Genomic DNA, 72,089 nt, shown 5'->3' with positions numbered 1-72,089 from the left:
TGGACCCAAGATGAGACTGGGGAGTGTGGAACAGGGTTGTGTAGTAGTTTGAAGCAGGGGCTTTGGGTCAGATAGGTAAGTTCTAACCCTGAAATGGTCATTTAAAAGTTGTGTGACAATGGATAAAATGTATTAAATTTTCTAGGCCATGCATTCCTCTTCTGAAAAACTGGGATAAAATAATCATCTACCATATGAGTTTGTTGACCAGAGGAGATGCTATTCCAAATTCCCAGTACCTAAGATGCACCTAATAAATGCCAACTTCCAGTGGTATTTTGAACGATCACTTATAGACTCTTGGCTCCAGACAAGAGGGAAAACAAAGAGAGAGGATACCTAGTCTGATTCTTCCCTTCCTGCCTATTTGCAGAAGGGGAAACTTCTTGCATAAAAAGGTCAATGACTTGTCCAAGGTCATGCTGCAAATGTGTGGCCATCTTGGTAAGAAACCAGGAGGTCCCCCAAGTCTTAATCCTGACTCTAAGTCATTCATTCATTCTACAAACAATTATTGAGCACCTTCTGTGGTCTCAGCAGAGCTGGAAGAAGAGATGGAAGACTTGTCTGTTTACCCTGCCAGGTGGAGCCTCAGACACCTTTGGATCCCAGGTGTTAATCACAGGACCTCACATGCAGTGGAGGAGCAGAAAAGTTTTGTGAAATGAAGAAATGACAATTCCTGCCTCACAAGGTGAACAGTGTGGTGATAAAAGCAAGCAAAGTGCTTTGAGGGAATTTAGAGTAGTGTCCACGGATCCTCAGGGTGGGAAGGCTTTCTAGAGCAGGAAATGCACTCTCTTCGTCTTGATGGTCATGGGCAGCTAGGCAGGCAGACAACGGGGTGGTCAATCCAGAGAGAACAGTATATGCAAAGGGCCTTTGAAGTTAAACAAAAATCTCCTAGTGCTACAGAAGTGTAGGTTGGGCCTTGTCAGTTGTGCAGACCAGCTGTGTGTTGGGAGGAGGTATGCCTTGAAGAATCCTCCCTGGCTATGCCTTCTGAACACTCTGTTAGGATCCTGTGATGCATTGTGAGTTAGGCGGGGGAAGGGTTATCCTCCCTACCTTGCAGGAAACTGAGGCTTTGAGGCTGAAGCAATTGGTGTAGTGGTAGCATGTATTCATTCATTTGTTTATTCCACACGGAACAAACTACCTAATTCGTAGAGGCCAATGCACGCTGGAAATATGATACATTTCTCCCCAAAACTAAGAATCTCACAACAGCAATAGCAGAGCTTAATTCAAGTGAAGGGTCCTTCTGAACTTGAGGTCGTGTGTATCTGCACAGGTCCCATGCTCATGAGGCCAGTCTTGTTTCCACAGACATTCATTGGGTGCTTACTATATGCCAGGGGTAGTTCCAGGCACTGGGAACACAGCAGAGAACAACCAGAAGTGGTCCTTTGTCTCCTGGAGTCTAGAGGGGGGAAGACACAATAAACAAGTAAAGGAATGAATGAATGAGATGGTTTCAGATAATGGTATAAGTTAAGAAGGACATAAAGGGTTTCCGGGGCGGAGTGGAATAGGTCATCACCGAGGCATTACTGAGGTGGTGAGCTGATGTCTGGACAAGGAGATGTTGTAAAGATCTGGAGGAGAAGCATTTTGGGCAAAGGAAAAACAAAGGTTGTAAAGTGGGAAGAAGCTTGGAGCATTTGGAAATAGATAACAATGCTGGTGTGGCTATAGGGGCAGTGAGGTGGTTGTGGCCAGATGTCACAGGGCCCCGCGGGACATGGTGAAGACTCCAAGTTTGACTCTAAGTGCAGTGGGAGGTACAGAATGGTATTGAGGAGGGAAGAACTGACAGAAGGAGGGAGGCTTCTGTTCCAAGATGGCACTTCACCAACTCCTCTTCTCAGTGGTCTCAGCTCCAAAGGCTCAGATGCCTCTAGTTGGTAGTATGGCTCAGTGGATAGTGATGTGGGGAGGATTGTTTTTGACCTACAAACACAAGGAGAGCGTTAGATAACCACATATGTAGCTCTCCTGTAACTTGGGCCCAAGAAACCATGAGAAAATGGGGATGGCTGGCCATGTACCTAGTGGTCTTACTCATGTCTCCCACTGGCTCTTCTCTGATGCTAAACTTTGTTACAAGAATAAATAATTGTTCTTTTATTAAAAATTCTGATAATTATGAAAAAATGCAAGCAATCAGAAGAAGTGAAAAAGTTTTAAAAAATCTAATTTTAAGTTTCTCAGAAGTAACAATTGTCAAAATTTGGTAGTCATTATTCTGGGCATCTTTATGTATATAATAGGAAACAAATGAAAATACAGCTAGAAAGAATATCTCTTTCTAGAAAAAATATAATTTTGATTTTAATAAAAATCAAGTGCATTTTTTACTTCATTTATAAAGAACAACTTGATCTTTAGATAAATATTTCTTCATTAAAAATTAGATAAAAGTTTTGGAAAAAACTTGAGATTTTTCAGAACATCTGAAAGATGAAAAAGTTAACACGTCAATACTTCCTTTCATCATCTCTCCCTCCAGTCCCTGATTTTTGTTAGTTATATTATTGTTTTTACATTTAAAACATTTACATTTACATTAAATTTTACCTTGTTGCATCATTTTTATGGATGCATGTTTTTTATATTCATGTTGTTCTTTAATCATAATTTTTGCAGCTGTTTAATCTTACTTCTATATGTGAATGGACTCAATGCCTTCCACTAGTCTTACTGTAGCTTCTCGATTCCTGAGATCATTATTTTTATTCCTAGAATTACTGACTGGGATTATAGTCCAGGAAAGTTTTAAGGAATGTCTCATGGCTGCTATAATCCCTTAGTTATTGCATCCTTGATAGTATCTGTCTATTACTTTTATGGTTGAAGGCCAGCGTGGCTTAGTATGCAATTTGGGGGTTATGCTGTTTCTCTTCCGGCTTTGAATACTGAGGTCCATCTGGGTAATTTGCTTCTCTTTATTTAGATGCCTTTATGATCTTTTTCTTTACACTTGAAAGGCAATCATTTCAGTGGAATTTTGTTTAATGTTGAACATGTTGTATTATTTTTTTCCTGAGGTGTATTATATTACTTGCTCTGTAGAATTTATAGTCTTCATGTAAGAAAACTTCCTTTTAAGGTATCATTGAATAGGTTTTTGATTACTTTCTTCAGAAGCACGAATTATACATATACTGGCTCTTATTTAGCTTTCTTATATGTTACCTTTCTATAATGCTTTTTGTTGCTTTTCTTTTCCATTGTATTTTGTGTGATTTTTTTCAAGTATATTCTCCAACTTAAAACAAAATCAATTGTGTTTATCTGTTTTTCGTCTAAAATGATTTCCATCTCTAATATCATTTAAAAATTATTTTCTAGATTATCAGTTCTTGTTGTATCTGATAATCTCTTCTTTCAATGATTGTATGACTTCCTGTAATTTATTTATATAGGGAAAAATTCCCTCAAAACTATGTAGAATTATTTTTTTGAGCTCTTTTCCATCAACTTGAGTAACCCTTCCTACAATATACATATGTATCTTTTGTTAATAGTTCTTTTGGTATTATTAACATCTTTTCATGGCTAAAATATTTTCAGGCTACCTATAGACAAATGACATGAAGAAGGACAGGAGTAAAGTGAGCTAGGACAGATTGAAGTCACAATTCTGGGAAAACTGAATCTTTCATTCTATTCACAAGAGCTATTATTTCTCTCATCCTGGGAGATGTCTTGCCTGAGTTTTCAACATTCGGGATGTTGCTGTGGCTAACAGCATGGCCACAAATTCTCTGTGCTACCATCTTGAATTTCCTGCCTCCTCTCCCTCTTGGAAATCCACTTGACTGCTACCCATATTCATCAGCTAGGAGGCAACGGCAGGATTATTCCTGGAGCTCACTCGCCTTTAGACAATACGTGTTCTTGGATAGGATCTCTACAAGGGCATTATTCACCTCTTCTATATTTAATACACAACCCTAGATCTTTAATCAAGTAACCATTGGCTATACTGTTCAAAAAGTTGGCATTTTAGGGACAATACATTCTGCTTGAGATTGAAGCTGGAGTGTATCTTTGTTCAGCATCTTTCTCCACGTAGGTTTAGACTAGGTGGTATTTGGCAGGTGTGTACCATAGTTTATGGTTTAAAGTGGTGGTTAATTCCCTTGTATCATTTGAAGATGATATATCTTCTCTCTTAGTCTCATTCATTTTAAAAAGATTACTATTTTTCATAGGGTTTGAGAGTTGAGGGTAGAGAAAAAATTCATTTTCTCCACCATCTTTAAGTGAATAATTCCTGTGACTCTCAGAGTAAAAGAGATGAGAATCCAGGGCCTTTGCATCTCCATAAATATAAGACAATTTAGTTTAAGAATTTGGGCTAAAAGCCAAGGGATTACAGGGTCAATATTTACTTTGTGGTCCACGTTTGCTAAGTGGAATTGAGCATAACAATGATAACATTGACTACAGCAGATTGAATACTGACTCTGGTCCAGGCACTTGGCCAGGTTCTTTGTTTATTTCAATTCTAATCCAAACAACAACTCCTGTGAGGTGAGGCTTGTTTACCCCATTCTACCAGAGAGGAAAAAGGAAACCAAGAATGTGAAAGATCAGGTGACTGAATGATAAACCACTGAGTTTACATTCAAGATCAAGTAAATTAACTCCATGCCCCACTCCCTTTTTTTTTTCTCTTTATGCTATATGTTAGGTCTAAAAATAAAATTTTAAGATAGTAGAAATTGCAGTGAACCTAATCATTCTTTTTTTCTTTGCACTCTTTTCATTGTGTTTAATTTTCAGTGGCTATGTTAATAACCTCTTGTGGCTGCTTTGACATCAGGCTCCTTCTCCTGGCTACACTTCCCCTGGCTTACTTATTATCAGCACCTGTTCATTAACTAGTTTCTAATGAAGATTTTTAAGAGGTGCTTGGATAAGAAGGGGCTCTTTTCTTGGTACTTTTACAGCTGTTGTTAACTGGCTCAAGAATTCAGTCTATCTCCAACTGATATGTTTTACACCAGGCTGAAGAGAATCAACTTCAAAAACCTTGTAAACATGAACTTTGACCATGGCATCCTTTAACTCATTCAGACATTAGAACAATGAGAGGGACTATACTGAAAATCTGTATACTGTCTTAATCTTCCAATTCTCTTACTTCCTCATAGTACCTCTTCCAATCTCTCTCCTCCTTTTGTTGTATCCAGCTTTGGCTGAGGAGATAATTCATCACCTGGTTAGGAGAAGAGAATGAACTGCCTCCCTGGCCTCATCCTGTGTATTAATCTCCATCCTTCAGTGGCATCACAGGTCTCTGCCCACGGTGGTCTATGCCATACTCCCAGACACGGAGATGGGTGCTGTTGCTGTACCATCCTTTAATCATTTGTATTTGCTTAAAAATAAAAGTGTTTTTATATTTTAATTTTTTTTCTTTTCTCTTTCTTAATGAGACCAAAAGTGACTGTTCTACATGATCATCAGAACCATTCCCATCAGTGACTAGTAGTCTTAGTCATGGAAACTAGTCAGACTGTATTGAGAAGATCTTCTGCTTAAATTCAACCCAATAGTTGCATCAGGCCATTCTCAAAAACTTGGTTTCCTCATTCCCCCTCCAGAAATACCCGCTTCCCATCCCGAAGTTGTTCTTTCAGCTTGGCCTCCCCTGGTACCCTGTGGGTGTCTCTGTCATATGTTGAAATGGTCTATCCATGGTTCTGTCTTCCTAAGGCATTCCTTGAATTTCCATCTTCCCCTTGCTTCCTCAGAATCCAGCCCAGAGACTGGCAAAAATTTGACTGTCTAGAGCATGTTTCCTACAGGGCATCATGAAAGGCTAATGTTTATAGAACATTTTTTGAAAAATGGCCTCATCATTAAAGGGTGAAGGAAGAGGAACCTGTTTTCCCGGAGATGCCTAAGCCTGGGCTGGGGTTTAAAGGCAGGACCTGCATTTAATTCTCAGGGTTCCACCCCAAAAGCCGTTCTGTGGGAGGCCACATTTATGACCCGTGGTTACCTGATGTCAAGATGTTGCTTTGCCACATCTGAAGCTTGACTTGACTTTCCAATGATCAAGAAGCCAAGTAACCTCTTAAGACTGTTAAAAACTTGAGCCAACACAGCATATTCAGGACAGGACTGAGCTGAGGCAATGACAACTCTATCATAAAATTCAGAGACCCTTGTGTGTTTATACCCATGTCTTAACACACACTCATAGCACACATTCTGTCTTCCCATATTTTCTCCTTCTCTACTGATTTTATAGAAACATTAAACAAAAATAGGATAATAAAATTCATACCATATAAAATCATACCATGTAACATTTATAGATGCTGCTTATGCCTTTGTTTTAAAGAATGTAAAAGGCATTATAACGAGAATTATGTAAAAGTTCAAATTTTCAGCAAAGAGGGTTTTCCAACTTCATATCCTCTAAATGCTATTTTTGGCCATGCACAGTCTTTAGAGAGAATCCATGTATTTTGTAGCTGGTGAAAATTTTACCCAGAGAAACAATAAGATCTCATAGGTGTTTTGGGAACCTTTCCCAGATAGCTGTGCACAAGATTGGTTGAAAGGTGGTAGAAGATGGAAGAGTCCTTGTAATGAGAATAGAAGCCAGACTCCTTGCTTTCAAAAATCCTCTATTCTAGTCCAAGGAACCATCATTCTGAGACTCTCATAGCCACCCTAGGCATTTTATCTTTTGGTTTTAACACTGTTCCACCCTGGGGTTAGAAGGGAGAAGGAGATTATAGTTTCAGGGGCTGCAGGGTCATCTAAAGAGCAAATGATCTGACCTCTTCACTTTACACATGGGGAAACAAAGGACCTAGGGAAGGAGATGACCAGTCCACAATCCCTGGGCCTGTATGAACATGGAAACCAGCATCTGCTCCTCACAGCTGGGCTCCTAGCCCCAACCAGGAGACCCATCCTGCCTTGGCCTGAGTGGGAGACATTTAAAGACTCTGGCACTCTGAAACTCAGAATCAACTCCTTTGACTATATGATTTTTCTCTAGTTTGGGTAACTGTATTTCTGCTTTGTTCTAGTACCTACATCCATTTTTAGCTTTTCAACAGCTGAATGTTCCTCATGTCAAGGGAGCTTTTCTTATAGAGCTGACCAGAACCCAATTCCTCTAGGACTGAGCTCTATCCAACTCTATTGGTTAGGATTATTCCATTGTCAGGAAATGAAACCCAAAACTGAACCTGGATTAAACCAAATAAAAGGAGACTTATTGCAGCCCATAACTGGGAATTCCAATGGCTTCCTGTTTCAGGTATGGCTACATCTAGGAGCTGCATGACATCACTCAGGCTTGGTCTCTCTCTACTCTCCTCCACATTGGCTTTATTTTTAGGTGATCTCTCTCCTTAAGGTGAGAAATCACCTAAAAATAAAACTCATGAGCTCAGCAACCTCATCAGAAAGAAAGCATCCTTTCCTCGATAATTCTGGGGTTTTCTCTGTTTGACCAAAGTGGAGGTTATACTCATCTCTTATATTAGGAGTGGGATAAGTCAACCTCACTTGACCATGTGGATTGACAGTAGGAGAATGAATTTTCCCAAAGGGAAAACAGGATGCTTATTAGAAAAAAAAGATAAGCTAGTTTGGGTGGGCAAAATTAGCACATGTTCAAGATGACTGTCCTGTTTCTCTGTCATTCTGGTTTGACATCCTATTCCTGATTACCTTTGGCCTGGCAGCCATCCCCGAAGTCTACTCATGGACCTCTTCAAAGAATACTGCTCTCAAACACTTTTAGAGATAAGTTGTTCACTTTTGCTACCTTCAGGTTAGAGTTCAACACCCTTCCTCTAACAGAGATGGCTTACCTAGGCCATCACTTGCTGTTGCTGTACCTTTATGACTTTTCACCCAGCATGGTGGACAGGACCCCCTCCCAGGACATCAGAGTCCTATGTCTTAGTCTGGTCACAGTTTCATTCCTTCGCTGTAGACCCCATCCTGGGCCAATAAATGGGGACACGTCTAACTGACATCAGATCCCATCCAATGCCCCACAGCAAGTTAATGGCTCACGCAGGACGTAACAGCCAGTTGTCCCATCTCTTGTGGCCTTTGCACTCTTCCAAGGTGATGACCACATTAGGAAATCAAACAAAGAAATTAACACGAAGAAACCCTGAGTGTGAATGTCAGCCAGCCTACAGTCAGAGGAGAAGAATCAAAAAGCAGAGTCTAAGTTGTTATTGGGTGTTTTTGTTATTAACGGGCACCAAAGTCCTGCCATCCTGGGAGCAAGTTCTCTGACGTGTGGGGGAAGCGTTAATTTATTAACTTGTGTGGGAGCAACGGGGCGGGGGAGATGTCCCCGGGAACTTCTGGCAGCCTTGCGGGAAGAGGATGGTGACGGTGTGCTTCACATTGAACTTGGATAAATGGGAGCGATGGGGGTGTTCAGAAGGTATCAGATGGTACTTCCAGTTTGTCTGCAAGAGCCTAATTACTGACCTGACACCCGTTGCTTCAAATAGGCCTGGGAAGCAGTGAACTGGTGTATGGAAGCATCTGGTAATGCAATTACCCTGTCAGCTCTTTATCCACTTGTAGCCCTGTCATTAGACACTTTTTTTCCCTTGATATTCTTAAAATGTAGAGTTACCAACGGGAGCAATTTAAAATGATATATAGTTATTTTTGACTCCTCTCCTGCCAAGGGAGAATTTCATAAATGATGTCACAGTAAACGAAATGTGAGAGAAACCTCAGAAATGAAATTTGTAAGGGCAGAGACTGCAGGAGGAAGAGAAAGATCATCGCCAGGGCTCCTGAGTGCTAATGAATTATCGGGGAAGCCGAGTTAATGAGTTCCGAGGAAGGGTTGTTGTCAGAGTTTCCCAGGTAATAGTGAAGAATTAGGGCTCCCGAGGCAGAGCCAGAGACATTCAAAGTGGCCCCCACGGCTCTAGAAAAGGAGACTTGAAATATTAGGGGGATAGGTCCCCTAACTGGGTAAAAACTCAGGAAAACAAGAAAGATGGTGAGGAAAGACGGGAGTCCTGGGGTCCTGGAGAGATGTGAAAGGCTGAAGACGGAGAGCCTGCTGGGAGCCTCCCTGTTCCTTATTTTTCTAAAAATGGGGAGAAGTGAAAGGAAGTCGGGAGAACAGAGTTTTTCAGACCTGCTCCCAAGATAGTTGGGATGGTTTGAAAGAGGAGAGTGGGTGGGGGGGAGTGGTTGAAGACTTTGGAGGTTGACCATGTCGGGTTTGGGGACACCAGAAGTTTTGCAACTCTTTTGAGTTGTGTACGGACAAATTTTGTTCTCTCTACATTTACCTGAAGAGGCATTTAAAATTCAGAAAGGCTTAGTTATTTGTGTGCCCAAGGGTCACTCAGCTCCCAGGTGGTGCAACTCTGATTTCATCCAAGGTTTTTGGAATTTGCTATGAAAATGCAGAGAACTCACAGCATAAGTGGGGGAGGCAGATACATATACCCAAACAACAATGTAACAGGAAGGAGTTAGAGCAAAATTATTGCCCCTAGACTTATTCCCAGCCTCATACCCCACCAGGCTAATACTTTCCCTTATCAGATGTTTGTGGGCATCAGCTTAGATGTAAGATGTCAAGCAGTCTTATAAACTCCAGAAGTCTCTGGAAAACTGATAAAATCCTCTGTGTGGACCTCTGAACAGTGTTAGACAAACAATGCTGACCAAATTACTTTGGTAAAACCTTAAGCAGATAATTCTGGTTGCCTAATTACCAAGAGCATCTGCCACCGCTCCAGGTTACCAAGGCTTTGTTCAGTACGTCTCTTGTTTCCTTCATTCTTTCCTTAGGAACCTGTTCAACCACCATCACGTGCCAGATCCTGTGCTGGGGGTGTGACATTGAAGAGGGAAGCCAGAGTGGTCCCTTGGAGCTTTCAGCCAGGGAAGAGAGGCTAACACTTGTTGATAACAGCTCACACAGAAATCAATCATGAAGTATGATTGTGTCTCGTCTCCGGGCCTGACTTCACTTAGGTCCCCTTCCTCATCTCCTAGATGAATGTCTCTCTTTTACATCTCTGTCTTGTCCATGAAAACATCCCCAATTTCACAGAGCTCAGGAGATCAGCCGAGCCCCTGGGTCCTCAGAGGAGGCTTCGCACACCTCCATAGAAGCATCCTCACATTTTACTGTGATTGTCTCACTGCCTGCTTGCCACACAGAGTGGCTTGTCCACAGGTTAGTTTGATTTAGCACTGAAAACCCAGCACCAACAGGGTGACCACACATCAAGGGAAATGTGTTGATTGTGTGGATTAATACCTAAGTGTTTGAGGGTGTGTGTTCTTCTCCAAATTTCCTGTCCATAGGTGACCCAAGTGAAAGCTGGCTTCTCATAAATAAAGGATTCATTTCATGGGACCCCAAAATCTCAGAACTGATCACATTTCTTTTTTTTTTTATGGCTTCTAGGAAGGTCAGAGCCCACTTTTAGCAAAACATAGAATCATATGGCTTGCCTTTCCAGTTACTCACCTAAGCAATTGCTTTTTTTCCTTCTTACTATAGGATCACTCTGATTCCTTCCTCTGTAGCCATGTCAACTTTTTTTTTAAAGAGGAGTTATAAACTTCTTTTTAAGTGATCAGGTTATTAGAGTCGTCTGGGCGGCCACACTCTTTCAATGACTTGGTCATTGACTGTAGATTCACTGCACCCTCCTTAATGAGAACATTCCCTCTCTCGTTCTCCTTGAGGGTCTCTTAGACAAAATACGGTATTGCACACAAGCACATTCAGATGAAAAATCCTATCATTGGTGATAACTTTGAATGATAGAATCTTAATAAACTTTCTGTGTTGATTGGCTGGGATAACGAGAGATACATATCATGTGTGATAGCTGCACGACAGAAGATAAGCTGGTCATCATTTTCAGATAAAAATGCCCATCCATCCACAGATTGCAATCAGGAGGCTGCCACTGAGTTCTTAGTCTATTCCAGTTAATTAAATGCTAAATGAAATTCAGAGTTCTGGCTCCTAGAGATTCAACAATCTGTTGCCATGTGTTGCAAAGGCAGAGAATGCAGTCTCAAAAGTTTGCAGAGGAGCTAGTAGCTGCTCACGAAATCCTTGTCCCCTTGGCAGTTCCCTTCTTCTGAGAACTCGTCTGCAATGCTGAATGGTGGCAGTGGGTGGGGAGGATGCTTGAGCTCCCTTCTTGCTCTGACAGCTGTGGGTCACAGGTCCTGGGAATTAGACATGAGCATCTCTGGGGGACCATTATTCTGCCTACCAAACCCAATATGCAATCTATTGAGAGCAAAGGAAAATAGATGGGTAAGAAATTATCAAAGACATAACAGGAGATTTTTTCCCCCAGAGCTGAAAGGATACATGAGTAACTGGATTGAATTAACTTTCCTAATAAGGAGCAGAATGAGTGAAAAATGACCCATTTCTAGACATGCCAATGTGACATTGGAGACCCTGAGGATAAAGCACTTTTCTATGGGGAGAGGGGAGAAGAAGGAGAGAAAAAGGAAGAGGAAAAGAGAGAAGAGAGAGAGATGGGTGTAGGGGGAGAGAATTAGGGAGGGAGAGACCAAAGAGGCAAATGGGATGAGGTGAGAACAATGGGCAGAGAGGGGCTGAGAGCCATAGGAGAAGGAAAGGACAGTGGTTTATTTACCTGGATCCCTAGTGCCTTCATGAGCTGGCATGCAATAGAAGCCAGGTTCCCCAGTTTGTTAAATAAACAGTAACTGGGTTCTGAACTGTTAGCTATCATTGCTTGTTTAGTTCTGCTACAACCTGTGCATCATCAAGTTGCAGAAAATACGCTGACCAAACTCAGTAAGACTCAGTGTCAGCTAATCGACAAGGTACTTTGGGAGTTTTTCAGTTTCTCTTATTCAAAAAGTCAGTCTGGATTTGTCACCTGGGAGGAAGACTTGTGTCACCTCCCCTCCGGAGGTTTGCTGATATCAGTGCCTACTGGGGAAGCATTATGGTGTTAGAATATTCCAGAGAGAGCCACATGGCTTGGTGCTATTTGGACAAAGATTGTAGCAAAAGAAAGACAAAGAAGGCTTCCATTTAAGCATGTTAACTATTGCATTATTAAATAACACACAGACTCATTGAAGCGGCTGGAAAGTTTGGCTGTTTGAATTTCTGAGCTAACTAGTCCTTTGGTTTTGTTTTCTGACTGGTTTATTCATATTCTCTTTGGCTTTTTCCATTGGACACATATTTATGGGGCACCCACATGTGGTCATGAATGCAGTGGCTGCGTCGACCACGTCTGCACATGCTGCTTCCCTGCCTAGAATGCCCATCCTTCCTGATCCAATTCTGGTCCTCTTCAAGACTCACCTGAGCTCTCCTTTACCCAAAAGCCTGAGCTCTCCTTTACCCAAAAGCCTTCCTTTCCCCTGAGCCCCAGCCCAACCAGGGTCAGCTGCTCCTCTAGACTTTATGTCTGACCATGGACACCCTAGAAGCATTCCTACTGGAGTTTAGTATCAGTCACTTCTCCTGAAGAACTGTCTGGCTTCTTCTGCTCTGGTAATGAAAGTGATGGATGGTTCATGCTCTCCTCTTTGCCTTGGCTGCCAGGAGCTGATGACCCAGAGATTATATTAACTCTTCTACTCCAAATAATGGCATTATCCCTTTTTCTTGTTCCTATTTTCAATTTCATTTTATTTTCGAAACATGCCATTACTATATTTGTTTTAAACTGCCTTAAATCCTCTCTATCGATAATATAGGGTATAGGTAAGCAAATATACATAAATATATAGATGAAAACATTGGAAAAGACAGGCCGCTGTTGTTTGCTCTCCTAGGGACGGAACCCCTGAGAATCATCATCGCCATCATCATCATCATTGTCATTGCCATCATCCTCACCGTCATCGTCATCATCAGTAACTCATAGCATGGGACTTGACAGATTACAAAACAATTGTGCATACAGCTGTCCTGTGATCTCATTTTAAACCTCACAGAATCCTTTGATGTTACCCACAGGTAGCACCCTCAGTTTGGTCTGTAAGGTGAGAAGGAAAGGGAAAGAAAGGGTTAAGTAAAAAGGCTGTCCTCATGATGCACAGTCATTCTGCATCTAATGCTGCCCTGATTGTCCCCCTGTGGATGCCCCCTAGTCCTGGAGCTGCTGTGGTGTGCTCATTTAGTCAGACTGTAGTTGTAGATTCTGAGTCCAGATTTAGCTTCATTTATTATTTTGAACAATTGCTCATTGGGGAAATGGACACAGTTTTGGAAAAAAAGATGTCTATTCAGCCAGGAATGTTTGTCTTCTCCCATTGGACAGATGAATGAATAGAGGTACAGAAAGCTAATGACATTCAAAGCCACAAAGGAAATAAATGATCAACCACAGTTTGAACCCATGTCTGTTGCTGGAGATCAAGGTGTCTTTCCAGTGCACCCTATCCTGTTGACTGTACCTGGTGCCAGCAGCTCCCTGATGCTTCTCACACCTGCTCCCCAGGAAGCCCCTGGGGTCTCACTGCTGGAGGGTTTGAGCTGCTTCCTTAGAACTGAGGATTTCAGATCCATTCCCTTGGCTTTCAGTATTTTCTCCAGACCGTGGACCTGGGGAAGCAACCTGATTTGTGAACCCTCCATCTCATGACAGAGGCAAAGTGGAAACCTGAACTGGATTTCTTTTAAGTCATGAGTCTTGTTGGTATAACAAGGCAGAGGTCATACTGCAAGGGCACGATGCCTGCATCTGTCTGCTAAGAGATGGGACTCATGTACACCCTGCTAGTAATCCATCATCCTTCAGTTTGGCATTCAAGTCTTTCTACCATTCTATCTTAATTTACCTTTCCAGTGGCTTTTTCCACATGCATCCACTAGCACCTTACAGTCTGGTCAAACTGGATAATTATTTCATTTGTGACTGCCCATCTCCCTTCTTATTTTATAGCTTTGTATTTTGCATGTATTAGGCACTAAATAAGGATATACTGATCATGCTGAATTCCACTGAATTGTCAAATAGCTGAACATATATAATTGTGTGTTTTTCTGATGTTTAAGTCTCCGCACATCTCTACTGTCCACCCACGAAGAAGGAAATCAGGAATTGCCTCTGTTTGACAGAGATATACCCAAGATTTTAAAATACAAGATTAGAGTGACACTGAAAGCACCTCAAGGACAAGAGAGCTTCTGCTCACAAAGAGATTACTCTTTATGACATGCTCTGAACCTATTTGTCATAGTCTAATTATACACAACTCAACAAGTAGGGCTTGCTTATCTCTCCGTGGGAGATTCTTGCATGAGTAACTTTCAACCCAGGGAATGTTCTGAAATTCACACCAAAATGTTTGCCCTTTAAAATGACCTGGATTTTCCCCTTTATCACTTAATGTGCATTTATGATGCACCCACTAAGTGTCAAGCTTAGCTAGGCACATTGAAATACAGAACGAGAAAAGAGGTCAGACCCCAAGCGCCACAGTATGGTTGGTGTAATATATAGATGTAAATAGCTCTTCTGTTATTTTATTTAATTTTTAAAGTATTTTTATTGGAGTATAGGTGCTTTACAATGTTGTGTTAGCTTCTACTGCACAGCAAAATGAATCAGCCATATGTATACATATATCCTCTCTATTTAGGACACTACAGTACATTAAGTAAAGTTCCCTGTGCCATACAGTATGTTCACATCAGTTGTCTATTTTATACATAGTATCAACAGTGTATATGTGTCAGTCCCAATCTTCCAATTCCTCCTACCCCACCCCTTTCCCCCTTGGTATCCATACATTTGTTCTCTACGTCTGTGTCTCTATTTCTGCTTTGCATATAAGATAATCATTTTTCTAGATTCCACATATATGTGTTAATATACGATATTTGTTTTTCTCTTTCTGACTTACTTCGCTCTGTATGACACTCTCTAGGTCTTTCCACGACTCTATAAATGACCCAATTTCGTTCCTTTTTATGGTTGAGTGGTATTCCACTGTATATATGTACTACATCTTTATCCATTCCTCTGTTGACGGACATTTAAGTTGCTTCCATGTCCTACCTATTGTAAATAGTGCTGCTATGAACACTGTAACGAAATAGCTCTTCTTTTAAGATGCAAAGAGACTAGTGTAGTGACCAAAAAGAGCTAGAGCTCTTGGAATAGTGGGGAGAAGACCGGTGTAGATGGCTTTGGGGGCCCTGGGAGGGGCATTGAGATGAGGAAATAGGTAAAATGGGTCCAGGTCAGGGTTGGCCTTGGAGAGCTATGGAAAGCTTCTTACCATTTCTGGGTGGCTTTGGTGAGGGGGGGTGGGGAACCTAGAGATGGAGCATGAATAATGATATCTGGAAATCATGTGGGGGTTATCACTGAACATGCAGCACGGAATATTGATGGCCTGAACCAGAAGAGGGTCAGTAGGAGAAAGGGAGGAGGCAGTGCCCTAACACATTATGGCTGTAGAATCTACGAGCTTAGTTACAAATTTTAGGAAGAGTGGTAGAAAGGAGACTGTCCAGGTTCCCTACAAGACCTCTAGGACAAGGAAGTGGATGATGGCAGTGCTGGAGCAATGACATGAGATGGAATAGAATAAAGTAGCTAACATTTATTGTGTACTTCAGCTATGTGTCAAGTATTATCTTGGGCAATCCAAATGCACGGTCTCATTTAATCCTAATTAAATGAGTTGACATCATCCTCATTTGAAAATAAGGAAATTGAGGCAGAGAGGGTGGTTAAGCCACTTGCCTAAGTAAGTTGAAGAGCCAGAATTTTCACCCTGATATTCCAACACAAGTGTCACACCCTTGATACTGACTTGCGGTAAAAATGAACGCACCAATCAAAGGTGCACCACAGAAATAGTATGCTCTGAGTAACTGCTTGGCTAGAATATTCTTTCGTCTACAAAGGGATTCACTTTAGCATTTCTGTTGCAAACCACGTTAGTGAAAGTAGGATAAGATTTGTTAAATAGTTCCCCTGCCATACACACGCAAACACACATGTACACCCAAAAATACACCTGCACACAATCTATTGAGGAAGAGATCCGTGACATACAGGAAGGTACATTAGTGTTTGATGGCATCGTTATGTTGGGTGTGACAGCAACTGCCCTCAATCAGTGCCCAATCACCACTACCTAACAGCAGTGTGTTAGGAATGCCCCAGAGATGTTCCCAGTTTGCTTTGCACTTCCTAGTCTGCCTGGACACTTAGCTGGATCTTGACCTGTTTGTTCATTGACCAATTTTAGACCTGCCTTTGCCTCTTGGACCCTTTATGGGTCATACCTACATGCCAGGAATTGAACTAAACACTTCATGTGCATTTTTGTCACTTGATTGTCAAAGATGATATGTAGGCATCATAAATCCTACTTTGTAGATGAAGAAACTGGTCCAAGGACAGTGGCTAGTGAGGGGCACAGGCTAATATGACCCATTTCAGTCCTCATTTGCAGTCACTGGGTGACACTCCTTCTCTGGCCCTGAGCCTTAGATGTCTTTCTCAGATCCCTGGTTGTACCTCACCCCTGGCTCAATCCTCTCTCAGCTATTTAAGATAACTGACCCCTCTCACCCATCCCTGACCTAACAGGTTTCCCCAACCTTGTTCCAGGGAACTGGTGTCCCTGGGCTGCCCTACCTATGTCCCTTTGGAGTAGGGACAGGTGAGTTCCTGTAAGATAATTATACTTCTTTACTTTCATATGCACATGGCCCTGGACTATTTTGGCCTCTTAAATCCTCAATTTCCCATAGATTCGTGGGACCTCAGATGAGCTTCTTTTGACCTCCTCCAAAGAAAGATTTTTGTGCAGCAAAAAGGAACTGAGATTTGCAAAGGTGATTTGCTACTGCTATGTTGGATTAAAAGATGTCATGTAAAAAAGAAAAACCCCAAGTTTTTACTCATGTATTTATAAAAAAAGAAATTTGGCTGATTACAGCTTGTTAGATCTGCTGCTTCTCTAGTTCCATTTAGGAAAAAAAATGTGACTCTATATTCCCACCCACTGATTTCCAACTAAAACAGAACTTAGTTGCCTGCTGATCCCGCTGGCTTTTTAAATGAAAAACTTATTCTTCTTAAACTACTGGAAAATTATATTTAAAAATCAGCATAATTCCGTTGCCTATTCTTTCTGGATTTCTTGAATAATGCAGGGTTGGCTTCTGGAACAACGCTACATAATCTGATGTACCAGTTTTGTTATTGACATACATGTTAACTGGTGATGTGCATTGTTGCACAGAATCCATTTCTTCATGTTCCTTAATATAACCTGAGTTAAGATTTTTCTCCTCTCTAATCTAATTATAGCTTTTGGAGGTAAGGCTTTAGTAGACTTAAAGATATTTTATAATAATATTATGTATAATATTATATTGTATATATTCTATATATATCTTCCAAATTCTTAACTCACAGAATCATGAGCAGTAAAAACAATACACTGTTGTTTTAATCCACTAAGTTTTGGAGTTGTTACACAGCAGTGAGTAACTGGAACAGTGAGTGTCTAGCCGGCATCTGCTACACACCACACTCCACCTCCCCCAACTCCCATTAACCCAGCTATAAATAAACTATGGCAGATCCCTTCCAAAAGATTATCTATATTCAATTTTACTTACAGAGAACTCAGAAGCTGTGAAATTCTCCGTCTCAGCACTGCCTCATTTATCTGAAAGGAATTGCGTAAGCCATCCAATCTAAATTCTTCTGCTAGTGTGAGATCTCAGGGCCTGGACTAGTGCAGACATAATATTTGGCGGCATTCAAGCAGGCAGAGGAAGTGGATGAACCAATCTTGTAACCAAGATTCCATACAGAAAGCCAAAGCCAGTCAGTGGGTAAGTCATCAGATCTGGGAAGGGTGGAGCCACCCATGGAAGATGTGTCATGAGATTGGGGCCCTAGAAGACAGAAAGGTTGGTTTGGGCAGTGCAGTGCAGGAGAGATTAGGGCAAGAGGTACTGGACTGAGCCCAAGAACATTCCAAGGGTTCATGAAAACAATGCATGTGGTGATAACTGTGTACTATGAGGCTTGACCTACTGACACCTCTGCTGAAGAGATGAAGTAATAAATAGTTGAGTGCATGAATGAAAATAAAGGATGGTACAAGTAATAACACATAGTACAGTAACTCCCCTACATACGAACCTTCAAGCTGCAAATTTTCAAAGATGCGAACATGCATTCACGTGTCCAATCACGTAAGTTAGTTCACGTGTCTGGCATACATTGTCATGTGTGTACATCCTCTACACGTGGTTGTGCTTTTGTGTACTGTACTGTATAGAATCCAGTAATACAATATCTTTATTTCAAGCGCAGGATGTCTGGAAGCAAACATAAAAGCAGCGATGATGTATCTGGTACTGCTTAGAAGTGTCAAGTGATAACAGTGGAAACAAAAGTGAAAATAATTGAAAAAGTAGAGTGAGGCAAAAATTTGGTAGATGTCACTAATTCTCATAACGTGAATCATTCAACCATTGGCACGATTCTAAAGAACAAGGAAAAGATCATGGAACGTGAAGTCTGCTATGACAATGATGTTGACAAAATATGAAAGAAGTGTGGAAAAGTGATGGAGGAGGTGAAGAAGCTTCTCAGTGTGTGGAGGCAGGATCAACATCAGTGTCAAGTCCTGCTCACCTTAATGCTGATTCAAAAGAAACCTAGAGAAGCAAGAAGAACTACAATTCTGCAGCCTGTGGAATGAAAACCACATTCACAGAAAGATAGACAAAATGAAAAGGCAGAGAACTATGTACCAGATGAAGGAACAAGATAAAACCCCAGAAAAACAACTAAATGAATTGGAGATAGGCAACCTTCCTGAAAAAGACTTCAGAATAATGATAGTGAAAATGATCCAGGACCTCAGAAAAAGAATGGAGGCAAAGATCGAGAAGATGCAAGAAATGTTTAACAAAGACTTAGAAGAATTAAAGAACAAAAACCTAGAAGAATTAAAGAACAAACAAACTGAGATGAACAATACAATAACTGAAACGAAAAATACACTAGAAGGAATCAATAGCAGAATAACTGAGGCAGAAGAACGGATAAGTGACCTGGAAGACAGAATGGTGGAATTCACTTCCACAGAACAGAATAAAGAAAAAGAATGAAAAGAAATGAAGACAGCCTAAGAGACCTCTGGGACAACGTTAAGCTCAACAACATTCACGTTATAGGGGTCCCAGAAGGAGAAGAGAGAGAGAAAGGACCCGAGAAAATATTTGAAGAGATTATAGATGAAAACTTCCCTAACATGGGAAAGGAAATAGCCACCCAAGTCCAGGAAACGCAGACAGTCCCAGGCAGGATAAAACCCAAGGAGAAACACACCGAGACACATAGTAATCAAACTGACAAGAACTAAAGACAAAGAAAAATTATTGAAAGCAACAAGGGAAAAACAACAAATAACATACAAGGGAACTCCCATAAGGTTAACAGCTGATTTCTCGGCAGAAACTCTACAAGCCAGCAGGGAGTGGCACGATATATTTAAAGTGATGAAAGGGAAGAACCTACAACCAAGATTACTCTACCTGGCAAGGATCTCATTCAGATTCAAAGGAGAAATCAAAAGCTTTACAGACAAGCAAAAGCTAAGAGAATTCAGCACCACCGAACCAGCTCTACAACAAATCTTAAAGGAACTTCCTTAAGTGGGAAACACAAGAGAAGAAAAGGACCTACAAAAACAAACCCATAACAATTAAGAAAATGGTAAAAGGAACTTATATATCGATAGTTACCTTAAACGTGAATGGATTAAATGCTCCAACCAAAAGATACAGGCTTACTGAATGGATACAAAAACAAGACCCATATATATGCTGTCTGCAAGAGACCCACTTCAGACTTAGGGACACATACTGACTGAAAGTGAGGGGATGGAAAAAGATATTACATGCAAATGGAAATCAAAAGAAAGCTGGAGTAGCAGTATTCACATCAGATAAAATAGACTTTAAAATAAAAATGTTATAAGAGACAAGGAAGGACAGTATATAATGATCAAGGGATCAATCCAAGTAGAAGATATAACAATTATAAATATATATGCACCCAACATAGGAGCACCTCAATACATAAGGCAACTGCTAACAGCTATAAAACAGGAAATCAACAGTAACACAATAATAGTGGGGGACTTTAACACCTCACTTACACCAATGGACAGATCATCCAGACAGAAAATTAATAAGGAAACACAAGCTTAAAATAACACAATAGACCAGGTAGATTTAATGATATTTATAAGACATTCCATCAAAAAACAGCAGATTACACTTTCTTCTCAAGTGCACACAGAACATTGTCCAGGATAGGTCACATCTTGGGTCACAAATCAAGCCTTGGTAAATTTAAGAAAATTGAAATCATATCAAGCATCTTTTCCCACCACGACGCTATGAGATTAGAAATCAATTACAGGGAAAAAAATGTAAAAAACACAAACACATGGAGGCTAAACAATACGTTACTAAATAACTAAGAGATCACAGAAGAAATCAAAGAGGAAATCAGAAAATACCTAGAGACAAATGATAATGAAAATACGATGATCCAAAACCTATGGGATGCAGCAAATGCAGTTCTAAGAGGAAAGTTTATAGCAATACAATCCTACCTCAAGAAACAAGAAAAATTTCAAATAAACAATCTAACCTTACACCTAAAGGAACTAGAAAGGAAGAACAAACAAAACCCAAAGTTAGCAGAAGGAAAGAAATCATAAAGATCAGAGCAGAAATAAATGAAATAGAAACAAAGAAAACAATAGGTCAATAATAAATCAATAAAACAATAAACAATAGACCAATAAAACTAAAAGCTGGTTCTTTGAGAAGATAAACAAAATTGATAAACCATTAGCCAGACCCATCAAGAAACAGAGGGAGAGGACTCAAATCATTAAAATTAGAAATGAAAAAGAAATTACAACAGACACCACAGAAATACAAAGCATCCTAAGAGACTACTACAAGCAACTCTATGCCAATAAAATGGACAACCTGGAAGAAATGGACAAATACTTAGAAAAGTACAACATTCCAAGACTGAACAAGGAAGAAATAGAAAATATGAAAAGACCAATCACAAGTAATGAAATTGAAGCTGTGCTTAAAAATCTTCCAACAAACAAAAGTCCAGGACCAGATGGCTTCACAGGTGAATTCTATCAAACATTCAGAGAAGAGCTAACACCCATCCTTCTCAAACTCTTCCAAAAAATTGCAGAGGAAGGAACACACCCAAACTCATTCTATGAGGCCACCATCACCCTGATACCAAAACCAGACAAAGATACTACAAAAAAAGAAAATTACAGACCAATATCACTGATGAATATAGATGCAAAAATCCTCAACAAAATACTAGCAAACAGAATCCAACAACACATTAAAAGGATCATACACCATGATCAAGTGGGATTTATCCCAGGGATGCAAGGATTCTTCAATATACACAAAACAATCAATGTGATACACCATATTAACAAATTGAAGAATAAACCATATGATCATCTCAATAGATGCCGAAAAAGCTTTTGACAAAATTCAACACCAATTTATGATAAAAACTCTCCAGAAAGTGGGCATAGAGGGAACCTACCTCAACATAATAAAGGCCATATATGACAAACCCACAGCAAACATCATTCTCAATGATGAAAAACAAAGTATTTCCTCTAAGATCAGGAAGAAGACAAGGATGTTCACTCTCACCACTATTATTCCACACAGTTTTGGAAGTCCTAGCCATTGCAATCAGAGAAGAAAAAGAAATAAAAGGAATACAGATTGGAAAAGAAGAAGTAAAACTGTCACTGTTTGCAGATGACATGATACTATACATAGAGGATCCTAAAGATGCCACCAGAAAACTACTAGAGCTAATCAATGAATTTGGTAAAGTTGCAGGATACAAAATTAATGAACAGAAATCTCTTGCATTCTTATACACTAACAATGAAAGATCAGAAAGAGAAATTAAGGAAACAATCCCATTCACCATCGCAACAAAAAGAACAAAATACCTAGGAAGAAAACTACCTAAGGAGGTAAAAGACCTGTACTCAAAAAACTATAAGACACTGATGAAAGAAACCAAAGATGACACAAACAGTTGGAGAGATATACCATGTTCTTGTGAACATGTTCTTGTGAATCAATATTGTGAAAATGACTATACTACCCAAAGCAATCTACAGATACAATGCAACCCCTATCAAATTACCAGTGGCATTTTTTACGGAACTAGAACAAAAAATCTTAAAATTTGTATGGAGATACAAAAGACCCCAAATAGCCAAAGCAGTCTTGAGTGAAAAAAATGGAGCTGGAGGAATCAGACTCCCTGACTTCAGACTATACTACAAAGCTAAAGTAATCAAGACAATATGGTACTGGCACAAAAACATAAATATAGATCAATGCAACAGGATAGAAAGCCCCGAGATAAACCCACGTACCTATGCTCAACTAATCTATGACAAAGGAGGCAAGGATATACAATGGAGGAAAGACAGTCCCTTCAATAAGTGATGCTGGGAAAACTGGACAGCTACATGTAAAAGAATGAAATTAGAACACTCCCTAACACCATACACAAAAATAAACTCAAAATGGATTAAAGACCTAAATGTAAGACCAGACACTATAAAACTCTTAGAGGAAAATATAAGAAAAACACTCTTTTTCATAAATTACAGCAAGATCTTTTTTGATCCATCTCCTAGAGTAATGGAAATAAAATAAAAAATAAACAAATGGGACCCTAATGAAACTTAAAAGCATTTGCACAGCAAAGGAAACTACAAACAAGATGAAAAGATAACCCTCAGAATGGGAGAAAATATTTGCAAACGAATCAATGGGCAAAGGATTACTCTCCAAAATATATAAACAGCTCATGCAGCTCAATATTAAAAAAACAAAAAACCCTATCCAAAAATGGGCAGAAGACCTAAGTAGACATTTCTCCAAAGAAGACATACAGATGACCAAGAAGCACATGAAAAGCTCCTCAACATCACTAATCATTAGAGAAATGCAAATCAAAACTACAATGAGGTATCACCTCACACCGGTTAGAATGGGCATCATCAGAAAATCTATAAACAACAAATGCTGGAGAGGGTGTGGAGAAAAGGGAACCCTCTTGCACTGTTGGTGGGAATGTAAATTGATACAGTCACTATGGAGAACAGTATGGAGGTTCCTTAAAAAACTAAAAATAGAACTACTATATGACACAGCAATCCCACTACTGGGCATATACCTTGAGAAAACCATAATTCAAAAACAGTCATGTGCCACAATGTTCACTGCAGCACTATTTACAATAACCAGGTCATGGAAGCAACCTAAGTGTCCATTGAATGGATAAAGAAGATGTGGCACATATATACAATGGAATATTATTCAACCATAAAAAGAAACGAAACTGAGTTATTTGTAGTGAGGGGGATGAACTTAGAGTCTGTCATACAGAGTGAAATAAGTCAAAAAGAGAAAAACAAATATCATATATTAACGCATATATGTGGAACCTAGAAAAATCGCACAGATGAACCAGTTTGCAAGGCAGAAATAGAGACCCAGATGTAGAGAACAAAGATATGGACACCAAGGGGGGAAAGTGGCAGGGAGATGGTGGTGGTGGGATGAATTGGGAGACTGGCATTGACATATATACACTAATATGTATAAAATAGATAACTAATAAGAACCTTATATATAAAAAATAAATAAATGCAATAAAATTTTTAGAAAAACCATGGGGGAAAAAAAAGAGAAAGCTAAATGCCTTTATGAATACTTGAAGAAGAAACACGGCAAAGAGTCAGAGGGTGCATCTTTTAATGCCAGCCGTGGATGGTTTCATTGGTTCAAGGCTAGAACCAACCTTCCCAATGTAAAAGTAAGTGGCGAGGCAGCGAGTGCAGATACAGTAGCTGCCCGATTCAGGGAATCTCCTGAAACGCTTGGAGAAATTACTGATGAAGGTGAGTATTTACCCGAGCGGGTTTTTAATGTGGATGAGACAGGACTGTACTGGAAGAGGACGTGAGACCAAAGTTACATCAGTAAGGAGGAAAAGTTGATGCCAGGCTATAAAGCAGCAAAGGATACGCTAACTCTGTTTGGTGGCAATGCTTCCAGCAATATGAAGCTGAAACCTCTCTTAGTTTATCATTCAGAGAACCCAAGAGCCCTTAAAAACATAGCCAATGGCTCTATTCCTGTTGTGCAGAAGAGTAACCCCAAAGCCTGGGTGACACAGGCCATTTTCCAGGACTGGTTTTTCCACCACTCTATCCTGGAGGTAGAGAAATATTGCTTGGAGAAGGACGTCCCATTCAACATTCTTTTGCTTCTCGAAAATGCTCTGGGCCACCCCCCATTCTTGGATGACTTTCTTGCCAACGTCAAAGTAGTACATCTGCCACTGAATACTATGTCGCTCATCCAACCTATGGACCAGGGAGTTGTAGCGATTTTCAAGAAATATTATTTACGTCACACTTTTCGTCAGGCACTAAAGGCAAGTGACGAATCAGGAAGAACTTTATGACAATTTTGGAAGGACTATAACATCTACAAGGCCATAAAGAACATTGACTTTGCTTGGAGTGAGGTTACAGCCATCACCATGAATGGGGTTTGGAGGAACATTTGTGTGAAGTTTGTTCATGATTTTTGTGGATTTGAGAACGTGGATGAGGAGTCCAAAGAGGTCTTCAGCAACTTAGTGACCCTCAGCGAGAAGCTGGAGCTAGATCTACAAGAGGACGACTTCATCGACCTCCTTGCTGTGTAACACGAAGACCTTACTAGTGAAGAGCTGTTGGAATTGGAGGCCCAGAGAAAGGATGAAGAGAGACAAGAGGAAGAAGAAGTAACTGAAGAACCAAAGAGATTCATGATGCAGGAAATGGCAAGGGGATTTTCTTTATTTGAGGAGGCACTGTTAGTTTTTGAGGCACAGGACCCAAACGTAGAATGGTACATGAAAGTTGCAGCAGCCGTTCAGAATGCAAGCCAGTGCTACAATGTCATCTATGATGGGAAAAAAAGAGCTACTACCCAGACATCACTGGATTGGTTTTTTCAAGAGGGTAGATAAAATTGAATTCAAGTGGGTAGATAGAATTGAATCCAGCAAGGAACCAGAACCTGTGCCATCAGCCTCAGGTGTGAGTGAAATTGCAGCTTGCCCTCCGTCTCCTATTGTTGACGATCCTTCAGCTCTACCATCTCCCAACTCCTCTCCCTCCTCCAGTCAGTAACTCTTCTTTCCTGTTCACTCATTGCCAGCCCCCGTATGCCAGCTGTTGTACTGTACTACTGTAAGATTAAAATGTTTTCTTTATTTTTTGTGTTTGTTTTTTATGTATTATTTGTGTGAAAAGTATTATAAACCTATTACAGTGCAGTACTATATAGCCAATTGTGTTAGTTGGGTACCTAGGCTATCTTTGTTGGACTTAATGAATAAATTGGACTTATGAACATGCCCTTGGGACAGAACTCATTCATATGCAGGGGACTTACTTTATTTTAATACTGCTATAGCAGGAGCTGTGCTAAGACTTACCTGTATTAGCTCATCTTACTCTTAACAACATTCTTATGTGGTTGATAATTTTGTTTTCCTTTTTTTACAGCTACAGAAACTGAGTCTGAGAGAAGTGCAAGGTTACTTCCCCAAGGTTGCATAAGATGGTGGCAACAGAGTTTGAGTTTGAATTCAGAATGTTTGGACTCCAGAGCCCAGAGTCTTTCACACGAGTTTGTCTTACCTTCCAGGTGAGATCCAAGACAATGTAGAGGGCCAATCTCATACAGTGATGCTGCCTTCATTATATCGATGGTACAGGTGTCTCGTCTGTGATCTGACTCATAAAAAATCAACATGATTCTTTTTTGAAATGCAAAGGCATCCAGTAGCGTTATAGGAATAAGATGCAAAGTCTGTCACACAGCCTGTAGAAGACTCCTAAAATAATACTCTCCTTCTACTCCTGGTAAACTCATACATTTTGTTATGTATTCATTTATTGGACAAAAATCCAAGGATAGGTAGCTCTGTGCCAGGCACAGTGTTCCAGAAATGCACAGACTATGATCCCTGCCCTGGGGAGCTCATGGACCCATGGGAAGGTAGATGCGGAAATAAAGAAGCAGGAACACCTCCTTGAAGTGTGAAATGTATTGCATCCATGGAACAAAGGGCACTGTGATGAAATATGCTGGGGGTGATGGGGGAAAGTGTCACAGAGAAAAAAGGCACTTTTACAGAGTGCAGGTGGATTGGAAAAAGCAGGATGGTGTTTAACTGGGAAGAGTTAACATAGGCAAGGTAAGAAGGGTGAGCAAAAGGGCTTGTTTGGGAGACCGTATGTAAGAACCCGGTACCCAGAAATTAGCACCATTCCAATAACACAGGAATTTTATTGGTCCCAATGGGCATGGAGGTCAAAGAGAAAGGGTTTTACCTTCTATCCTTTGTTCCATTGGCAGTCGCTGAGGTGCCCCAGAGACTATTCAGTGGTGGGAGGCAGCAGCCACGCCTGAGAGTGGGGCAGTGAGTTCTGGCTGAATGAAATTTGAACACCATTTGCTTTGAAAAATTCTATCTTCATTGTTATCTCATCCAAAACAAACAATTGCACAATCAGCTCTGGAAAACCAGGTAATAATATGCAATTCTTTGACTGTCCTCTGTAACCTTTTCTATTTTCTCACATGTACTTAAAAAGACAGATAGAGCTACAGATGATTATCAGGTAAGGAGAGAAAAAGATAAGCAAACACAAAGTAATAATACAGTTCTCTGAAATCATTGGCTGTTTCCCTGCCGAGGATATGCACTCAAAAAGGCCATTACTTAACGTCTTATTTTGCTTCTTAATAAAAATCTCATAAAGGCAGGGTGTTTTCTCATTCTCACCTTTGGCTACTTCTGTGAATAGGCTCTGGAAAGAGGCATGCTTCTCTGGCTTTCCTCCTGTTGTGCCATCTATTTCTTTCCATCTCCAGGGTCTTCCAAACTTCCCATCAGAGTGGACGGGTGGGTGGCCAGCACTCAAGCTCACACAAAGCTTCAGTTGTCTCCTGTATCCCTTCAAATCAGACTGATTTTTTCATTGTCCCCAGGATCACAACGTGCATTTCTACCTTTACATGTTTGCTCAAGCAATCTGCCCAGCTCAACAAGCTCTTCCCTTCCCACTTTGTTGGGGCCATTTTTTCGGTGGGGTAAGGGGTGGGGATGGCAGTAAACAGTGTAGAAAAAGACAGCAATGCCTGAAGCTGGGTGGACCTGGGTATGAACTTGTACAAAACGTTGAATGCAGCCCTTGAAACATGGTAGACCCTCACTGAATGTTTGTGCATTCTTTGAGGTGGTTTTGATAGTTAACGTATCTCTAAATCCTGTCCCTTCAAGCTCCCGCTCAAGCTATACAAGACAGACCTTTAGACCAGAAGGAATCAGTGATGGGCATCTTGGCCTCTCATCCTTGAGCAACGAACATGAACCTTATACACTCCAGGCTTTAAGAGAAAATTCTTCCTAAACCTAAGTTAAAAGGCGCCTCCCTAGAACTTTGTTCCTTGGTCAGACTTCTGACTTCTAGAGACACCGGAAGTGGGCTTTGTGCTGCCTCACTCCCCACTCCATACATACAACCTGCCAGATGTTTGAGTCCTGCTCTCTGGAAGTCCCACAGAAATTCAGAGAAGGGATGGGAGTGGGTCCCTTCACCTGGGACTCCTTTCCTTTTTACTCACATGGCCAAGACCTGCCTGGTCTTCAATACCTAGCTTAGCTGTGCGCAGCAGGCCTGGGTCTCATGCCCTAGGTTGGTCTGATTGCCAGATAAAACATAGAACAGCCTGTTCAATTTGAATTTCAGATGAACAATGAATACTTTTTAAATGTAAGTATGTTCCAAATATCACGTGGGGCATACCTATACTAAAAACTGATTGTTTATCAGAAATTCAAATTTAACTAGGAATCTCTGGTCATCCTGAGCAGGTGTCATCCTCTGTGCGTCCCTAAGGTCTGTGCATGTCCCCATCACATACTCTCACACAATCCCAACTGACCCTGTGGTCCTCCTCGCCTCCTTTTTCTTCCTCTCCTTCCTCTCCAGCAGACCATGTGGCTCCCACCACCCTAACCCGAGGCACAGTGGCCTCTCCCTTGAGTTATTATTGTCGTTCTCCTCCAACTGTGTCCTCTTTCCATCCTTGCCCACTTACATCTGTTCTTCATACAGAGAATATTCTCTAAAATATGAGTCTGTGAAGTCACAACTCTGCTCAGAACCTTCAGAATCAAATCAGAAGTCCTTCCGATACCTGTGAGATCCTCTCTCCCTTTGCCCCCGTGCATCTCTGCCTTCATCCTCTGCCACTCTCCCCTCCTTTTGCTCCCCAGTCTCTCCCCAGGCATGTTGAGCCCCTCCCATGGCAAGGCTGTGACTCCCTACACCTTCTGCCCTCATGGATATCTCTCTCTGTCTCTATTCACATCACCTAATCAGAGAGCCTCTTCTGTCTCTCTGTCTAAAATCCCACCTTCAGCCTCTAGTCTCTGCCTAATTTTCTTACTATTATTTATCAGCATGTGGCATATTATATATTTGTATATTATTTGTTTATGGATTGTCTTTCCCTCTACAATTTCTGCAAAGACAGGACATCCAGGGGCTTCCCAACTTATGGAAAATTGGGACATATAAACATCCATTCATTTCTTCATTCAATCAGTATTTATTAAGTACCTACTATACGCCAGACATTGTGCCAGGCAGTGGTATATAAGAGTGTGCAAAGCAGCTGCCCCTGGATGTCCAGGGACCACCTCCAAACACCCAGTTCCTAGCATCAGACCAGAGACATAGTAGGAACTTGCCAAATTCCCAATGCCTAACACAAGGCAGGCACATAGTAGGACCTTAATGTATGCTGCTTGTACTGAACTGTTGCAGATGTCTCTGGCTCTTGCCAATGAAGCAGAAGGTCTTGATTAACATGCTTCTGGAAACCCATTAGAATGTTATGGAATTTGAAAACAGCTACTGAAAAAAAAAAGTAAGAAAATAGAATCACAGTCTTGGAAGACTTTGCTTTGAGTGTGGCAGACACCTTTCATAGATCCTGAGTTCAAGCTTTCTCTCCAGGGTTTTGGAAGTTCAGAACTGCTAAATAGTCAAATATATTTGTTGAGGAAAAATCCATATGAACAAAAAACACAATAAACATCCCCAATTAGGAGGAGAATAGGCAGATAAAGGAAGCTGACTCTTGCATGGGGTGCGGTGAGCAACACTGAGAACAGAAGAACTTAAACCTTCCCCCGTTAACGAGCAATGGAGGGTGCGATTTAGACGAATGCTTACTTATTCGTCTCAAGGTATTCCAGTTTGCCACCGGGAGGTAAAGACGCGCCTCAGGAATGGACGTCAAGTATTTATCATGGGTTTCTGCTATGGTCATTATTGGAGCTGGCCCTTTCACTCCACCAAAAAGTTATGATAAATGTAGAGATGTGATCTTTGCCCTTGAAGGATCTGTGTTCCAAGGCAGTGCTGTCTGTGAACATTCTGTGACAAAGGAGAGATTCTTTGTGCTCTCTGATAAAGTAGCACCTAGTTGCATGTGGCTATTGAGAGGTAACCTGGGCTAGTGTCACTGAGGAAAGGGAATTTCCTATCTATGTAGCTGTAATTGATTTAAATCTGAGTGTCACCTAGTGCTAGAGGCGTTGGATAAGGTAGTTCTAAGGTAAACAGAATGTAGACAGAAAGATGGTGGTTGAGTCAGGTTGGCAAAGTGGATGGGCTCCCAAGAGCACTGGAGATGAGGAGTCTGAATTCAGTTTCTGCTCTAGCCCTCTTCCTGTCTGTGTCTTAGCGTTCTTATCTCTAAAGTGGGCATGGTGTTAGCTCCTGCTCTACGTGTGGGGTTGTTAAAATAATTAAGTGGTCTGCTGTACAACAGTGTGCCTGTAGATAACAATACTGCAGGCTACACTTAAAGATCTGTTAAGGATGGATCTCATGTCAAGTATGTTTACCTCAGTAAAATAAAGAAATAAAAAAATAAAGTGAGCTAATGTGTGTAAAGCATGTGAGACAGTACCTGACACATAGCCCTTTGTAAATGCCTTCTATAATTAGGGTAGTTATTTACAGAGGGAGGGGTTGGGGATGGGCTGTGTATTGGTTCTACCTCTGTATGGAGTAAAATCTCAGGAAGTGTGTGCCCCAGTTCTCATTAACCCAACATGCTTTATTGATGCGCTATTGTGTGTACCAGATGACAGGGACGCAAACATGCACGACCCTGATTCTCTCTTCCAGATGCTCACAGTCTGGCAGAGAATATATGTAGAACATTTGTTCATTTATTCACCAAGAATTTACTGAAGACCTACCATGTGCCAGCCTGGTCTTGTCTTTGGGAATTTATTGGTGAACAAGACAACTAAGGACCCCACTCTTATTGTGCTTAAATTCTAATGGGAATGACAGACGATTAATCAACCATCAATCAATCAATCAAGAAAAGTTAAATGTTACAGAGAAAACCTTAAAGAAAGGGAATGGGATAGAAGCTGAGTAGTCGGTGAAGCAGGGACTGATGCTGAGAAATCAGTGATGAGGAGGCTGCCATGTAATATTACTGGGAAGGTTTCCAGGCAGGGAATGCTAACCCACGACGTGGATTGTTGAGGTGGGAGCAGGTGGAGGAGTGGCACATATCAGGGTGTTAGCCACGAAGGTGGAAAGTGATGAACTTATTCCAGATATACTTGGGGATACAATCCACTGAACTTGCTTACGGATCCCATGCGAGTAGTGAGGGAAAGAGAGAAATGGATGATTTTGATTGGAGCACCTAGTTCTGTTCATTGATGTGGGAAGACTAGAAAGGGCAGCATGAAGGGGAAAAGCTAGAGGTTTAGAGAAACTGGGAGATGAAAAATATGTAAGAAATAGCTTTTGAGGATTTACTGCATGTGAGATGCTATTTAGACATCTGACCATTTCTCCTTTTAGCATCTATGGCCAAGAAGCTTTTCTGAGATGTTCACTGTAAAAAATATGAGCTTCTCTGCAAGGGTCTCTCTGTATTTGTAAAAGAGAAAAAACAACCATTTCTTGTCCAGAGGGATAATGGTGACTAAATAATTCTTAAAAAAACAATATATTCTTCATTTTACATACTTCTCTTCTTTTCCTCTCATTATTATTTCACAAGCAATTCTCCATGTGACCCCCATTGGAGTTGAGAGGTACCACGATTTTATGCCTCCCGAGGCTGAAGTTCTTAGTTTCCTTTATTTACATGAAAGGACACTTATCTAAAAATTGCACTTCCACTTACATTAAAGTTGTTTCTATTTTGGTTTATTTTCCCTGATTATAAAATCATTATCTAATCTTTGCAGAAAATTTAGAATGCAAAGTGCAAGGGGAACAAAATAGCACCCATAATCCCTCAATATTATGATGTCATTCTCTTTCACTGATGTCTGCAATGCAATTTGGGAAAGTTTTAAAATTATTTTTGAGAAAGCATTGTATAAACACATTTTAAAAGTTCAGACAGTGTATAGAGTATATAGTGAAAAAGAAGTCTCTCTTTCTTTAGACTCCAGCCTGTTCACCTATCCAGAGGCAACCTTCATTACAAGTTGTTCTGTAAATTTCCAGGAACCTCTGCATAGTCACGTGTTTCTCCTGTATCTTTCATATATATCTTGCTCTTTTTTTTTTTAAACATCTTTATTGAAGTATAATTGCTTTACAATGATGTGTTAGTTTCTGCTTTATAACAAAGTGAATCAGTTATACATATACATATGTCCCCATATCTCTTCCCTCTTGCGTCTCTTTATTGTTTGCTTGTTTATACACATTTGGGTACACTATAGACCTATTTTCTATTACTTTGCTATCTTCCCATTCAGTATTGGAGATCATCCTGATGGGACTTTCAGATTTATTTAACTCTTTAAATAGCCGTGTGGCATTCAATGCACCAAGATGCCACAGTGTAACCAGTCTTCTTTTAGGAAATACCAGTGATTAACAAGTTACCTCAACTTGCTACCTTCCATTGTTTCTGCTGAGAATGCAATTATTTGAAGGTCATCTCTCTTTTCTCTCTGTTTGCCTTTAAGATCTTTTTATTCATGATATTCTGCTATTTCTCTACAATGTATTCAAATGTAGACTTTTATTTATATTGCTCTGCACTCAGTATGCACTATCTTGGGACTCACATATTTCTTTATGTTTGAAAAATTCTTAGCTATCATCTCTTTAAATATTTCTCCCCATCATGCTTTCTCTTCTTCTGAACTCCTACTGGACATAGGTTGGAACATCTCCAGAATTCTTCCAAGTATTTTAATTTCCCATTAACATTTTCTATCTTTTTATCTCTCTGTACTACATCCTGGTTAAATTCCTCAGTTTTATATTCTGTTTAACAAGTTCAGTCTTTGAGTGTGCCCCATGTACAGATTTAATATTGAGATTTTCAGTCACAATTCTGTATTTTACAATGATATGGTTTCTTGTTTAATATCTATTAGTTTAATATATACCTGTTAGTACTCGATACTTGCGAATTTTTTTTTTTAAACTAGTCTCCTATCTTGCTCTATATTTACAATTCATTCTTATATCACTTTGAGAACTTTACTGTTATATTTAGAGTCTTTTCCCAATTGCATAATTACTTCCATTTCCTTAGAAAAAAATCCACCTTCCCTTAGTTGTATTTATATAACTTGTATGATGTCAGCTTTCTTCATGTGGCTTGAAATTTTCATCTGTAAACTCTTCTAGAGTGGGGATTTTTTTTTTCTATTTTTTGGCCTTGCCTTGTGTTATGTGGGATCTTAGTTCCCTGACCAGGGATCAAACCCATGCCCCCTGCAGCGGAAACATGGTGTCTTAACCACTGGACCACCAGGGTAGTCCCTTGAGTGGGGATTTTTAATCGCTGCTCTTATCCTTCTCTGAGTCATTGTTTGAAGATGACCTCCCCACATATCTGGGGCTTGGCTTTCTGTAGTTTCCCATATCTGAACTTGGTAATAGGGGAAACTAAGCCTGAAACATACATCCTGGACTCTGGGCTGAATGCAGTGGCTAGATTGAGTTTACTGGATTGGGAGCTGCTGTCCTAGGAGTATGTATGGTTGAGTATACTTTATTTTATGCAAAGAAAGTGAAATAGGTGTTTGCTAACTGGAAAGGTGGAGTATGCTGGGGCTCAGCAGGTATTCACCACACTTCCTGCCTGGGCATGTATGTTTCTAGCCTTCTTTGTAGGTAACTGGGACCTCAGGGTGAGTAATGGTCAGTAGAATGTGAACAGAGGAGATACACACCACTGTCATGGGTGGCTCATAAAACTTCCCATTATGATTCTCCCTTCTGTCTTCCCTCACCTGCCCACTGGATGTCAATGCCTGGGGCCACCTGAGGAGCCACTGGGTTGACGATGGCTGTGACTTAGTCCCTGAAGGTCTGGGAGTGGAGTCTCCCACTATCACACTATCATGGGCAGCATTTTTCACGATTGAGAAATAAACTTCTTTTGTGTTGAGTCATGAGACTTGGAGGCTTAGCTGTACAGCAATAAAACGAATACGTGTCTCCCTTGTTCTTGTGGGCTTATACCTTTAAAAATATTACTTCACTGTCATCTGAGTGAGTGGCGTTTCAGGAAGGAACATGTTCAAGCCACCATTTCAGCTGCATTTTTCTCCTTTTGCTTTCTCTCAGGAATTTCTTACTGCTCAGGCATTCTGAGAGTACCTCCATTCTATTTTTGAGTGTGTGCATTTATTTGTTTGTTTTAAAAATAGCTTTACTATCATTTCTATGGATTGGGTACAGGAAGAGGGAGGCTCAGTTTGTGCTTAGATTGCCATCTTCAAACCAGTTTAATGTGCTGCCGGATTCTATTTGCTAATATTTTATTTAGGATTTTTCATCAATATTCATATGCAAGATTGGTCTGTAGTTTTATTTTATGCTCTCTGTCAGGTTTAAAAATCAACATTAGGATGGCTTCACAAAAAGAATTTAGAAGGCTCCCTTCTTTCCCTATGCTGCCCAGGAATGAAAGGACATAGAAAGAATCCATTCGTCAAAGATTTGAAGGAGTTCACCCATGGAACCATCTCAACCCAGGGCTTTTTGGAAGAATGGCTTTGTCTTCAATTTCTTCTATGACACCAATTTCATTCAAATAATCTATCCATCTGGGATCAGTGTGTTCATTTATGATTTCTCAGAAAAATTATCAATTTCATCAAGAATTTTAAGTTTATTTGCCCAGCAGTGAGCACATTATTCTCTTACTTTCTTTTATTTTCCTTTTTTTTTCTGTTTATTTTATTGTATTTGATTCTCATATTTGTATTTAGGTATTTGTACTTTCAAAGATTTATTTTCTTGACTAGCACATCTAAGCTTTTTTTAAAAAAAATATTTGTTGTTGTTAAGGTCTTGAATTTATTCTTTCTACCAATTTGTTTTCAAATTCACTGTTTTCTATTTTTATCATTTGTACTCCTTTTGACTGCTTCTGCTTATCTCACATTTCTTGTATTGATCTTTTTCTTACTTCTTTAGTCAATTGTTTCCTATATTTTCATTCATTTTTCCTAGTAACATAAAATTTAAAAAGAATTTTAAACATTTTGTTTTGAACGTGACTTTAACAATATTGGTTAGATGCTTAGTGTTCATATAATTGTAATTTTATGTTAGAAAGATGTTCTACCATTAAGGAAAATTCCTTTTAAGAGGGAGTTTGTGTACATATGTGTCTTATTTTATTAATTTCCAGGTGGCGTACAATCCTTACCACCCTGACATTTTAATTTTTATTACTTTATGTTTAGAAAATATCTGAGCTATAGCTATTTGAGAACATTTGGTAAGGTTTTCTTTGTGGCCTATCTATTATTCACTTTTTTGGTAAATATTCCACGGGACTTTGAAAAGAAGACACAATGCCTCCTCCTGCAGATCAGCTTTGGAGTGACCTGGGGCAGGTGTCTGTCAGGTGTTGAGGCTGCCAAGACTTTATAGGACACCTTTGTTGTGTGTGGGGTGTATTAAGCCCAAGGCTTACTCAAAGGCTCCCATGGTGGGACTCATAAAATTACTCCCCCAGCTGCTTTTGCTGTTAAAACTCCTGCATCTGGCTCAAACTCCACTAAGCGCATTCATCTCGGTGACACTTCTGTTGGGAAGTGAGCATCTTGAGAAATGTATAGAAGCAGAGAAACAGAATTAGCAATTTGAAGGATTTAAGACCAACAGGTAGAGCAGGGTTGAGATTTTGGGACAGATGGGGCTTTGAACTGGCAGTGAAGAAAATGCCCTCATCAGGTTACTTTATAATCATGATTTGGGGACTCTTCCTGTGGGTGTGTCCATTAGCGTGGCTCCCCAGACGTGGTCATATTTCTGTGAACTAGTGATTATCTTTGATGAATTCCATTTCTGTGCTTAATCAGCCAGAGACAACTTCTGTTGTTGCAACTTCAAACCCAGAATGTTACATAAGCATAAAAATCAGTTCTATATATTATGTAATTATATATAATATATTAAATATCTGTAAATTAGTTCTGTCTTATGCTATTTAGGTTGTCTATATCCTGATTTTATTTTATTTTTTTATATTTCTAAAACCTTTTTTATTTTGATATGATTGTAGATTCACATTTTATTTTACTTTATCTCATTTAAATTATTATCTTCGTGGGCTGAGAGAGGTGCATTAAATATTTTAACATTATTTCGTGTTTGTTTTTTTTTGTTTCTTCTTACATTTACTACAACTTTCATTGCTGTATAAATATTCAGGACTGCCATATCTCCATGGTAGCTTGTTTACTCTTTAAAAATGGTCATACAGATCTCCTTTAAAACTCTGTGCCTTGAATTTATCCTTGTATGACATTTTAAGGTTGGTATGTACTTTGAAGTGTGTGTGTTTGCATGCGTATGTATATGGTTCTCTTTTCTTCTAGCACTTTGGAAGGTCTATTGTGGGTTTACTTTCACTTCTTCTAGTAGTTATGTTTATTACTAAATTTATAGAATATAGGTAATCTTTACTTCTTCAGACAGTATTTATTGAAATGCATGCACGGTAAGGTTCTTGATTTCTTCCCACTTACTCTCTCTCCAGCCTCTCCATACCACCTGATTTTGGTTAGTTACACTATTATTTTTATTTATTCAAGTGAATACTTCACACCTTTAAATAATATACTTACATATTTTTCTTTATTTATCAACTTTAAATATTACAGATATTGATCTTCCAGCTTTCATTACACAAGACAAAGAGACTGGCATTCATATCATAACTTTCCCTTTCTTCCTGTTCTGATTTTTTATAGGTTCAGTGTGGTAGCTGATAGAATATACATTTTATTTGATAGCAATATTTTCCCACAGCTGTGTAATATTTGTTTAAATTAGTTCATTTAAATTAAATATAATAACTATCACTAACTTTTTTACAGTATCTTCTTCCTTTATTCCTGAAATGGCAACAGAGGAACTTTTAATACTTCCTTTAAGAGACCATGGAAACTTCCCTTCTTGAGTTGTGAATGTCTGAAAATAACTATTTGCTCCTTATTCTAAAAGGACATTTTAGCTGGGTATAAAATTATTTTCTCACCCTTTCCCTGAGGACTCTGAAGACATTATTCCATTATATTGTAGCACTGAGTGTCTCAGGGAGAAGTCTAAGGGCAGGTTGATTTTTCCCTCTTGTAGATGAGTTGACTCCTTTCCCTGGCTATAGGATTTCTTCTTTATTTTTGAGGTTTAATAACTCTAATAAAATGTACCTCTTTGCTTACAGACCTGCCTCGACTTATCTGGGAACTGTTGGTCATTTCAATAAGTAAAGTGTTTATCTCAAAAATATTTTTCTTATCTTACATCTTTGAACAATTTGTATGTTCTATCTGTTTTGTTCATTAATTCCAGTCACCAATTTTGCATACATTGGATTTTCTTTGTCATCTTTCACAGTCATCATTTCTCTTCTATAATTTTACATTTTTTGTTATTTTTTCTATTTTAATCTGTTCAGGTTCCTCAAGGCCGTCCTCCATGCCCCTGATCATTACCATGGCAGAGTCTATTTCCTGTTTACTGCTTCTAAAATGACCTTATTAGATGATTTTATTTTTTTCTCTTCTACTTTTTCTTGCTCTTTGCCAATTTATTTTTATTTCATTTGGTTGTCTTTTTTAAAAATTGGGTTCTTAGATTTCTACTTTGATCTTTTGTTTTGCAGAGGTTATTATTCCTTTTAATGAGACAATGTTAGGGCATGCTATTGCCTTACTGAATACCAAAATTTTTCTGAGGTATGTTTATCATCTCCTTTTGCTTTGCTGTGTTTCTGAAACTCTCAAACTAGAATTTTGGTGATGGTCCTTTGTTAGTTCCTAGTCTTCCCTCATCTGTAAATGGGGGAGTTCCTTACAATGAACTCTATGCTGCTGGACTATGTGAAAGAGAGAGGCCAGGAAAGGGTGGTGGGTTAGGAGGCAACTTGTGGGGAGAAAGTTTGTGTGTTGGTCTGTTGTCCATGGAGACTCTCTGCTACACCATCATCTGCCTATTTTTTGAAGAATCTATGGTGTCCTGACTTTGCCATACTGGGTATGCTTTTTCAACATATTCACTTAATGTTAGATCAGTTTTCACTTCAGAATATATCTCCTGATTTTGTGAAAGAAATAATTTTCTTAAATTTTTTATTCTCTTTGTTTTTTTTTTTTTGTCTTAGAAATAGTATGGATAGAAGAGTATGGACCACATCTACTATGTACTTTTAAAATTGATATTCTCCTTCCAATGTTTAATTATTCTTATAACAACTTACATAGTTTTAATTTTTGTACTTTAAATAATTCTGTGATAGTCCTAGGGGTATAAAGTTTTATCTGCTTATGTGGTTGTTTCTTTGGGGGCAGACTTCTAGAAATGAAATTATTGGGTAAAAGATTTGAACATTTTTAGGGCCTTTGATTTATATTTAAAATTGCTATTTATAAATTTTTCTTTACATTTCTTCCATTGTAAGAATGTATCAGAATGCAGTAGAATGCCCTCTCTTCATAAATTCCCTCCCCCAACATTGACTAGTGTATTAAAAAAAGCTCTTGATCATCTGATAAAAATTATAGTAAATTCAACTTGTTTATTTACTTGTAGGTTTGATTATTTAAAAATAAAATGATTTTTTCTTTTGCGTGCTTAAATTATCTGTCCATTTTCTCACCCTATTATCTACTGGAATGATTATATTCTTATGAATTTTCATGAGTCTTTTAATAAGCAGAGTGGTACTTTGTCATATTTGTTATAATGTTATTTTTCTTGAACTTTATTTATGGTATATTTACTTTAAAATTTTGAAATTTTTATATAGTAAAATTAATTTTAAACAGTTTTAATAATTTATCCTATGTTTTTAATCTTAGGAGTCTCTTTCTTATTCAGAGATTAGACAATATTTAGTGATTTCTTTTAGATTTTTGAGTTTGATATTTTAAAAAAAATATTTTATTTTTTATTTCACATAGACTTGTCTATTTGATTTTACTCAACGTTATATATTTTTAAATTTTTATTGGAGTATAGTTGATTTACAACATTGTGTTAATTTTGGGTGCACAGCAAAGTGAATATGTCCACTCTTTTTCAAGATTCTTTTCCCACATAGGCCATTACAGAGTACTGAGTAGAGTTCCCTGTGCTATACAGTAGGTTCTTATTAGTTATCTATTTTATATATAGTAGTGTGTGTATGTCAATCCCAATCTCCCAACTTATCCTTCCCCCCCTTACCATCTGTTTGTTTTCTAAGTTTGTTTTCTACATCTGTGACTCTACTTCCGTTTTGTAAATAAGTTCATTTATTAATCATATAACTTTATTATTAGAGGCATTTTTGTAATGACTATTTTTCTATACAATAATCTGTTGGGATATATCATAATTTATTTGACCCTATTATTGGCTGTTTTTATTGCTCTCAAGGTTTTTATTATTTTAGAGTATTTTTTGGTAATGAAAAAAAAAAAAAACTCTTCCAGATAAGTACTTTTTTCATAGTGTGTAGTATTTCATTCCCATGAAAAGTATGACAAGAGGTCCAAAGTTGTGGATATTAGAATGGCTTTCCAAATGGGTTCTCCTATTTTGTCATCTAAATAGTATTGTTTGGAGAGTCTCAACAAGGAAAATCATGACCAAATATTTAGCCTAGGTTGTTAACTAGTAATTCCAATCTATCATGTTTTTATTTAACAATTTCTAGTACGCAAAATCTATTCTCATCTTGGCAACCACTTATTTTCTCATCAACTACAGAGGAAAACATTGAGGCCAAGGGATGTTCAACACCCCTCCCCATGTTGACAGAGCCAGACATTGGCCAGCTGGGTTGAGGGGCAGGTTTTCTGAAATGTAGCCCAATATTCCTTTCTCTTGTCACTGTTTCTTTGTGATGAACACAAGCTCACTGACCGACACTCCAAAGTGGAAGGTGATTTTAAAGCCAAGACAGATCCAAATGCCTGCCAATATTCAAGAGAAATAGCAGCCGGCACCCTGTGCAAGAGTGGAAGCAGGTGGAAAATTCCTCGAGAGGGATGCTACTTTTTGCTGCCCCCCAAAAGTACTTAAGATATTCAAGACATCTTTCAGCAGTTGCTTCAAAATTTTGTGAGGGGAAAACCCTAGAATTTGGCCTGGTTTTAATCAAATATTTATGATGCCCTCATTAGTCTCCAGTCCAAGGGTAGTGCAGATTCTCATTTGAATTTCCGAGTGGTGAGGGAGTTTTGAAAGGAAATGTCATATTATATGCACTGTTTATACAGATCAAATATGCATGTGTTCATTTTGCAGACTGGTGTCAGTGCTGCTGTTATTTACAGGGACGGTGATAATGAGGTACAGCAGGAGCTCCCGCTGGGGATCTCGGGGAACATCTGGGCTATGTGGGCCCAGGGAGGCCACCCCATGGCACTCGAGGTGTCTATGGGGCCAAAGGGACGTGAAGAGGTGTCTCTGTCCCTGCACTGCCTGGCAAGTTTGACTGCTGCGTGATGATGAGGTGACATTCACACCTAGGCCAGCAATGAGGAGAGGAATATTCCAGGCAGAGAAAACCATGATCATAACAGCCTGGAGGCCACAGAGGGCAAGGGGTTTTCATTAATTGAAGGCTCAGTCTTGCTGGAGACTGTGTGACAGAGGTGAGGGGAGTGACTGGAGGTGAGCAAGATGGGAAGGTAGAGGCTGGGATCCGAGTGGCCTTGGAAGCTCCATGACGGACTTTCGATATTATCATTGGAGCAATGGGAAGGCGTTTATGTGTTTTAAGCTAGCAAATGACATCATGTTATGTCTTAAGAAGATTACTCTTGCTTCATTGTAGAAAATGGATTGTCAGGAGGCAAGGCTGAGGCAGAAAGACAAGTCCAGAGCCTGTTTCAGAAATCCTGGAGATAAATGATGGAGATGTGGAACAGAGTGGCAGAGATGTAGATGGATTATATTTAGGTTCTAGAATCCACATTATTCAGTGGCTGTTTGTATGCATGGGATGAGGAAGAAGGAAGCCTCAGAGTTGGCTGTGAGTGTTAGCTTAGGTGACTGTGTTTTGGGGGACCTACAGAAAATGAGGGACGTCTGTTTGGAAGGGAAGAGGATGAGTTTGTCTTAGAGAAACTGAGTTGGAATTGACTGCCAGCTGTCTCAGCAAAGATTCTGAGTAGACAGTTGGGTGTAGTGATCTGGGACTCCAGAGAAAAAATGGGAGCATATACAGGTGAGCGTAGGTTTGGAAGCTGGAAGTTGAGAGTATTTTTATCTGAGGGTTTGTATTTTCTCTAAGAGGAACAAGTTTTCTGCTGTGGGTGAGCCTGGGAATCTTGGAAGGCCTAGAGGTGTATGGTGAGAGCTGGCTCAGGAGGATGCATAGATGAAAAACACTGAGCACCCTTGCCTTTAAGGATCTTGCAGTTTAGTTGAGGATACAGGCAAGTGAGCAGATGATGGCACCAAAGATGAAGAGTGCAATGGGAAGGGTAGGAAAAGAGGGCTACGGAGAGGCACCCAACCCCACCTGGAGGATGGACGGTGGGGAATAGGGAAAGATTATTTAGAAAACAAAACAAAATGGATATTTCCTTTGAAGGATGAGCAGGTTTTATCCAGGTAGAGTAGGTGAGGGAGGGCATTCCGTGTGAAGGGGACTGCAGGCACAAGGACGTGAAATGGAGAAAGAACAGTGAGTCCGTTTGCCTTGGAAATTGTGTCTGCAGCACCTGACTCAGCACCCAGGAGTAAACAGGTGCTCAGTGTTTATTGGGAAGGAAGGAGAGAAGAAAGGAAGGAAAGAGAGAGGGAGGGAGGGAGGAAGAAGAGATAGGAAAGAAGGAAGGAGGAAAGAAGGAAGGAGGGAAGGAAGGAAGGAAGGGAGGAAAGTGAACTAAAGGCTTAACTGGGTTGAATGGCAATGAGGCAGGAGAGCAGCGAGGGCAAGATGTCACAGAGCCTGACAAATCGAGGTAAGGGGTTTCCACTTTATCTGAGGTCTGGGGCTTGTTGAGTGGCAGTACCCAGAATGAGACATGGTTCCCTTTGCGGTATTTGCTAATGCTGTTTCACAGAAGGGATGGAACTCCTCAGACAACTTCTTGAAGGAGACAAGTGTTTGGATTTTGCTGACCCGTGTTTCCAGGTCTTTGTTTAATGCAAGTTCAGCAAAAACAGGCTTCGGTGAGAGTTGAAGGTCTAAAGCAGCTGTCAGTAAGAGGAGGCTGAAGGGCTCACAGGTGTGTGGTGGGAAGGACTCCCTCAGGCACTGCCATGGCTCCACACCCTCCCTTTCTCAGCACCCCGACCCACCCTACTCTCAGGGAGGGCCCTGGCAAGGGAAATGCAACAGAAATGAGAAAATTGAGAGGGTGCAGAGCTGAGCCCCTCCCTGGGGCCAGGAGGGGTCGGAGCTCACCCGTCCTGGCTGCTTGGTTGTTGGCGGGGTCAGGGTGGAGGCGGCCCTGGTGGGAGGAGTAAATGAGCTATAAAACTTCTTTCTCTCCTCTCTCATTTTCCACCTTCCTTTTGTATTAACACACACAGTGAGGGACGCAGTGTGGAGCTAGAGGCACCCTTTCCCAGTCAGGCCCTCATGTAATAGAAAGAACATAAGCTCTGGAGACAGGCAGCCCTGGTTTTTCACCCCAGTTTTGCTTCTTCTTACTAGCGTGTGACATAGAGTGAATTATTCCAAATCTCTTAGCCTTTGTGGAGTTGTTGGTGGTCTTAAATCAAGGACAGTTCTTTTTTCCACGACAGCATGGTTGTAAGGCTGCAATGCCCATCACTTGGGAGGCATTTAATGAACATTCGTTCTCGTCCCCACCCATCCTGGGAAGTACCTTTGAATCTAGAGATCCAAGAAAATTCTTAAAGGAGAATCAAGGAAGCAGAACTTTCAGAAAGGGAGACCGGGTACCACTTTGAGCCCAGCGTATCTGTGTGGAAGAGGCACCAGAAGCTGATTCAGTATCTTGTAATAAACTACAGTGGAAAAGAATCTGAAAAAGAATATATATATTACATAGATATAATCGAATCACTTTGCTGTACACCAGAAATTAACACAATATTGTAAATCAACTATAGTTCAATTTTAAAAAAAGTGAAGGCTGAAGTCATGCACAGGAATGGGAGGCATGCCTGTGGATGGAGGACCCCGTAGGCCAGCCTCTGAGGGCTCAGTGCGTGATGGCAGGAGGGCAGGATGGTGGGTGGGTCTCTCTTCCAACAGAAGAGAGGGAACCCCTGATGGACCTCCCCCACTGCCCTATAGTGTGTTGAGTTGGGTCCTGTCCTGTGATCCCAGGTGGAGTGTCCCAGTTGCACAAAAGGAATAAAGACTGCTGACAGATGAGCAATGTGCCCAAGGGCAGATTTATGACTGATGTAGGGAGGCAGAGCCTGCATCTGGTGATGTGCAGAAGGACGGAGATATGATTAGTTTGGGAGGGTAGGGCTGTTTGAGATCTGTTATCTCTCTGGTCATCTGCCTTGGGAGGGGTGATTTGTATGTGAGTCTTTCTGCTGGTTTCAGGATAAGACACCCAGAATATATTCTGCCTGTTACTGTGTGTAATTATAAATAATTCACGTGCAAGCTGCATAGTCATACAGGTATTACACCACTAACTCCAGTGAATCCATCTGAACTCAGACCTATGTATCAGGGTCTTTACGATGGTCTGGACACATGGAGATGATAATCAACAAAAGACAAACAAATAGGAAAAGATCCAGTGCCCGACCTAGGGATCTCCCACTGTAGCTGGGAGACAGTCATAAGAGTTTCCTCTCCAAATAGTTTAAATGAAAGATAATAGAGTTCAATGTCGAGAGTATACAATTAGAAGTCAGTTCTCGAAGAGTCAAGAGAGATCATGACCAACATGTATGGGGAAACTGGGAATATTTCACAGTGGAAGGGACATTTGAGTTGGGTCTTGGAGGAGAGGAGTGGGAGGAGGATATTTTGGTGGAACCTGGTCAGGGTCATGAGATTCCAGACCTGGTTTCTAGCTCCATCTGCCCTGTAAGACTCATATTGAACCTGAAGGGGGAAAAGTTAAACTCATTATCATTGGTTTCTCCATCCTCTTACTCTCCTACTTCAGGTTAGAAAAAGGAACTGATGTCATATTAGACTGAAAATGCTTCAAAAAGTCCATCATGCTGCCCATGTGCCCAAGGTCTGGTGAGACTTCCTTTTGCTATGCCCCCAGAGCACCACCTCAGGTCCATGCAAGGAAGGTACCTTCACCTTTCTCCACGAACCCACGGACTCAGTCTTTCATTCTCCCAGTGCACCACCAATCTCATTTGTGTTTACTTTCCACTGCGACTGCTTTAGAGCTGGTTGCATGTTTGTTCACTCCATGAAGGCCAAGGTCTTATCTGGAGTTTTCTCCTCTGTGTGCCCCGAATCTAGCTTAGAATCTAGTGGGAGTTAGGAATCCATAGGTCTGTGGTGAACAGGTGAATGAGTGGGTGGAAGAAAGGATTACTGGATGAATGCAGGTAAGAGGTAAAGTTGACACTTCCTAGCTATTTTTCCCTATGGATTTTGAAGACCGCTGTGTATTCTTACCTTAAAAATGTATTTTTCTTTATATTCTTTATTTTTCTTTTACTTTCTTTGGTGTGTAGAAATTTCTACACATCCTAATACACTAGAAATTTTTAAAAATGGACATGTGTAGAAAAAGAATTAGCCCTATTTTATTAAACAGGGAATTAAAATAGTTAATATTTTGATATTGTTTTCAATACTTTCCCCTGCATTTATCTAAATAGCTGCCCACCAATCAATAATATATCTATCAGTCCATTCAAAAAATGAAATAGGAACATTTATACAGTTTTGTTTAATATTTTTTTAACTTAGCATTATATCCTGAGCATATTCCTATGTTAAGTATTTTTTTTAAAGGAACTTAACACTTCATTATATGGCTGTATTAATTCATTAAGCCATTTTAATTTTTATTTCATTGGGCATTTTTAGGTGATATTCATCTTTTAAATATTATTAACAAAGAGAAAATAAATATATTACAACTTAAATCTTTGAGGGCAATTTTGGTTATTTCTTTAAAATAAAATTTTAGATTTAATCAAGTCAATGTGTATACTTATTTTAAGGCTTGTGAAATAAATTACCAAATTATTTTTCTGCAAAAGTGCCTCCATTTACAAAATTTTCGGCAGTGAGAGTGCTCATCTTACAATGTCTTATTAGGTCTGAGACCAAAATTCAATAGCAGTTTAGATTTAACCTCAAGTATTCCTGGCTTTTATGTTCATTGCCAGTTCTTAAATACCATCATTCAGTTCCTAATATTGATTGACTTCAGTGGTTTTGCATACATATGCAAGTAAATTTTTAGAGACAGGCTTTTGAGGACAGATATATGTTCTGACCTCTTGTCTGGCTGAGAGTAAATGACTTCCTTTTGCATTCATACATGAAAGATAATTTTGCTAGGTCTAATTCTCTTGCACGAATTTTGCTCCTCAAACTTCTGTAGATGTTTCTTCATGACCTTCTATCATTTAATCTCAAAGAAGGTAGAATTTATCCTGAGTTTTACTACTTTCTAAGTCACCTATATTATATGTTGGGTATTATAGGTCTTATTTTTTCTTTCTCCTTTTAATAACGTCACTTTTGCTAATATTTGCTTCTTTTTTCTTTTATCCTCCCCCCACCCCCAAATAAGATCAGCCTTTCTGGTAAAAACGCCCTGGTCTCCTTTCAATCTACTTGTTACTTCTATTCTGATTATTCGTTTTACTTATGATCTCCTTTAACTCAGATAGTCAACATTTTTCTTATTCTCGTTACTTTCTCTCATCTTCTCCTGAATTATTTTCAAATCCTTGTGGTCTTTTGTTGTTGTTGTTCTGAATTCTAAAAGATCTATTACCCTTTGCTCCTGGTCACTGATTTTATTTTTTCATGGTGCCAGTTCTCCTCTTTGCAGACCTGGGGCATCTTAGAGCTGCTCCAATCCTTTCTCATCCCTCTCATCTCCTTTTTCTTCTGGTGTAGTTGTTTGCTTTGGCATTGTTTCTCTTCGTGACTTCCAGCTGGCCCCCACTGATGATGCCCAATCATGCAGACAATTTTCCTTTCAAAAAAAATCAGCACTAAATCATTCTATGTGTCCTGGTTTTTCAGGGACTGTTCAAGATGATGTTGTCTTTCCCCTCCTTTTGTTCTGCAGTGTTGTTCTTTCTAATAAGCCCCGTTCCCTGTTGACTCATCCTCAAGCGAGGAGAGAGCTTTCCTGACCCTGTGTTGACCAAAGCTGAGATGTGTATACAACGTCCCCATATGTGCTCTCTCTCCCATTTGGCCATTTATAGATTATACATATTCTGAGCTCCTCAATGCAAACATCTTCTATGATAATGGTGTGAACAAACACAATAGAAATGGTGACACTACCTGATTCTGATTAAAGATTAGCACATGGCAGTCAATATGCTGAGTGTCAGTGGTCCCCAACCTTTTTGGTGCCAGGGACCGGTTTTGCAGAGGAATGGGTCGGGGGTGGGGCAGCGTTCAGGCAGTAATGTGAGAGATGGTTCAGGCGGTAATGTGAGAGATGGGGAGCGATGGGGAGCAGCAGATGAGGCTTCGCTCGTTCGTCCGCCACTCACCTCCTGCTGTGCCCCGGTTCCTAACAGGTCACGGACTGGTACCCGGTCTGAGGCTGGGAGGTTAGGGACCCCTGTTGACCGCTATTCATACATGAGTTCATTTATTCTCCCAATGACCCTGCATTATCTATTGTAGTAAATTTCACAGATGAGAACACTGGGGGCTAGAAAAGTGCACAACTTGACGGAGGTTGTCCATCCAGCCAAGACAGCAGAATCCTGCCTTTAGCGCACCATGTAATATGGGATGGGTCTGATGACGTCATGGAAGGAGGCTCTGTGCACTCAAGATGCCCCTTTTCATAGTCTCAAGTTCAGGCTCAGACTCAGTGAACACGAGGGACTTGTGCTAAACTGCCATTTCCAGCATGAGCTACTATCAGGACATTCTTGCCTCTGTTTCTGCTTGATGTTCCTCAGATACGGAGACCACACCATCCAAGACCTGTCATGCCACCATTGGGTGCCCTTGTTGACTTTTGATCCGCTTCTTTTCTGATTATTACAATCTCTTAAAAACTAGAAAACTGTGAAATGAGCAGTAAGAATGGAACTAGGTGACCTCTCCAGGGTCTCTGATGTGCTCTGTACTGTGTGAAGTACTTTACCTGCATTAATCCTATGATTACTCATAGAATCCCTGGGAGAGAGGTGCTGTTAGTTAGTATTCCCATTTTCCAGCTAAAAACACGGAGTCGGAGCTGTCTTGATGCCTCTACCCCTTACGCAGTAAGGACGGCTGATGGAGGAAGGGGTGAGGTGCTGAAATTAAAATGAGAGGAAGTGAGTTCCTAGATCCCTGCTTTGGCTGCATCTTACATTTCTGTCCCAGAGGACCCCTGATGGTGGCCGCGGGGTCTTTCTCCCTATCTCAGACAGGTGGGCTCACTTTCTCAGCAATGATAGGACAGGGCAGGCCAGGAATATCAGTCTCTTGTCCTATCCCCTGAGTTATGCACCCAGGCTTGCTCTGGCCAGATGTTTGCACTGGGCTGATTGTCAAGCCTCCTTGTAAGTGTTGATTCAGTGAGCTTTTGTTCTCCATCTTTCTGAGCCTCTGATTTCTCATCAGTAAACTAGTCAATTTTCATAGTCTTGCCTTTGGAGGGTGGTGGTAAGCACTAAGTAAAAACTGTGTCAAGCCCTTATCACACCATCTGGGTCAAAAATATCAGGGGTCTAAAATGTTTATTGCATTTACCATTATTATTCTGTGTTCAGAATTACCGTAGTAAGAGGTTGCAAGAAATTCTATCTGAGGCTGCTAGTTTGATGCCCTTTTAAAAGCTGAACCAATGCAGGCTGATTTAAAAATATATGTCTGTGTATGTTCATGTTGATTGTACATTAGTGTGTGTTGACAAGGGGAATCAGACAAGGGTGAAAAATAGCGGACTCAGGCAACGTCAAAGCCTCGGGCAGTCTTGGCTCCCAGGCCCTTTCCTAACCTCCTTTCTTAGATTGTCCACTGATTGTCCAGCTCACTTCATTTATCTCAGGTTGTGCCTCATCGAAGCTCAACCCTTTCTGAGACCTAAGCACTTTGACTACACTGGGCATATTTCCTAAAGCAGCTCATTCATTCATTCATTCATTCTTCCAACAGACATTTACTGAGCAACTCCTATGTGCCAGTCTTGGCACTGGCTGCTATGGATACGGAGATTAACAAGGTACAAGTCCCACCATCTCCATCCCCTGTGATCCCACAGACCTGATGCAGTCCGTGGGCTGGAAAAGTCCAGGGGAAGTCAACGTCACTGAGGTGCTTCCTTGAAAAAAGGAGTGACAAATTTCAGGTAGCTTCCAAAATGATGATGCCACCTGTCCCACCTAGAACTGTCCCCTTGCATCTTTCCTCAAAGCACATAAAAACATAAAGCCCAAACGTCTCCTGTCTCTAAATCATAGAAATTTCAGGGTTGGCCTCATTAGCTTCTTAATAGGGAGTTTTGCCTCAGCCGTGATAAGACCCCTCTCCCACCTGACACCTCTTCCCTCTGGATTACTCTGGGTTTTTCCTCTATACAGTGTGCACCCATCCATGCTTTCAACAGCTCTCTGTATAGGAGATAACTCTGGTGTGACAAGCTCTTTCAGAGGGTAGATATTTTTAAAGATTGTCAGGATCCTGCCAGCAGCCCTTACTACTGAGTACTTCTAGGCTTTTCACGGGAACAAAGTTGGGTGCAAATACCTTTCTAATGTGCCGTCCGTCCCGACAGAGAGTGTGCTATTATTACTCCGGGAGGTTACCATCCCGCTGGGTTTCAAGTTGATTCATTACTTTTTTCATGACTTGCATTTATTTTTCAGCACCTGTGAAAAAACACATTGATATTTCAATAACCACTCATACGGACTGCCTGTTGGGTGAGAGCACTTGCATTCCTTGAAGGCGATTTAAAAAAAAAAAAAATAGAAAGTTATTTAAAAGTTTAAAATCAAAAGTGAGTTTATATTAGTCCTTTTAGCATCTGACTTAAACAGTTGTTTTTTTTTCAAACCTTCACTCCAATTGAGCATTTGGATTTAAATAGTTCAAAGAAGCTATTTTGAATTTAAGTACAAAAAAAAATAATAATAAGGGGCTGGATTCTATAGATTTGAAAGAAATTCGTCCCCCAATAGATTTTATCTAGCCGAGTCCTAACTTTGTTTTCTAAGCATCTGCTGGGTATCTCTACATGGGAGTCCCACAGACCATGCAAACTCAGCATGGAAAAAGAAAAATAATTTTCTTTTCCCCTCAATTCTATTTTGCCTCCTGTGTCCCCTTATTCCTTGTGTTAACAATCTGTCCTGTCCAGTTTCCAGGGATTGATGTACCGAATTCATTTGCAAGCTCTCCCTCCTTTATCAGTGAGTTTCTTCACCATGACATCTTGTGTCTCAGGAGCCTGAGGTTCTCAAGATGCAGATGCCCTGGCCCCATTTAGAGGCCATTTAGAGAGTCTGGTGATGGATATTTCAAGCACACTCCCAAGGTTATTCTGATGCACCCTAGATCATGAGAACTCTCTAGTCCTCCTCTCATGGACCCAGTCTAAGCACTTCTGGTTTTAGTTTTATTTTCCTAATGGTCCACCTGGTTTCTTGGCTCCCCACTTCGAATTTCTCCAGGCCACCTTTGCACCCTTTTCAAGATTCGATCATGTTGGTGCTCTCGAGTTATAAAAGTCAGTGGATAAAGAAGCTGTGGTACATATATACAATGGAATATTACTCAGCCATAAAAAAGAATGAAATAATGCCATTTGCAGTGACGTGGGTGGACCTAGAGATTGTCATTCTGAGTGAAGTAAGTCAGACAGAGAAAGACAAATATCATATGATATCATTTACATGTGGAATCCAAAAAATGATACAAATGAACTTATTTGCAAAACAGAAATAGAGTCACATGTAAAAAACAAACTCATGGTTACCAAGGAGGAAAAGGTGGGGGGAGGGATAAATTAGGAGATTAGGATTGACATATACACAATACTGTATATAAAATAGATAACTAATAAGAACCTACTGTATAGCACAGGGAACTCTACTCAATAGTCTGTAATGACCTATATGGGAAAAGACTCTAAAAAAGAGTGGATATATGTATATGTATAACTGATTCACTTTGCTGCACACCTGAAACTACACAACATTGTAAATCAATTATACCCCAATACAAATTTATTTTAAAAACTCAGTGGAACCCCGTGTCTCTAGGATAGTGTCCAGACAAGTCAGTGGGCATCTTAGAGGCTCTAAGAACATTCTCTAGTATCCTTCCCCATTATTTTCTTTCACATGCCTACTTCTTCATGTAACATTCCAGAGTTTGCAAGAATACAAAACTGAGGTCAGGTTGCATGGATGCGAGTAGTTTCTGAAATAGGGAAGTGATTGTCCTGCTTACCAGAATACATCAAGATTATCGCATTCATTGTGGGTATTTTAAATGACATGTTGGCCATTGGAATTCACTGGAGAGTCATGGAGGTAGTAATAGGATTTACAGGGAAGTTGGTGCAAGCCACAGGATGGCCACTGGGACAGCTGTGGCGGGGAGTCTTTCAGAAGACATGGAAGCTGCCTTCAAATATACAAATAAGGATAAGAAAAGAGGGCTTCCGTTCTTAGGCATAGAATTAGGGCCAGTGGGTAGAATCCAAGGGACACAGTTTTCAGGCTGATATAGAGCTGTCCAACCAGTGTTCTCCAAAGATGAATGGACTTCATCAGGAGGTGATGAGCTCTCTGTCACTGAAGACATGCAATTAGAGACGAAACGGCCTCCAGGTCATTGAAGAAATGGAAGATGCTTAAACAGTGCCTGGTCCATTGCAATCTTTAGTTGTTGTTGCTATCATCAGCATCATCGTCACTGACTTAATTCAAGGGTTAGAGGTGTGTAAGGAGCATATGATAGCTAAGCTCTCCTCTGACACTGGGGTTTTGTGAACCTGCATATTGCAAAAGACTGGCACAGCAGGTTACAGTCACCATTTTAGAGCCTACTGAATATCTTAAAACCAGCACATGTGCAGTGCGTGCAATGCTCCACCCAGAGCCAGCTCCCTATTCAGATTGATTTTATTTTCATGACTGGAAATAGCATTTACTTTATCTCCCCACGTTGTATCATTCCAAAGATTTCTCCCTCACCTGCATTATCTTGTGTGCTTTCTGAGACATTGGTGATCAACCTCTGCAACAGCAAGCACCAAATGCTGCTTTGAAACAAAGTAATGAGAACAATTCATAGAGAGGCACTGCCTTGCACGGCGGCAGTGATGGACCAGGGAGCTCACTGCGTCATTTCCTGGGGTTGATGCCATTTACAAAATGACAAATAAATTCTTAATAAAACTTGAACCTGCCCTTTTCTGAGGCATCGCTATATGCAGAGGTCTTTTATTTTCTTCCTAACTTGAATCTTCACATCCGGCCATCAAGCAACAATTTTTATGAAAGGTGCCACTAACTTATCACAGAGTTAGAAAAATGAACCTTACAAAATATTGGTGACAATAATTCTGCCTTCTCGTGTTCTTCCAAAAATGATGTCAGTATTATTGAGAAACTGAATGGCAAACCAATGAACTTTGCACGTTTATTTTCATTTTCTTTTCTTCCTTCATGACTTTAGAACTTAAAAAAGCTCTAGGTTATTGTTTAAATACAGTCTTAAAATTATTGCCATAGAGAAGATCTCCTTGGACCTCTTGATGGACAGAAATATCTGGGTACATCTATCTCTATATATAGATATACACATATATACATATACACACATATAAACACACACATACATATATATATGTTTCATATTTTGAAGATGGTAAAATACACCACACATCTAGAATTCTATCTATGTATCCTCTCCCGCTCCCTCCCTCCCTCCTTCTCTTCCTCTCTCTCTGCCTTTCTGTCTGGAATACATACAAGTATACAATTTGAGCTCACTTTTTTTCCCTCCATGACCCCATTTTCCTCTCTCCTTGTTCAAAGAGAACTATTATCCGGCATTTTCTGTGAATCATTTTAGTTCATGCTTTAATGTGTTATTGAATGTAAATCCATCAGAAATGCATTTTTTTTTACAGTAACTAGTAACCAGCTTATTTTTTGCTATTAAAATTATTGACCTGGGGGCTTCCCTGGTGGCGCAGTGGTTGAGAATCTGCCTGCCAATGCAGAGGACACGGGTTCAAACCCTGGTCCGGGAAGATCCCACATGCCGTGGAGCAATTAGGCCCGTGAGCCACAGCTACTGAGCCTGCGCCTCTAGAGCCTGTGCTCCGCAACAAGAGAGGCTGCGATAGTGAGAGGCCCGCGCACTGCGATGAAGAGTGGCCCCCACTTGCCGCAACTAGAGAAAGCCCTCACACAGAAACGAAGACCCAACACAGCCATAAATAAATAAATTAATTAATTAATTAATTAATTTAAAAAAAAAATAATAATTGACCTGAATGGAAGAACACTGTGGTTTTGTCTTACTCCTTGCTTTTTATACTCAGCGGTGAGTTTGAGAGCTCTACCTACACTTAATCTCTTTTACCTGCTTTGTAATATGCCATTTGATGAGCATATTGCACTTATTTATCCACCCTTTTGTTATTTTTCATTTTTAGCTATCACAAACAGCGCTGGAATGCACATCCTTGACTATGTCTTCTTGTAAACATGTGGGGAAAATTTAGGGGTCCAGAACTTGAAAGAGGAAAAAAAAAGTTAATCTTTATTTTTACTGACAGTTACCTGAAATTTAGCATTTCCTTGTGAATGCAGACAACAAACTCTAGTAGCATTGGTAGTGCTGTGGCTTTGTCGCCAATGGGAATCACAGTTTAAGATCACGTTACAGTTGCTGAAGTTACCTAAAAATATTGTTGATGAGTATCAACACTTCAAATTTACAGTAATTATGAGAATATTAGTAGGTTTTACTTTAGTTAGTGAGTTAAGAAACAACACATATTACAATCTCAAAAGCTTGTTTTTTAAACATTTATAACTGCTTTCAATATAATTGGTTTCTTTTAAAATCTTTGTATGCATTTATTATACACATTATAATATTACATGTTATAATGTATATAATATACATATTGTATAATATATTTACACATATTATATGCATACATATACATACATAACATAGTATACCTATAATAATGCATATGCATATGTATATACATATCACAAGACTGTCAACAAGGTCCATGACAAAAGAAATAAATAAACCCTTCTCCAAGGTGAGTACTCTTAACAATATAATTTCTAGGGCACATGGTGCTCACAATTTGCTCTTTAGTAGACATTGACAAGTGCTCTAATAAAAGATTTTACCATTCACTTGACACACCCACTAGCAAAATATGGGAATTCCCATTTCCTGCACCCTTGCCAGCACTTGGTATTTGAGGACTTTTTCATATTTGCCAATCTGTTGATTGAGAAAGAGTATCTCATTATTTTAATTTGCATTTCCCTGATTCCTCATGAGATTGAGCTTTTCTTTTCAAATGTTTATTGGCCATTTTAGCTCCTCTTCAGTGAATTGGGCAATACCTTTATTAACAAGACACTCCTAAGAGAGTTACAAAAAGCATGGAATTTGGGGAAATATTTTTTCCTGTGAAGTTGCACTCATAAATTCCCTGGAAACCCACATTTTCAACCAATGATCTTCAAAGTGGGGTGTTTGCTCATAGGGGTACCCAAAATGATTTATTGTGGTGTGAGAAAATGTAGTAGAACATACTTTATTTGTATTTATTGTCATCTAAAAATATAAGTGAAAATTAAACTCTGTGAAAACAATATGTATATTTGCTGATATTTACACATGTGTAATTTATATCATGACTGATAAATACATAGACATATATTGGGAAGTCATGCTTAGTATTTACAAGAAACGTTTTGATACCACTACTTAAGACAATGGGCACAATGATAAAAATCGTTACATTTATTTTTTATTTTATTTAAAATTTTTTTTTTATCTTTTATTGGAGCATAGTTGATTAACAATGTTGTATTAGTTTTAGGTGTACAGCAAACTGATTCAGTTATACATATACATGTATCTATTCTTTTTCAAATTATTTTCCCATTTAGGTTATTACAGAATATTGAGCAGCATTCCCTGTGCTATACAGTTGGTCCTTATATAATGGTTACATTTATTGATCACCTACTACGTACAAGTTGCTTTGCAAGCATTATTCAATTAAATCTTCAAGATAACCCTACAGAGTAGGCACAACCATTTTTAGTTAATCAGGAACCTGAGAATGAAGGGTGTCACCCAATTTGCCCCAATGTTGCTTTTAGTACATTGTGGAATTAGGAATTGCATTTGCATTTATTTTTTTCTGAGTCCATAGCTCAGTCTCTTTTCACCATACCTCCCTCTCTCCTCAACTCTCCCTCCACTAAATATTAGTTCCATGAGGGCAGAGCCCATCTTCCCTTTTCTCTACTTTACCTCCAATGCCCCAGACAGTGCCTAGCAAGATGTAGGATAGCAATTTAACTTTATTTAATGAATAATTGAAGGAAAGAAAGAAGGGAAGGAGGAGAGGAAAGAGAGAGAGAGAACGAACACAGGAAATTCCTATACACACACACACAGAACACAAGAAATTCACATGCCAGTGTGGGAAATGGACAGGACAGTTGGTCAGTAGGACACTCTTGGGCATGTACCTGGCGTGGTGCAAGCACGGAGATGGTGTGGTTATCTAGGATTAGGTTGGAGAAGGAGAAGTCTCCCAAATGGGCAGGATGAGAAGTCCACTTGCATCAAGAAAGCTGGGGCTTCCCTGGTGGCACAGTGGTTGAGAATCCGCCTGCCAATGCAGGGGACACGGGCTCCCTGGTGGCACAGTGGTTGAGAATCCGCCTGCCAATGCAGGGGACACGGGCTCGAGCCCTGGTCTGGGAGGATCCCACATGCCGCGGAGCGGCTGGGCCCATGAGCCACAGTTGCTGAGCCTGCGCGTCTGGAGCCTGTGCTCCGCAACATGAGAGGCCGCGATAGAGAGAGGCCTGCGCACCGCGATGAAGAGTGGCCCCCGCTTGCCATAACTGGAGAAAGCCCTCGCACAGAAACGAAGACCCAACACAGCCATAAATAAAAAAATAAATTTAAAAAAAAAAAAAAAAAGGTGGCTAGCAGGACATCAGAGCCGTTTAAAAAAAAAAAAAAAAAAAAAAGAAAGCTGACATTTATTATGTGTTTTTTCACAACAGGAGAAGGAGGGGATTAAGATATGGGATATTGGGGCTGACCAGAGTCTGGGGTCTCGAGCTCATGTGCTTTCACTTGAGAGCTGCAGGCCTTCAAAGAGAAAGGATGTGGGTACCTTCAGCTTGACTGTGGCTCTAGATTGTCTTTGGTCTCCTTTGTCTACCTTTCCTGTCAGGGGTCTCCCAAGACAGTGCTGGGGGAATGCAAGACAAAGTGTTCGACTAGACCCTCATTTCTGTTTTGGAATATGACACCTGTATGGAACTGGGCCCTGCAGTCACTCTCTAAGCAGGCAGGCGGGGGTTCTCAGCCAGCCAGTGGCAGGCTCTCCATGCCATGTTCTCTGTGGTTTGAAATGAGAGATAGGAGAGGACATGATCCCGTTATTCTCAGGCTTGAACTCAGGCTTGAATAATCTTTGTGCACAGAAAGTCCCTAAGGCATTCTTCCCTTTGTAGCAGCAAGCTGAGGTGAAGGATGGGGCAAAGAGTGCTGACATGGCAGACAGGACCAGCCCCTGGTTAACGATAAATGCTCATGTAGACTTTTGTGGACTCTCATGGAGAGAGAATCCCCCAGAGAAAACAATTGCTGAAGACAAAGCACTGAAAGGGAACTTTCTCATTGATGGATACAAATGATCCCAGATGTTTTGCAGAACAGACTGAGGACCCTGACCCAAGGGCAAGAGCATGTCAGAGCCGAGAACAAGGGGCGAGAACATGGACGACCCCAGTAGAGATGCGTGGGACTCCCACCACACAGAGAAATCCCTATGACACTGGCAGCAGAGCCCATTGAAGAAGGAGCTTGAGGAGAAAGAGCCAGAAGAACTCCTTTGGGGTCCGTAGTCCAGGTCTTGGTGAGGTCGATGCTGGTTGACCTTCGTGGGGGACACCTGGACCGTGAGTTCATTCATTCATAAGCAGTCCTGTTGCTGTGTTTGTAAAGTACCTGGGAGCACGTTTTGATGGATATATTTAGACACAACCTGAAATGGCAACCGTGATTTTGGTGCCTAGATCCAACAGAAGAGATAGTGGTCTGCTGGAGTAAACTGTGGGCTACGTTTGATGGGAGGAGGGTGTGGAAGATCAGGAGAGCTCCCTTTGGCCCTGGGCATTGTTTTCATCTTCAGACTGAATTGCATATTGGATCTTTTCATTTTATTTTTATGTTTAAATTTTTATTTTATATTGGAGCATAGTTGATTAAAAATGTTGTGTTACTTTCAGGTGTACAGAAAGGTGATTCACTTATACATATATCTATGTGTATTGGATCTTGAGTAGGAAATATCTCTATGGGCTTTCAGCCCCACAGTCTTGGCAGTATCAAATTGACAATCAAGATTTAAGAACCGGGAGCTTCATTTAACAAAATCGCAAACACTTTTGATAGTAGCCGGTGCTGCTGTAATGGCAAAGCCCTGGACCAGACAACCTTGACATTATGTGATCTTGAAAAAGTCATCTTAGCCTGCTTCTTGTCAAAAATAAGTCTTGTCACTCCCTTTGTTCTCCTTAAGACCGGGGACAATGAACGGGGAAGCTCCTTGAGTTTTGGTTTTAGCTGGTGGAAGGCTAAAGGAGACAGGACTATTTTATGATGCGGTTTGCCAAAAGAAAGTCTTCTTGTTTGTTAGAAAGGCTTTGAAAATGAGGCCTCTCTCAGTGGGAGAACTGTGGTTAAATAAATAATGCTAACATCCTATCGTGGCAAAGAGTGCTGTTTGTTTTCCCATCCTTCCATACTTTTGATTTATTTTTCCCCCATTTGGTGCTAATTGGACTGTATTTACAAAAATTGTTATGACCTGTTACCTGTTATCTTGTATACCTGGCCTAAGAGACACTTGAGGGTCTTCAGAGAAAAAAGAAGTGAGAACTGATCTAACTTTATTTTTAATGTTCATAAAACTGGATGCAAAATAGCTTAGTTCCATTCTAGAGAGGGACTTAAAATAAGGCTCTTTTTTCAGGACTTCCAGGGAAAGCAACTAGCTTTCACTACTCCTTCTGGTTTTTATTATTAGTTTTCTTCCTTCCTTTCTTTTTTTAAATGGACCTGATGGCTTTTAAGCAGCTGCTGTTGGCTATTTTGAGAAAAAAATGTTAATATTCTCCATCCAGTAGCATCATTTAGCATTTTAAAAAATATTCACTTAGCTTTAAAAATGTGGTTTGGTTGAAAAGAGTTACATTTGTTTCATGCTTTACGCAGCCTGTGCAAGCAAGACGGCAGTAGAGAGCAGGAATGATTTGTTTCCCTGTGTGCTGTGTTTATTATTACATCTTATTACATTATGTTTAGAGATAAAAAATCACCTGCCGAGGGCAGCGGCAGGGGCTCTGCTCACCTCATCCCTCACAGGTGCCCTCGGAGGTATGTTATCTTCAGCTCCTGCCAGCTTGGTCATATCTGGTCGGGCTGGGGATGATGGGGACCATCTCTGGAATATGGATGCAGCAGGAGGGCCTGAGAGGACCTCATGTTCCAGGTTCCTCTCAACCAAGAAGATATTTGAAAACATTAAAAGAAGATTTTATAAACTTATAGAGCAAAAGACCATAGTTGGAGCCTTGTACACATTCGTGCTCATTATTCAATAAATAGTCTGAGGTTTTTTTGTTTTGTTTTGTTTTACCAGTCTCTGGCTGGGATGCTGAAGACAGAGAAACCCACAAGACATGGTCCCTGTCTTCGAAGCACTCACAGTCTAGAGGGGAGACAGATGTGGAAACAGTCAGATTTGGTAGCCCCTAGGGTGGAAGTGAGAAGAAGATGTTATGGGAACTCAGAAGAGGCATCTTACCCAGGGTGGAGATGGTGGGGCAAGACATTCATTCCTTCAATATCTATCAAGCACTCAACATTTATCACGGTGGTAGGGAATCTGAGGTGTTCCATGGGATCAAGTCCCAAATAAATGATGTGGTCTCTCTCCCATCTCTCTGACATACAGACTTTCACAGATAGTCATACCTTCACGCAATAGTTATAACCTCTATACTTGTGAAATTTTCAATCTAGAAGGAGGAGAGTGCGTGTGTGTGTGTGTGTGTGTGTGTGTGTGTAGCTGAAACCGAAAGCTTTCCTGGAGTAGTGATGTCTCAGCTAATGGCTGATCAAGTGGTATTTAATGAAGAGGAGATGAGGACCAAGAAGTCTCCTCATCCAGGAAGTGTAGCAGCTTTGGAGCACCCAGCGTGTTGGGGGAGTCTGAAGCTCAGAGGCTGAAACAGTAAACAGGGAAATGGAAGCGGAGAGGCCAGCCTGGGCAGCTCAGGAGCACATGGGCTGAGGGCAGCGGGGCAGGGGTTGGGGGCGGGGCATCAGCTTGGGGATGGGGGAGGCGCTCGAGGCTTTTAGGGCAGGGGTGTTCAGATCAGATCCTTGAGTTGGAATCATCACATGTTCTGCTTTGTGTGCTAAACTTCATCGCCACCACTTTCTCCTCTAGTCTTGAGTTTTCCTTCAGATATATCCTTTTGATAATTGCAAACAGAGTTAACAAGGATGCGGGATGGGGGGCTTTTCTGGGATGAGAATGGGGTTGAGCTAGGGGTTACATGGGCTGCAGTCGTGCCCTTGACCTGGATAGCATCCGCAAGTAATGCTGTCCAGAACGATGACCTGTTGACTTACCTTAGTGCATCTGGAGTGTGTGGGGGTGAGCCATAGGGGAGATGGAGGAAGGGGGCATCACCAGGTGCTTGGTCTTCCCTGTTCCTCCCCATCTGGGTTTCCCTAGCTTGAGATGCCTCCTCTGGCCTGACTCCTTCTGTCTAAACTGCCTCCTGGCTCAGAATGTCATGAACACAACTGGTGCTTCTAGACTTGAGCTGGAAATTACAAGACCAATGAGTTAAAGCAAGAGGGTGAGAAGGAAGTCAACAGGAAATGAGGAAGAGAAAAAAAGAGGGGGAAAACTACAAAAATTATAAAAAGATAGTAGGGCAAATCACACCTAAGATGCAGGGCTGCCATTGTTGTTAGTATTGATTGCTACTGATTGTTATTGATTGTTAGTATTGATCGGGAGACAATATGAAGCAAAGGGTCTCATAACTTATCTTTGCTGTATGAAAGGTGAGTCTGTTTATAACAACTTTAAATCATTGTTTATTTTTGCATATTGCTTTGTCTTAGCAGAGGTGGGCTCTGGTGCTATTGATGATCCAAAGTCATCAATAGTGGCAGAGTTGGCCTGAGAAAATCAGAGGGCACAGCCTTAAGTACGAAGAGTTATATGTGCTGAACAGAGTGAGATCCCTGAGGAGCTGAGTCATTCTGATTTGAAGGGATGGGAATCTTCCAGAAAGGAAAGGACCTGAACATGGCTTGTGGAGCTCTGGTACCCAAAAATCTCAAACAAGATGCTCCCAATTTTCATTTCCCCAGTTGCCAAATAACTCAGCAGGTGACTCCTAAGATCAGAGGGACCCCCACGCTAGGGGTCCTCTGCTGTGTGGGTTTTCCCCCTTCTTCCTTAGATTTGCACATGCCCAAGGCACATGGAGATGAGTAGCTTCCTGGAAGAGGAGGCAAAGAGTTTATGGAAATCGGCTTTCTGTTCTTCCTGTTCCTGCACACAGCTAATCCTGATTCAACAAGATTTTTAAATTCCTCTTTCATGGCTGTGCAAACAATTTTCTGCTCCCAAGTGTAACTCTGGTTAAAAACTTCTGCAACTGTAGACAAGTTTTTGGTGAAAGTCAAGTTCATACATATTTGCCTATTAAAACAGGACCCTTAAATCTCCAAGCTGGGGGAAAAAATAAGTTGTCTTTAAATGCACATGTACAAACTTTCCTTTATAACTGAGATTTTCTGTAGCTCTGTTTTTTATTTATGGATTTTTTCAGTTGTCTTTGGATGGGGGGATTATTTTTCTCTCTTCCAACTCCAGCTGATTGATTCAATGCACCTGCTCAATTTCAGATACAGCCGGAGAAGCTACAGCCTAAGTTTGTGTCTGTATTTAAAATTGGGAATACAAAATGGATTTAAACTTGAATATTTCATCGAGACATTGCATTTTACAAGTAATTTATTTTGGAAATGCAGGTTTCTGCCTGGGCAGTGTAGATTTTGAGTACCTCAATGCTCAGACTCATTTCTGAACACTCACATCATTTGGGCTGTGCACACTTTGAGATTTCCTACTAACTTATCAGTGCAAGACACTTAAATAGCCATGAAGGGGATGAAGTGAAAGCTTTTCTCCACATTTATTGATACATCAGGCTATTGTCCTTCCATACGATGACTTTAGCATGATCTCAGACAAGAAAAACAACAACATTTAGAATGGACAAGAACTCTATGAATCACACAGGACACTGGATGCAGTACTTAATCATTTTTAGGACCATTGGAGTCATGTGTGCTGCGTAAATGTAAGATTTTTCTTTTTTCACTACATTAACAAATATTTTGTTGATATTTTTTAAGATGGAAGCTTCAGAAGTCAGGTTTAACAAACATTTAGTCATGCTCAGTTCCATTTCTCAACAATACATCCTGATTTGGAAGGTGAAACTCATTATGTTCTGAAAAAAAAATTGTGAAGATTCGTGGACCGTAGGAAGGGGGATTGATTCAGATTGGATTCTGACCCTCTGCGATTCTTTCCCTACGGGTCAATTTCGCCTTCTATCATCTTTGAGCACTTTATAATTCCCAGCTGAAAGATGACCCTTCTATGAAATGAGACAGAGGTGGCTTGGAAGAAGGCTGAAGAGGAAGACAATGAGTAGCATATGGGTTGAATTGTGCCCCCTCCCCCAAAGGTTTATCAGGGCCTGAACCCCTGGTATCTGTGAATGTGACATTATTTGTAATTACAGTCTTTGAGGATGTAATCAAGCTAATATGAGGTCATGCTGACTTAGGATGGGTTCTAATCCAATAAAATGAATGGGTGTCCTTATCAGAAGAAGAGGTGAGGACACAGACAAACACAGAGGGAACATGGTTGTGGAAGACAGAGGCAGAGATTGAAGTTCTGGTTCCCACACACCAGGGGATGCCTGGAGCCACCAAATGCTGGAAGAATCAAGGACGGATACTTCCCTAGAGCCTGCAGAAGGAGCATGGCCCTGCTGACACCTTGATTTGGGACCTCTGGCCTTCAGCATTGTGAGAATAAATTTCTCTTGTGTAAAGTCACTCAGTTTGAGGCATTTTGTAATGGCAGCTATAGAAAATAAATATAGATGTAAATAGTGTCATGGTTTGAACTCTGGAGACAGAACAACCAGGGTTGATTATGGGACTCTCACCAATTATGTGACTGGACAAGTTACTTCATTTCTTTAAGCCTTTGCAAATAAGGATGATGAGAGTATTTACCCCATAGGATTGTGTACAGGTGAAATAAATGATCGGTGTAAAGTGTTTAGCACAGGTAAGTGTGTGTGCATGTGTGTGTATGTGATTATGGCAACATATATTGATAATTTTGATTGCCAATTTTAAGAGCTACAGCTTTGATGGAAAATGAGCTATATGAGACCAATACAGACTGGTGTGAATCAATAAGAAATATTTCCATCATATTTAAACAAGGTATGAATCTTCCAATTTTCTGATGGCCCTGTATCCACACTGGCAGCCCCGTGAGGAGGATGGGACACTCAATTGAAAGTCTGAAAACTTGGTTTCAAGCCCAATTCTGCTGCTTAAATAACAGTGTGACCCTGAGAAAGTTATTTGGTGTCTCTGAGCCTTGCTGTCCTCTGTCAAATTATTTTAACAATTAGAGTCTCACAGGCTTGTGGTATACATCAATGAGGCAATGGTTGTAAAAGGCTTATTAACTTGTAGTTTCACAGAAGTTACTGGTTGTTATTGTTGCTAGAACTTAGCCTGCTGCCCAGCATGGAGGTAGCAACACAGATGTACTATAGGTATGAAGGGTCCTACATAGAAGGTACTCAATTGATGTTTATTAAAATGAATTGAATTTGTCTGAGCATCCCCTCCTTCTAATCATTATGGATTTTTATGCATGCAATTTTCTTGAACATAATACCTATTAGCTCTGGTAACAACATGTTGACCTCAATGGACTGGAGATGCTGATCTTACCTTGATGTGAGGTGAATGTTTGCAGGCAAACATACATATTTCTAGTGGGAGGTCTTGAGGAGAATAGAGTTCCTTACAGCAGCTAAGATGTCTGAAAATGGAGGTGAGATTTCTAAACCTTTTCATTGGATCACGTTCTGGATTAGCCCGGAAGGGAATATGGAGGCACAATGGCTGGGTGGAGGGTGGTAGAGTAAATCTTGCAAAACTCCTGTTAGCTGTAGAAGGCTGCCTGCCAGAAACTCCTCAAAGCAGAAAGCATCTCCTGTCCTTCCCCTGGCCTACCTTCCCCTCCCAATCTGCCCCTCCAAGGCCCAGGGATTGAGGCCATTTAGTCTTTGTAAATACCAGTTTCATCATTTTAACCTCTGAGAGATTATGTTTTTTTGAACAAAATAACTGAAGCAGAAATCTTGAAAACTTTAATTATGATGGACTCTCACTGTTTGCATTGTTCAATACCAGATCCCCAAGGCAGGAAATCTCTGTGGCATTTCCGAGGGTGTAGGCGGTGGGTGATACCTCTTTTGTCGGCTCCTGGGTTCTCCATGTCTACACTGGCCACAGCAAGCCCAAGGGCTTCACGGCAGTGGAAGCTGCCACCCTGTCTGGCTATGCTCTGGGAATTGTTTAGGGGAGAATTGAAAGCTGACAAATAGGCAGGATTCTCACACAGGTGGGGCCCAAAAACTAGCCAGCACCCTACCCATGCACTGGAATTTTCCGGAGTGGTAGTTGACAAACACACACAAGATATAGCATATCTTCCCAGTAGAAGCTGACCTAGGTATTGTCCATAAAAATTCTGTTCAGAAAGGCGTCTCTTACGTGAGGACCCAAAAAATAAATTCGGAGCTGGAAAATTATCTCCCAGGAAAGGTCCCTCTTTTCTCTCTTGTGACAATTCCATAATATAATCCTGGCTTTGGCTATCAGTGACCCAACACTCAGTCCCAGACAACTATGGCAACCATTTCATCCAAGAGCCTCCATGGATTTACCTTCTCCCCCCCCCGCCTTTTAAATGATCCCTGAGTATTATTTTTTAAACATCATTTTAACAAACTAATTCCATGTATATCTAAACATCATCACCTGTTGCACATAGATTTAGAAGTAGGCAAGATCAAATCTCAGGAAGCCAGGCTCATAGAAGGCTCTTGAGAAAGACTTTACACCCTATCTTGGTGCTTTTACTAACTCTTGACCCAATATCATCCACAAAGAGACTCTCTAGCACTGACTGATTCCTGGCAATTGGGCTTCAACCTTGGGCCTATCTTGGTAATTGTGTTCATGACCATGGCCTGAACCTTGTCTGACCACAGATTCTGGTTCTCTGGCCTAGCCTCCACTGGATTGTACTTTTGTCAGCTCTGTTCCTGAGATCTGCCTGGAAATGCCTTTCCTGGTCACATCTGTGTCTGTCTGCTCTGCTGGGCTTGGCCACACCCTGAGCAGAAACTTCACAACCCAGGCTCTTGATCTCTAAAATGGGGTTAATCACATCTCACCTGCCACCCCATTGTTTTTTGGGAGGAATCACACAGATTAGTGAATAGCAGTATGAGCTATTATTCAAACATTCTCAACTCTTCACTTGAGGCTTCTTTCCCTGGAATTCTTTCTTTGGATCTGTCCCCAACACTCCCCTTCACATCACTGTTACCTGCTCAGTTGTCACCTCCTCAGAGAAGTGCTTGCTGACTCTGGGTCCCCAATATCCCAAATGACAACTCCCACCCCACCTCCTTATTGTGCTTCATTGTTTTCTAGAACTATGACCACTACCTGAAGTCACACTATTTACCGATTTGTGTTCTCGCTTCTTGTCCGTCTCCCTCACCACTGACTGCTCATCACTGTATCTTGGGCATCCGCAGATCACTGCCTGGAACAGAGAAAGTGCCCAATAAAAACGGTTAAGTGCAGAGTTAAATGGATGAATGGGCATTGTGACCATAAGGGTCCAAAGTCAGCATGGAAAGTGAAGATTGTACAAGGCCCAAGTCTCCTGAGATCCATTGGAGGCTGCCATGTTGGAGGCAGATGGACCATATCTCAGTCACCCCCCCACCCACCTGCAGTTTTCCCTTTGTGGTGGAACATGTACTGTTTCTTAAGTAGAACATCAGAGGCAGGACTAGACCCAAGTTTCAGATCCATGTTGAAATGCCCATCCTGAAACACTAGAATCACACCCTCCACAGTGAGACATTCACACGTGTTGGAACTGGGATCTACTTAGTGTAAGAATACAGAAGTCACACTTCCTGGTCATGCTCATATTGGGGCAAAAATTCTCTTTGGGTGGAATAAGAGACAGAATTCTCCACACTATTTAAATGACTCACTTTCCCCTCCACCCTGCTCCCCACACCCCCCAACCCCAGATGCTTATAATGACTGTCCGTAATGTTACTCCATCGTACAAGCTCTTCAGAAGTCACCTTCATCCAATCCCTTAGTTTTGGTCGGCGGTAAAATCTGGTGACGATGCTCTTGGAAGATGGCCCTAGTTCCTCCAATGACACACCTCTATGCCTCTGAAACCCCTCCTCTGCCAGACAGGGGGGCATCCTTCATTAGCACCGAAGCCTCAAGCTTGAGTTTCGCTACACATCCGAAGTGAGTCATCCATCATCACTGACTTATTTAGAGCTATTTTTCTGTATTTTTTTCCTCCTTCAAATTGTGACCTTTGCTGAAAAGACCCCCAGGCACAGAGACAATAACATCATTCATTAAAATATTTAAATCAGCTGCAGCAGCAGTAATGACCAAGATGAAACCTTGAAGCACAAATTGCCTGTAAGAGAGGCACCTATTTTGCCAAAGGGGTTTGGAACAATCTGGATTTGGGGTGCTGGCAACAGCTTAACTCTTGTCAATAGAAAGTATCTTAGATTGACATGAGGTCCCATATTTGCAGTCTGGGGTCACCATCCTTAAATGCTTCCCAAAGATCATTCATGCTGGGATTTCATAATACCTCTGATTTTGGTGCCAGAAATGTAATTCTCATAATAAGACAAAAACTATTACTTAAGATAAAAACTTAATTACTCAATTATCTGACAAAGTTTCACAAATAATAATTGTTTTTAATTTTTTACAAGAAGAATAAAATTTTGCCATGCTTCCTGAAAACAAGGAGTTGCCAGTGGATAGCATCTAGGACCAGCACCAAGACACTGGAAAGTTTGGTTGAGAAAGAAATCTGATTTGAAAAATAGGAGCTACATGAAAGCACTTTGAAAATTGGATAATGAGCAAGTATTTAGTGAAGACTCAATACAAGAGGCATTTATTAAGTATGGTTAAGGGCAAAGTCTCTGGGGAAAGAGCGACCCATTCAGGTCTTACCAGCTACATGATCTTGGGGAAATGGCTAAGGGCTCTGAGTTTCAGTTTTCATCTGACAGTGGGGAGAGCAGACCAAGCTGCCTCCCTGTGCCCTTGTTAGGAATTGATCCACCTTAGTTCCGAGTTTCCCTGACCCAATTGCACTCCAGCTTCTGGGTTCTGATAGCACCACCTCCTTTCTTGGTGGTGATGGTGGTGGCCTCCAGCTGTGATGAATCTCTGGATTCTCTCGATTTTCTCATATTTAATCCCCAGCTGTTCCAAGGGCCATATAACCAATCCCCAGGATTGGACTCCCTCTAGTTGAAGCACCCGGTGTAGTTTCTATTTTCCCAACTGGATCCTTCTCCTTCCCTCCTTCCCCTCTCACTCCCAACCTGCCTTCTTTTTCTCTCCTTATTTAAATTCATTTTGAACCCAATAAATATGGCGACCTTTTCATTGTGTTTCAAGATCCAGGTCAAATCTTATTTCCTGATTGAAACTTTCTATGGCGTCTCCAGCAGAAATCATCAGTCATTACTCTATCATGTCCTCTATTCAACGTGCCTCTCTTATTACAAACCACATGACACTTAGTTTCTTTTTTTTTTTTCTTCTGTTTTCTTCACCAGACTCTGTTTTGTTCATCTTTGTGTCCTTAACTCCTGATGCAGAGTAGAAATCAGCATATTTTTGTTAATTTACTTGATATTACACAGATGATCCCTGCATGTGTGCATTAAGCAGCAAGGATGCTCAGATGTCTCTGGTCTCATAACAACCACCAAACACATGCATGTTCAGATTCTCAGACGGAGAGCTCTGGGAGATGCCATCTCGGACGTACCTCCACGCCCCACTGGCTATGCCTCTGCCTTGATTCTCTTGTTTTCTATGTGGTGCAGGATCAGGAGTCAAAAAGGCTTGAGGCTCATCTGACAGGGTCACAGACTTATTACCTGACCAGACCCTTCCTGGCTCTGTTTGATTTCCACATCTATAAAATTGGGCTACAGGAGCTCTCTCTAACTGGATCCTAGGACCTTCAGGGTGCTCTTGGAGGGCTTCAGGTAGCCTGTGCATATTGGAGATGATGAAAAATGTGTTCGGTGTGTAGCACACACTCATTCTCCTGGGAATGGCCTGTAGGTTTCTTCCATCTTTAAATAGCCCACTTCATTTCTCTACTTTGTGCATCCAGAAGCCCTTCACCACCACTGTGCAGGCAGAGGGTGACCAAGAGTGGTCAGCGAGGCAGGGCAGGGGTGGGTATCCTTGCCTCTTTGACTGGAACTCCTCATTCTAGTTCTGATGGAACCAAAGAAAGCTCTTCAGGAGGCTATCTTTTTTTCCCCCACCACCCCATTTTACAAAGCACTGTATAATTCATAAACTATCTGCATAAATAAATGTTTATCTGAATGTTGGGCAAAGAGCCTGCAGTGTCTCCATGGAAAACAAATCATTTTCTAACCTTTGATGAATTATTATTTATGGGACTCAAACAAGCCAATGAATGTACCATCCTCTTCCCATCCCCCTCCTACCCTCTTCCCCTGGAAGAAAAATAAAAACAAATCTCACACCGCCCACCCAAGCCAGATCCTAAGAAACAAGTGTACAGGCTGTGGCAGCTTCAGTGTCAATCAACAAACCCTGTGGAGGGATGGACTCGGGCCAAACCTGTGAGGAAAATCAGCAAGGTCCGGCCCTCCTGTCCTCACACTCCGTGTTGTCAGGTTCCCTCGTAGGTGTGGGGCTCCTGGGCTGTCCTCCAAGTAAGACGTCCATACCTGCCATACAGTTAATCCTAGAACTAGCCAAGTATAGATGATTTTATGTTTTTTTTTTACTTCCACCTTCTCTCATTTGGAAGAAATAATCAACATCGTAAAATGTTTCTGATCACGAAGTGTCAATCACTCAGGTATTTGAGGACAGAGGACTATTTCGTTGGAGTTTCCCAGGGTACAGGCACGGACTGTCCAGGCCTCACGCTGACGTGGAGACCCTTAGGCAGTCATGTTCCCCACACAGGTTTAAGCAGACCTGGAACAAGTGATCCAGTTGCTGTATCTCGGGTCAGACCTGCTTGGGTTGCAGGTACAGTCGTCAGAACGACACCTGGCTTAGGCTGTGGTCTGGAGGGCACAGAGCGATGATGCATTTTCAGGGGTGAGTGTAGGTGAACGTAACCCCTGGGAGCCCACAATCTGTGCATGCAGGGAGGGTCACATTCCTCAATAAGTCTCAGGAAGCAGCGGAGAACCCCATCAGGCCACTGCTTAGATGAGAGGTGAAGAGATAAATCCAGCAGGTCGGGAGGCGGATTGCAAAGCAGGAGGTGGTGACAGATGTGGAAGGTCACTGTGCTGAAGGCTGTCCCACTTTGGGGACCCTGGATGGAGGAGCGCTATTAGGTCCAGGTTGTAGGTCGTGATGAACACAATGATGCTTGTGAATCTCTATGTAATTCCGACCTCTCTGGATACCACATTCCTCCAATTTATAAAGTGGTGTGGAAGAACCACATTTTTCTCCTCTTCAGAAAAAAGAGTACATTCATGAGCAATGAGAGAGAATAACCATTGAAGCCTCAAGGAGATTATCTGGATCCAAAGCAGTACTCTTTCTGACCTTTACAACCAGAGGGGCAGGAAGGAAGGCAGCGGGGTGAATGCAGCTCCCCGCAAATGCTATGCTCAGCTGCCCCTGGTCTTTGGCGCTCCCCCCAGGAGAGGCAGCACATCCATTGCAACTGCTGACTACATGACTTTTAGAGAAAATCCCATTCCTCTAATTCTAGAGGCTTCTTCACCCTCTCCTCTTGAATCAAATTTTAATGGAACCACCCTTCTCATATGGTAAAACATGTTTGTTAGGTTTTTATTGGCCAGCATATACCACAATTTCACTGGTAACCAACTTAGCTATTTTTTAAAAATCAGGTAATCATCTTTGTGGGGTGAAGTTATGGAGTGTAAAAGTTCAAGTGCTTAAGCATTCTCCTCCTTAATATACACTTGCTTTGGTGCACTTTATCTTACGTTCATGAAGTGTTCAAGTATTCACCTTAGCACCAGCTCTGTAGAGACCTAATTCCCTTTGTCATGGCAAGGAAAGGCAATTATATTCTGCAAACATTCCATTTGCTATCAGTGCCTAGAATACATCTTGGTTAAACCTGCATCCTTAAAAGCACTTTAAAAATTTGAAGAAATTCCATGGAGGAGAGGATTATATTGGGGTCCACCCTTTTGGGGTTCCTGCTGACAGCTGGCAGAGTCTGACTGCCACCTCCCTGCCCAAATGCAGGCCCCCCCTGAGCCAAGGCTAGTCTGGGACCAAGCTGAGGGCATTGTTCCCTCCACAATGAGTGTCGTGTCAGCGTTTGCATGCCTGCTCTCTGCTTTTCAACACGTTGCTGCAAAATATGAGGGGTGGTTGGGGAGTCAGAGAAGGATTCCTGGAGTCAGTAGTCACTTATTTTAGTCCTCGTGGGATGGACAGGGTTTGGACGGGCAATAGGTAAGGAGAACAGCATTTAAGTAGAAGTCCCTAGTATAAACACAACTAATAATCAAATCCATAGTCAACTTTACCGAGAAACTAGTGATTTAACCAGATCCGAAATCATATTGTCCCTTGCCCTCTGCCCCCTGGACTAACCTCTTAGGGTAATCCAGTCTGATTCTAGCCAGAATTTGTAGGTGATTGTCAGGACAACACCAGGATGGTGACAGGAGTGCCAATTAGTCATCCATAGCCGTAGTTTCTTAGCCCAGGACCCTGGGAGGATTCGAGAAGAGGACGGTGACCTGGGAGAAGATACTTGGATTAGGAGGTAGGCTATCTGGGTTCTGATATTGGCTCTGCCACCAGCTTGTTGTGTGGGGGACCTTGGCTGAGCACCTGGCCTCAATTCCCCTCCTGTGTCTCCTTAGTGGAACAAGGAGATTGAAATCGCTCCCAACTCGGGACCCCACACTTAATAGGGTGCCAGTAGGGTCTGGCTGAAACAATTTTGTCCCCTGACCTCTAGCTCAGTCTCCCTGGCTGCCCTGTCTCCCTGGCTTCAACAGCCTTACAGCAAGATGCTCAAACATGTTGATCAAATCCAAATGAGTCTAATGGGACTGAGAGCCACCTTGCCTGACATCACCAAATGGAGGCATCCTGGCTTGACCCTCCCTGAGTCTAGGAACCCCTGGGATGCTGGCATGTACCTCCAGGTGGGTGGGAGTTGTGTGGGATGGGGGAGTGACTCTACTATCTCAGAGCTGACATCCCGACCCCTGCTTCTACGCTGTCCCTGACACCATTGCCAGTCCCACCCTCGTTCTCCTGAATCACAAGGCACCCCATGGAGTACAAAGAGTCAGGCTGTCATGAAAATGGCATAAAATAGTCATCCTGACCTGTTTTTTCCCTCTAGAACACTGCAAATGCAAATTCGCCAGCACTCTTCCCCATATGTGATGCAAACTATGTTTGGTTTCTTTTTTCCCATCTGGAAATTATTCCTCTCTGATTGAGAGGTTCGAGTCCCTTCTGCATGTAATAATATTATTATTTATAATTTATGTTCTTAATTTTTATAAATAGTGCTCAGTCGCCATGGCAACAGAATCTTCACAAATCGTTAAATTAAATAATGAGTAGTCATGATGCTTTGCACTTATGTTCATTTCCTTATTAATAAAAAAAAAAACAGATCTCCAAGTTCTTTTAAAAATACTAATTAATTGGGCCCCTCGCTCCACTAGTATTTTGTAAAGGTGGGTAAGGAAGTAAAGGCTTTTTATCTTTCTGCTGCCTCTCTCCTGGAGTCAGGAGATGATGGGGGGGGACCTCAAAGATCATCCGGTGTGATGTTCCTCAGTGGGTGGGCCCCAGATTCCTACTTAGGTTTACCAGGGGTGTTTGTTCACATGAAACCCAGTCCCAAGCTCACCCTAGACCCACTAGAATAACATCTCTAAGAGCTGGGACCCAAGAGTAAATACTTTTAATCAGCTTATCTGATGATTTTTGTGCGTGATAAACTCTACCACCTCATGCCATGATCCTGCTATGTCATCTGACCAGGGTTTAAACACCTCTAGGGCAGAGTGTCTCAACTTCTGTACTATGGAAATTGGGGGCCAAATGATTCTTTGGGGTGGAATAGGATGTTTTGCAACATCCCTGCCCCTCCCTGTTAGATGCCAGGAGCAAAACCTCCCCCCAGTGTGACAACCCCAAATGTTTCCAGACATTGCCAAACGTCCCAAGGGGGCCAAAATTGTCCCTGGTTGAGAGCCACTGTCCTAGACTTGGAGAACTCATTCTGGACTGGGGCTGGAGTGGCACAGCCTTCATGTTTTATTTTATTACTTATGCTATTTTATTTTATTTTATTAGTTCAGTTTATTTTTGTCAGTTCCCATGAGGGAATTCTCCCTCAAGTTGAAATAAAACCTGATTCCCTGTAGGTTCTGTGTGTGAGCCCTATGGTCACCCCCAGAACACAAGGTCACATCCTCTCTGTTTGTTCCAACACAGCCCTTCTGACTGAAAACCAGTGATCCTGGGCCCTTTGAATCACCTCTTCCTTAGGGCGAACTCTGCTGGTTCCTTCAACTGTCCTTCCACTGACTTGAGTTTGAATTCTCTCTCTTGTGATTATGGTAATGCTGATTCAGATTTAGATCAGATGTAGACCACGGATTTAAATCAGACCCGTTTCTTTTTTTCAATATCCCTCTTGAGGGCCAGTGCCCTGATACGGAGGGAACAATTCTCCAGTGACATTTATTCAGCACCTTCTATTCCCAAGGCCTCCCCTGCCTGGTGCTGGAAATGAACCTCCTAGCAGGGACTTAAAACTCTAATTCAAAGAAGTTTCTGTAAACAGGGCATCATCTAAGGTGGAAGCCAGAAGATGAGTCAAAATGATGTCAAGGCGATACATGGAGAGAGTGAACAAAATAACATTTTAGCAAAAAGAAAACTGAAGGAAGCATTGATTCTGCCTGTGGAGCAGCGGGTGGCAACTCCAGGGAGAAAAGGGGGCCTTTAGGTGGCACTGGTAGGCAGATGAGCAGTCAGTGGGCAGAGGAACAGCCCGAGCAGTGGCCCAGGGTCTTGCCAACGAGGAGCACATTGGAGGAAGAGCGAATGTGAGGTGGGCTGAGAGCTCAGAGGGCCCGGGTACCGGCTGAGCCCCTGCTGGCCAGGTGGCCTGGATTCCAGGGGACAGCTCGTCCCTGCATGTCTGAGTTCTAATAAAAACAGGAGTCACTGAAGTGGTCCTGGCCTCTTTGCTGTTCAGAGGATGCTTTCCCCAAACAGCCTCAGGCTTGCGCAGGGGCAACCTGCAAGGGGGATGGCAAACAGCAGCCACAGGAAAATCTGCTGGTCTCTTCACCTCCAGACCGAGGCCTGCCTTGCATCTCTTGTTTCTAGAGAGGTCACTTGCTGAAAAGAA

This window comes from Balaenoptera musculus, chromosome 2 (assembly GCF_009873245.2).
Source record: "Balaenoptera musculus isolate JJ_BM4_2016_0621 chromosome 2, mBalMus1.pri.v3, whole genome shotgun sequence".
Taxonomy (NCBI): Eukaryota; Metazoa; Chordata; class Mammalia; order Artiodactyla; family Balaenopteridae; genus Balaenoptera; species Balaenoptera musculus.
This window is presented reverse-complemented; position numbering follows the sequence as displayed.